This window comes from Oncorhynchus kisutch, linkage group LG3, assembly GCF_002021735.2.
Source record: "Oncorhynchus kisutch isolate 150728-3 linkage group LG3, Okis_V2, whole genome shotgun sequence".
In the NCBI taxonomy this organism is placed as follows: Eukaryota; Metazoa; Chordata; class Actinopteri; order Salmoniformes; family Salmonidae; genus Oncorhynchus; species Oncorhynchus kisutch.
The window spans coordinates 23,980,574-24,052,098 of record NC_034176.2 but is presented as its reverse complement, the minus strand read 5'-3'; the positions used below and the strand labels follow the sequence as shown (position 1 = coordinate 24,052,098).

Sequence of the window (71,525 nt, the reverse complement as noted above, 5' to 3'; positions counted from 1 at the left end):
CTGAGAACAGTTCATATAGAGGGAAAGGATGGTGATATAGTCACTGTCACCTACGACAAGCCACACTACGTACCTGTAAGCAAGAAATATATTGAAAACATTCTGGTTGTGCTTAAAACGGATCAGAACGAAAACATCGAATTTACTTATGGTAAAACGATTGTAAAACTCCACTTTAGACCCACAAAACCTCTCTACATATCTAATATATTATTAGTAATATATAAATATTTTTAAAAACATAATACCAATAAATTAAAATGGTTATGGAACACAACCACCATCTGTTGATCAAGAGGGTAATGGATTACCCGGCTATCATGGAACCCCGACCATGTACGGTTCGGGGATAGGCGCTATATTTCGTAACCTCTTTAGGATGGTTTTAACATTTATGAAGAGATGCCTCAGCATAGCCAAATCACATTTAAAATCAGCGGCTAAAAATATTGTAAGTGAGGTTGTAGCCAATGCTATGACCAGAAGGGCATCATCAGATGCCGAGCATCGTGAAGGCTCGGGGCTTATGCTGTTGTCTCGAAGACCAGAAAAGAGAACTCCAGCTATAAGTCACAGGCCAGCCCTTAAAAAGCGGAGGTTAATTGTTAAAAGAAACTCAGTAAGTCAAATACGAGGTAAAGTGTGGAGGTCTGGACCAAAAACGACAAAAAGAATACTCTGAAGTATTTTCTAAAAGAACAGGCAACATGGCTCTTTTACACCGCATGTCCTCTGAAGCTATAAAGACAGAGCTCGTTCTTTTCACGGCCCCCTTAACCCAACATTCAGTAGAGAGGTCCAGTTATGTGGAGATAGGCCCACTCTCTGCCATTACAGACAACGGTCCTATAGAGTGTTTCTCCTTCACCCAACATTCGGTAGAGAGGTCCAGTTATGTGGAGATAGCCCCACTCTCTGCCATTACAGACAACGGTCCTATAGAGTGTTTCTCCTTAACCCAACATTCAATAGAGAGGTCCAGTTATGTGGAGTTAGCCCCACTCTCTGCCATTACAGACAACGGTCCTATAGAATTTTTCATACCAAGCCACAGTGACAACTATCTGGACCTCAACAACACCTTGGTGCATTACGTCTCAAAGTGACCAAAAGAGATGGTACTAATATTGCAAACGATGCCAAAGTGAGTCTCATTAATTACCCCTTGGTGACCATCTTCTCCCAAGTGGATGTGACTTTGGGTGATCGCCTTATCAGTCAAAGCAGTGCCACCTACCCTTATAGGGCCATCCTGGAATGTTTACTAAACTACTCCGAAACACTCTCAAGACACAATTCAGCGCCGGGCTGTTTAGCAAGGATACTGCAGGAGTCTCTGTGGAATCGACAGACCCTTCCACCGGTGCAAACAAAGGACCGGAGGCACGTGCTCGCTACTGTGCCGAATCTCGAGAGATTAATCTGCAAGGGCAGATGAACGTTTACTCTTAAATTCGGTTGATTTAAGATTAAAATGAACCAGGGCCAAGGATGAGTTTTGTCTGATGTCTGCCCAAGACGGTGACTTTAGTTTAAAAGTGTTGAGAGCAACGCTTTTTATATTTAAAAAAGTGTCTGTATCTCCGGCCGTTCGTCTGGGTCACTCACAGGCTCTGATGAAAGGAAATGCCCTTTACCCTCTACAAAGAATTACCATGAAAACCTTTAGCATACCGGTGGGCAGTAGAATCTGTAGTCAAGAAACCGTTTTCTAGGCCCTTTACCCCGCTACATGGTTATAGGCTTGGTTGATCACACCTCTTACATTAAAAAAAACTTTCATTTTCAACACTTCAATGCAGAGTATGTAGCTCTCTGTCAGGACGGACGTCAGGTCCCTGCTAAGGGGTTCCAACCACAATTTAATAACAATATATCTGTGTGAGAATTTTCCAATCTATTCCTGGCTACCGGGAGGCATCTAAAAGATGTGATGAATTACCTATTGAGAAATGGCCATGTTTATTGTCAATATCCATCCTAAACACATTGGCAAGCTGTGACATTAGAAGACGAAGGAGGAAGAAAAATATCAACTTTTTTTTATTCCTATGGCTTTCCCCCCAGATTTTCACATTTCCCCAAATCTATTAAACAGTTTTTGACCAAAAATGGTTCAAAGATCTACTACAGCATCAAACAAGTACAAGATAACCTTTCCACTACATGTGGTCAACACTGCTGTGTATTCTACCTATACCAAAGAGCCTGTGGAGTTTCTTTTGAAGATGTTATGTCTCTTTATAATGATGATTTAAGAAGTAATGATAGCGTTGTAGCTTGTTTTTTTAGAAAGTATCAAAAGTGTTCAAGTATGTGTCCTTTAAGACCCTGTAATCAAGGCGTATGCTCAAGTCAAATGTTTCAAGAATGTCACATATTGCATATTGCATATTTTATCAAATAAAGTTTATTGAATTGAATCATAGTCATTCAAAAGTCATTCAAAAGTCTAACCACCGTGAGAGATCAGATTAGGACGAGGTCCGGAGACGTTCAGGGGTGTAAATGAGTTATCATCAGTCCTTTCAAAGGGGGGAGGGGTTGTTAGAACATCTTTAGAGGTGCTGTAGCTTGTTGAAGGTTTTTGTTTTAAAGTTTGAATCTGTTGATGAAGCTTATAGTTGGGTACACCCGAGAGGGGAATGTTGAGGATTGCCAGGGCCTTAAGAAACTGACGCCACCCAGGAGGTCTTCTGTCATCAGCAACCTTGTGGGCTGCTGTGGTACTTTTAAGCAAATCCATCATTATCTGAACCCTTGACAACAGTGCCCTGAAAGATAGACTCTCCTTTGTCATTCCAAGTAGCGGCCCCCTTTGAGTCTTTTATCTTGTTCATAAGGTATATAACATTTTTCCTGTTACGGGCAGGAACATGTGTCAACATGACATGCATAACGTTATCTTCAACAGGCATTTGATCTTCAGCCGGTAAGATCGCAGGTACAGGCATTACAGGGGCTTGGCTTTCTCTAGGAGAGTCATCTTTTAAATGGTCCGGAAGGGAAAGGGATAAATGGTTGGTCTCTCTCTCACCTTGTTTTACCAAGGCAAAAAACCTTTGCAAGAGGTTTGTGTATTTTTGGACCTTATCATAGGCGTTCAATCCTTTTCAGTTCAAAATGCCCTTCATGGCCGTATCCAAATAATTTCCCGCTGTTTGTCTGATATTTTCAGAACCCTGTAATTGCTTTTTAAGTCTATCCAACTCTTGTTGAGGCACCAAGTACATATTATTTGCCATCACACTCGTTGTTCAACCCTAATGTCTGGCAGCAATAAGGCTGGTGATGAAGGGCACGGCTATACTTAGTAAAGGTAGAAGAAAACCCCCAGACTGTTGTATGCTATGTCTTTTCTTTTAAAGACTGGCAAAGAGTTTGATCGCGGTCTTTTGTCTCTTAATTTTTTTAAATTTGGTCAGGGTGAGTGGAATACGGCCTTTGAGAAGATTCAAAGCAATCTCACATAGGGATAATATGAGATCTGAAGAACAGTGACCCAAGACAGCCTTCAGTTCTTGAGCAGTAGCCCCAACTAGGCTTCTCAAGAGGGGCAGGTTTCTTTTTAAACGCAGAGACATAGCAGTTACTTTTTAGGAATGTACACAGCCGGCTACTCCCACAGGAACACGCTGGTTCGGAGCCTCAGGTGTTCTGGAGTATTTGATTTTAAATCCACGATTAAATAAGAAAATGGCGCTTTCGTAGCGTCCTCATAGCTCTCCATAAAGTAGGATTTCCTTCCCGGGTACATCTGCTGAGCTAGAGTGTTAATTTGTAGTTTGTCTCTAGGGTTTTTGAACCAAACCATGTAATTGGCGTTCAAACTAATGGTACGGCTATTTTTACCTTGTAAAGCACGGAAATGTTTCTATGATGACTATATTGGGTAAAAGCTTGTGCAATTCCAGGATGTTCGCTACCTGCAAATAGCATATCGTCCAAAACCAGCAGATTGTTTTTATGAGGAGGTAAAAGTTCATCATCAGACAGGAATGCGGGTATTCCTTCAACAAACTTGATTTTTATTTTCTTCAACAGCTCATCATACAAAGGTTGATAACATGAATAACACCACACAATATTGTCAGTTTTCTGAGATAATACATATTCTACAGCAGACATTATATCTTAAGCTTTAAGACACATGGGGCTTGTAACATAAGTCAATAGCCATAGGGCAAGATGGTCTATGACAAGAGATTGCTTTTAGTAAGTGGGGCATTCCTTAGATGAGGCCCTTTTTTATCCGATCTCTAGACTGCTGAATGAGACCTGTTACAACTTACAAAACCTTTAACTTGTTAGGGATAGGGGGCAGTATTCGAATGTTTGGATGACTGAGGTACCCAAAGTAAACTACCTGCTACTCAGGCCCAGAAGCTAGGATATGCATATGCAAGTAGTCCTGTTAAGTTTTTCAATGTTTTATTGACAGAGTTTTATGGATTTGCATATGACTGTACATTATATGATGCCGTAATAGGGAAGAGAATCTGATCAAGCCTATTGTTATTCTTGATCAATTCTTGATCCATAAAAGACACACCTGTTATGGGGTTAATTCCACATCTGTTTGCATTGCTTGGTAGTGTATTAGCATGGTGTGAGACAAGATAAATCATACAATTTAAGTAAAGTATCAAATAAAACAGTATTATCCTAAACTGAGAAATGAATAAAAAATGTATTATCACATCAACATCAAAATCTTTCAGAATGTACCTGTTTTCAGTATAGAATGACATGTATACAGATTATATTACAACTTTTTGTGTTTTGTATTGGTGATTGTTTTTTAGTAAATAGGAATCTTAACAGTGTGTTAGTCTGAGAAACATTAATTAGATAGTTGTTTTATGTTTGTGAAACCTGGAAATGTACACAATGAGAAGTGATATTGTAACAACAGTTTTAACAGGGTAATTGTATAAAATATATACCTTTTTTATCATTAATCATTTATCATTTCTACCTCAGAATTGGCTGTATCAAGATGGCTGGCCGCTTCGTACAACAGCAAATCGTTGAGCTCAGAATTGTCATTTAAAGCCTTGAAATCATCCGGTTTCAGTGTTTTACTGTGGATGTCCTGGGCGCCGAATTCCTCCACATGCTCTTGATGTGTTAGGCCTTCTGTGCCGGTATACGTCGGGGAGGAATCTGAAAGAAAAATATACATTCAAAATAGGGTATTAAAAATAAAATATATTAGATAAAAATGTCAAATACATTTCAGATATAATACTATATATATGTGATTCAATGATAAATACACAGGCACCGCATTGATTATATGCAACGCAGGACAAGCTAGTTAAACTAGTAATATCGTCAACCATGTGTAGTTAACTAGTGATTATGTAAAGATTGATTGTTTTTTATAAGATAAGTTTAATGCTAGCTAGATACTTACCTTGGCTCCTTTCTGGACTCGAATAACAGGTGGTCAGCCTGCCACGCAGTCTACTCGTGGATTGCAATGTAATCGTCCATAATCAGTGTCCAAAAATACAGATTACCGATTGTTATGAAAACTTTAAATCGGCCCGAATTAATCAGCCATGCCGGTTAATTGGTCGGCCTCTAGTTCAGGTCTGGAGTTTGGGCTGGCCATGACAGGGTCTTGATCTGGTGGCTGTGTGGAATGGAGCATTGTCCTGCTGGAAAAACCAATCCTCAGAGTTGGGGAACATTGTCAGAGCAGAAGGAAGCAAGTTTTCTTCCAGGGCAACCTTGTACATGACTTGATTCATGCGTCCTTCACAAAGACAAATCTGCCCGATTCCAGCCTTGCTGAAGCACCCCCAGATCTTCACTGATCCTCCACCAAATTTCTCCAGGTGTTGCACCCACTGTGAAACTTGGTGGAGGATTTTTTTCCAGAGTTGTATTTATATTTATTTGGATAAATCCAGTATATATAAACACTGCAAACACTCTACTCGACTGCTCGGAGGCGTCCGCATGGTCCTAATGCACACCATGGTCTCGTTTTGTATCACATGCCAATGATAAAACTGGGGGGGGACACAAAAATGCCATTTCAATATGTAGGGGGGACATGACCAGACGTGACACTTGGCATTCAGGCTAAAGAGTTCAATCTTGGTTTCATCAGATGAGAGAATCTTGTTTCTCATGGTCTGAGAGTCTTTAGGTGCCTTTTGACAAACTCCAAGTGGGCTGTCATGTGCCTTTTACTGAGGAATGGCTTCCGTCTGGCCACTCTGGCGCCCGGAGAGGATGGCTGCCGTTTCATGGGCTCTTAACCAAGCATGCTATTTTGTTTCTTTTTTTTCACATTTTTGTAACTTATTTTGTACATAATGTCTCTTATGATCGAAAAGATCTTCTGGAAAACAGAACAGCGATTACTCACCTTGAACTGGATGAAGAATTTCTCTTTAATGAGTCCTGTCATTCACAGGAGAAAGAGATGGAAAAGATATCGCAGGAAGAGATCGGGGTGCCTTGTGAGGATCCGCCGACGAGTGGCTAATCTGCTCTTGCCATCCGTACAACTGGCCAAAGTACAATCGCTGGAAAATAAATTGGACGAGCTAAAAGCATATATATCCTACCGACGGGATATTAAAAACTGTCATATCTTATGTTTCACCGAGTCGTGGCTGAACGACGACATGAATAACATACAGCTGGCGGGTTATACACTGCATCGGCAGTATAGAACAGCAGCCTCTGGTAAGACATGGGTTGGCGGTCTATATATATTTGTAAACAACAGCTGGTGCACGATATCTAAGGAAGTCTCGAACTATTGCTCACCTGAGGTAGAGTATCTCATGATAAACTATAGACCACATTATCTACCTAGAGAGTTTTCATCTGTATTTTTCATAGCAGTCTACATACCACCAAGACAGCACTCAATGAGCTGTATACCGTCATAAGCAAACAGGAAAGCGCTCATCCAGAGGCGGCGCTCCTAGTGGCCGAAGACTGTAATGCAGGGAAAATTAAATCAGTTTTACCAAATTTCTATCAGCATGTTAAATGTGCAACCAGAGGCAAAAACACTCTAGACCACCTTTACTCCACACATAGAGACGCGTACAAAGATCTCCCTCGCCCTCCATTTGGCAAATCTGATCATGACTATGTCCTCCTGATTCCTGCTTACAAACAGAAACTCAAGCAGGAAGTACCCGTGACTAAGTCAACAAAAAAGTGGTCAGATTAAGCAGATACAGGACTGTTTTGCAAGCACAGACTGGAATATGTTCCAGCATTCTTCTGATGGCATTCAGGAGTACACCACATTTGTCACTGGATTTATCAATAAGTGCATCGAAGACGTCATCCCCACAGTGGCCGTACGTACATACCCCAACCAGAAGCCATGGATTACAGGCAACATCCGCACTGAACTAAACGACAGAGCTGCCGCTTTCAAGGAGCGGGACTCTAACCCGGAAGCTTGTAAGAAATCCCCCTATGCCCTCTGACAAACCATTTAACAGGCAAAGCATCAATACAGGACAAATATCGAATCATACTACACCGGCTCCGATGCCCGTCAGATGTGGCAGGGCTTGCAAACTATTACAGACGACAAAGGGAAGCACAGACGAGAGCTGCCCAGTGACACGAGCCTACCAGACAAGCTAAATTACTTATATGCTTGCTTCGAGACAAGTAACACTGAAACATGCATGAGAGCACCAGCTGTTCCGGACAACTGTGTGATCACACTCTCCGCAGCCGATGTAAGTAAGACCTTTAAACAGGTCAACATTCACAAGGCCGCATGGCCAGACGGATTACCAGGATGTGTACTGCGAGCATGCGCTGACCAACTGGCAAGTGTCTTCACTGACATTTTAAACCTTTCCCTGTCTGAGTCTGTAATACCAAATAGTTTCAAGCAGACTAACGTAGTCCCTGTGCCCAAGACCACTATGGTAACCTGCCTTAAATGACTACCGACCCGTAATACTCACGTTTGTAGCCATGAAGTGCTTCGAAAGGCTGGTCATGGCTCACATCAACACCATTATCCCAGAAACCCTAGACCCACTCCAATTTGAATACCACCCCAACAGATCCACAGATGATGCAATCTCTATTGCACTCCAAACTGCCCTTTCATACCTGGTCAAAAGAAACACCTATGTGAGAATGCTGTTCATTGACTACAGCTCAGTGTTCAACCCCATAGTGCCCTCAAAGCTCATCACTAAGATAAGGACCCTGGGAATAAACACCTCCCTCTGCAACTGGATCGTGGACTTCCTGATGGGCCGACCCCAGGTGGTAAGGGTAGTGATCCTTAACGCGGGGGTCCCTCGGTTGTGTGCTCAGTCCCCTCCTGTACTCATGACTGCACGGTCAGCCATGACTCCAACACCATCATTACATTTGCCGATGACACAACAGTGGTAGGCCTGATCACCAACAATGATGAGACAGCATATAGGGAGGAGGTCAGAGACCTGGCCGTGTGGTGCCAGGACAACAACGTTTCCCTCAACGTGATCAAGACAAAGGAGATGATTGTGGACTACAGGAAAAGGAGGACCGAGCACACACCCATTCTCATCGATGGGGCTGTAGTGGAGCAGGTTGAGAGCTTCAAATTCCTTGGTGTCCACCAACAAACTAACATGGTCCAAGCACACCAAGCCAGTCGTGAAGAGGGCACAACAAAACCTATTCCCCCTCAGGAGACTGAAAAGATTTGGCATGGGTCCTCAGCTCCTCAAAAGGTTCTACAGCTGCACCATCGAGAGCATCCTGACTGTTTGCATCTCTGCTTGGTATGTTAACTGCTCAGCCTCCGACTGCAAGGCACTACAGAGGGCAATGCGAACGGCCCAGTACATCACTGGGGCCAAGCTTCCTGCCATCAAGGACCTCTATACCAGGCTGTGTCAGAGGAAGGCCCTAAAAATTGTCAAAGACTCCAGCCACCCTAGTCATAGTCTGTTCTCTTTGCTACCGCACGGCAAGCGGTACCAGAGTGCCAAGCCTAGTTCCAAGTGGCTTCTAAACAGCTTTTACCCCCAGGCCATAATACTACTGAACATCTAATCAAATGGCTGCCCAGACTACTTGCATTTCCCCCTCTACTTTTTACGCTGCTGCTACTCTCTGTTATTATCTATGCATAAGTCAACTCTACCCACATGTATATATTACCTCAATTACCTCAACTAACCGGTGCCTTTGCACATTGCACTCTGTACCGGTACCCCTGTATATAGCCTCGCTATTGTTATTTTACTGCTGCTCTTTAATTATTTGTTATTTTATTTCTTATTTTTTTAGGTATTTTTTCTTAAAACTCTATTGTTGGTTAAGGGCTTGTAAGTAAGCATTTCACATGCATTCGACGCATGTGACAAATACAATTTAATTTAATTTACCATAAATGCCTGATTGGTGGAGTGCTGCAGAGATGGTTGTCCTTCTGGAAGGTTCTCCCATCTCCACAGTGGAACTCTGGAGCTCTGTCAGAGTGACCATCGGGTTATTGGTCAACTCCCTGACCAAGGCCCTTCACCCCCGATTGCTCAGTTTGGCCGGGCAGCCAGCTCTAGAAAAGATCATGGTGGTTCCAAAATTCTTCCATTTAAGAATGATGGCGGCCACTGTGTTCTTGGGGACGTTCAATGCTGCAGTATTGTTTTGGTACCCTTCCCCAGATCTGTGCCTCGACACAGTTCTGTCTCGGAGCTCTACAGACAATTCCTTTTATCTTGTGGCTTGGTTTTTGCTCTGACATCACAGTGCCATCCGTTTTGTCACCAAAGCCTTTCCTTCCAGTTCTGTGCAGCCAATGACTGGAACGAATTGCAAAAATCACTGAGCTGGAGACTCATATCTCCCTCACTAACTTTAAGCATCAGCTGTCAAAGCAGCTCACAGATCATTGCACCTGTACATAGTTAATCTGTAAATAGCCCATCCAACTACCTCATCCCCATATTGTTATTTATTCTTTTGCTCCTTTGCACCCCAGTATCTCTACCTGCACATTCATCTTCTGCACATCTATCACTCCAGTGTTTAATTGCTCATTTGTAATTACTTCGCCACTTCGGCCTATTTATTGCCTTACCTCGCTAATCTTACCTCATTTGCACACACCGTATATAGATTTTTTTCTATTGTATCTTGACTGTACGTTTGTTTATTCCATGTGTAACTCTGTGTTGTTGTTTGTGTCGCACTGCTTAGCTTTATCTTGGCCAGGTCGCAGTTGTGAATAAGAACTTGTTCTCAACTGGCCTACCTGGTTAAATAAAGGTGAAATAAAAAAGTATATATGTAGACAGGTGTGTGAGTTGTAGAAACATCTCAAGGATGATCAATGGAAACAGGATGCACCTGAGCTCAATTTCGAATCTTATTGCAAAGGGTCTGAATACTTATGTAAATAAGGTATATGTTTTTATTTTTTATTATTTGAAAAAAATTCTAAACCTGATTTTGCTTTGTCATTATGGGGTAATGTGTGTAGATTGATGATCATTTATATTCATTTAATCCATTTTAGAATAAGGCTATAACACAACAAAATATGGAAACTACCCAAGTGGTCTGAATACTTTCCGAATACACTGTATGCACCACACATGCTGCAAGACAAATATAGAGTTCCTTCAGAAACTATTCACACCCCTTGATTGTTTTCCGCCTTTTGTTGTGTTATAGCCTTAATGTGTTACATCCTTTAATGTTTTGTCACTATTATTGCTTTACCTTCCAAACTCGATATATCTGTTTCGCTACCCCCTTGTGGATAATTATGCTACGTGCGTTTGGGAGTTGTCAGCAAGTGCACATTTGTGAACCCAACAGTGTTGGAGAAGCTACTCTGAAAATACAGTTCATCAAGCTACCAATAACTTATTCCAGTGTGAAGTAAATCTACACTAAAGCTACCCTTTAGAAAAATATAGTTTACCTAACTAAAGTTTCTTTGAAAAAGTTAACAACATCCAAACTACTTTGATACATTATCATATCTAAATCTAAATCTATCATATCTAATGTCTAAAATGTCATAGACTGCAAATTGCAAGAATAGATCACTCTAGTCACAATACTAACCCAAGGGGAAAAAAGGAAGGTTGTACAGAATAAAACTATTCCAAGACATGTTTGCAACAATCCTGTTTGCAACAAGGCACTAAAGTAATCCTGCAAACCATTTGGCAAAGCAATTCACTTTTCATCCTGAATACAACGTGTTATGTTTGGGTCAAATTCAATACAACACATTACTAATTACCACTCTCCATATTTTCAAGCATAATGCTGACTGCATCATGTTATGAGTATGCTTGTAATCGTTAAGGACTGGGGAGTTCTTCAGGATAAAAGGAAACGGAATGGAGCTAAGCACAGGCAAAATCCTAGATGAAAACCTGGTTCAGTTTGCTTTCCACTAGACACTGAGAAATGAATTTCAGCAGGACAATAACCTAAAACACAAGATCAAATCTACACTGGAGTTGCTTAACAAGGCAGTGAATGTTCTTGAGTGGCCGAGTTACAGTTGTGACTTAAATCTACTTGAAAATCTATGGCATGACCTGAAAATGGTTATTTAGCAAAGATCAACAACCAATTTGACAGAGCTTAAAGGATTTAGAAAATAATAATGGGCAAATGTTCCACAATTCAGGTGCGGACAGCTCTTAGAGACTTACCCATAAAGACTCACAGCCAGTGGCGACCTGTCATTCATGGCATGTGAGGCAGAGCTTTTTTTTAGTTGCCTGTTTTGCATGTGATTTTGGCATTAATACGTGTCACATATCAGCTTGCAAACAATTTAAAAAACAACATTGAGTTAATAAAGCCGAATACAAACATGGTCTCTTTTTTGCTTTCTTGAGTAAGGCAGCTCCAAAATGCAGGTTTCAGCCTAGCTCAGCACTTTCTGTGGTGGTGGGGCAGCCAGGGTTATCTAGTTGCGCCGTGATTGGCTCAGAGTTCTGTTACTCATGGGGAAACTACGTCACCCGAAAATCTACTGGGAGAGCTCGACAAATCAAGCCCCTTGGGCGCTGCCATAGCGTTACATTAGAAGTTCCCATCCAAGAAGGCTCAAGGTCATTGGCCACAGATAAAATGACATCAAATCACCTTATATCTACAGTAACTTTGATTGAACTGATCATGTCAACATCATACTTTCAACTGCATACTTTCATTCTCCATCTGAGGATATGATGGAGCCAAGTGACTTGGTGTATAGAAAGAAGAGGCCCTAGAAGCAAGTCCTGTGGGACACCAGTAGTGAGAAGACGTGGTGCAGACACAGATCCTCTGCACGTCAACTGCTATGAGCAGCCTGCAGGTAGGATGCAATCCAAGAGTGTGCAGAGCCTGAGATGCCCAGCCCTGAGAGGGTGGAGAGGAGGATCAGATGGTTGATAGTGTCGAAGGCAGCAGATAGATCTAGGATGAGAACAGAGGAGAGCCAGCATTGGCAGGGCGGAGAACCTCCGTGACAACGAGAAGAGCAGTCTAGGTTGAGTGACCTGTCTTGAAGACGGGTTTGGGTCAAGAAGGTTGTTCTAAGAAAGATAGCGAGACAGTTGGTCAGTGACAGCACGCTCAAATGTTTTGTAAAAAAGTGATACCGGCTATAGAAGGCTTTATGGTGCTTTCAAGAAAACTGGGATATCAAAAAACAAAAACAAAATCGAATCATGACGTCAGTGATTTTCGGGTTGGAATGTCGGAGCTCCGAGTTTCCGACTTGGAATTCCGAGTTGGATGACCGTTCAAAAATATATCCCAGACGGAGCACGTATTTTTCCCAATCAGAGTTCCCAATCAGGTAAACACACAGAGCCACACCAGGTTGTCACCATGACTTGTCTTTTACCTAGGAGGCCTCTCCCTGTTTTAGATTGACAATTTTAAGATATTTAAAATTATTTTTGCAGGTTGTGCTTGAGCACATTCTTTATTCATGAGTTTAAATAATTTATGGGCTTTAATGGGCTTGTTATGCTCAGTTTATTATTGCTTTACCTTCCAAACCAGATAACTGTTTCACTACCTCCTTGTGGATAATTGTGCTAAGTGCATTTGGGAGAAGTCAGCAAATACAAATGTGTGATTCAAACAGTGTTGGGGAAACTACTCTGAAAATATAGTTTACCAAGCTACCAATTACTTCACAATGGTATAAGTTAATCTACACTAAAGCTATCCTTTAGAAAAATATAGTTTATTTAACTATTTTTTCAAAGTAGCTGAATTATTGTAGTTAATCACATCAGTAATGTTAGTTAGTCATATCAGAGCTGTAGCTCCGCCCACCGGTGAAGTGGAGCAGAGCATGCTGGACGATCTCCAGCTCAGAGATCAGCTCGAGAGTAGTCAAGTGAGAGAAAGTTCCAGCCATCCTTGTCTCTTCCCACCAGTTAGCTTTCAATGTGTTAGCCAAGGCCAGTGTGTGTCCTTGTTGACATACCACACACACACACACACTTTGGTTGAAGCAAGTTGCCAGATCACTAAGTGCCTTAGCCCATCCATACTACATACACTGTGCGGTGCAGTTTCGTGCCTGTGCATCTTCAGCGTTATTTAACCACCTCAACTGGAATCCTACCTGTCTGTCATCTGTGCCCTTACCTTCACACGGTAGCGAACACATAAAGTAAAACCTAACCTAAAGAATATACAGTCCACCAAGTCCTCACTTACAAGTTAACTACATCCAAACTACTTTGTGATAAATTATCATATCTAAATTTGAAATGTCATAGACGACAAATTGCAAGAACAGATCACTCTAGTCAGATGTTAACAGAATTTGTAATTTAGCCAATTAAACACAAACTGTGTTTCAAGTGAGAATTAGGAAGGTCTGATGCCGAAAAAGTAGAAAATGGTCTACTTCACCCATAGTTTATTTTTGCAAAAAGTTGTGGGTAGTTCCAGTAGTTAGCTACACCGCTACATGGGGGAAAAGTTAAATACTACTTAAAACACTACCAAGATTAGAATTTAGTTCAACTACCACCAACCTACTACAAAATGCACTACTCCCCAACACTGGATTCAGTGCAGAAAAATGATTAACACAACAGTTCAAGAAATAAAAAACATGACACCACAGTTGTATTGTGTATGATTGCAAATTCATTTTCAGGTGAATAGTGACTTCAAGCCAGATCAATGTTGACAAAGAACTCTACAGCTTAGCTGTATTGTTTCTCTGCCCAAATCATCTGTGTCTTATCACAGTCTCCTTATGGAGATGCCTGACATACACTTTAAACAACAGCCTCTTTCAGCCCCCGCCTCTTTGAGCATTGTTATGCTCCAAAAATTGTCACCATGAGGTTGATCACCAAGTGCTGGATTCACTTCTTCCTCTGGTGCATGCAAACAGAGCGGGTTCTGGATGCCTGGCGAATCCTTGTGTAGGTTCTGGCTGCACTGGTGTCTGGGGAGAGCCGGAGGGTCTGCTGGTGCACCAGAGATGTAGTGGAGGTGGCAGAGAGTGACGAGGTAGCGGTGGACAAGTGATCCCGAGGCCTCATCTCCATAGGGACGGCCCCTTCATCTGCTCCCTTCTTCCTCACTCCATGTTTCAACAATCCTGCACTGGAGGTCTGACTGGGATGGACAGAATGAGAGAACAGATGAAGAGTCTGTCAGGATGTATTTATGAAAACACTACTAGAATGAATAATCCACCCTACATGCTAAGGTAGGATTCCATTTTTGTTGTCCCTGTATTATCTGCAAACATAAATGGATATGTTCTTTATGTGGTGTTGACTTACAAAGGGCTGTGTTGTACATAGGGGGTGGGTTTTAGCTGGCTCTCGCTGGGTGTGTCAGGCAGAGACTGGGTGAATCCACAGCTGCTGGGGCAGGTAATCTATAGAGATTGCAATGTGTTTAATGTTTACAACTGCCCTTATCATTGTTCAAATCAAATCAGGTGTATTCAATGGATCACAACATGCAGTAGTTCTCCAGCAGCAGTTTTGAAGTATTAGCCCCTTAGCCCCTTTCATCAGTTTCCACGGTCAACACACTTTACACTAAAGGAGTAGAACTGTCCCCTGGACTCCTACCTTGGACTCCACCATGGAGGCCCCTAGTTGGGCTCTATCCCTCAGTTTCACCAGGCTACTGTGCAGGGTGCTATTCTCCTGCTCCAGAACCCTAATCCGAACATAGTTAGCCTGTAACTGTTGCTCCATATCCCCCAACACATCCCCTGTGCCTGAGACAGAGTCAGTCTTAGATTAGAATATGCACAGAGCTGTGACAGGCAGCTTGACATGGTGATAGCATAGTCAACATACTGTAACTGTAACCAGGTCTGTGTGGTAACTATTCAAAACCAAATGTAAGTAACCCCACACTGGCAAACAATACTGAAGTCAACATGGTGGTTCAACACGGAAAACACTGGGTTATTTAGGGAAATTAGCGTACTCTGTGGAGATCCCTGAGGCAGGGGGTTGAGCTCCGGGAACGCCACCAGCAGCCTCTCCCTCTGGGCTAACTCCTGCACCTCTCCTCTCAACTGATTCACACTGTCTTTCAGCTCACTCACGTGACTTTCCAGTCTCTGCTTCTCCTGCTGAAGCTCAGAACACAAGGCCTCAGGGAATGCAGAGGCAAGGCAGTTAGTTATACACAAATGATTGTTCTTTGGAAATGACATAAGGTAATATATATGCTATGCTGAAATATGTATCTGCCCAATGTATGCAAGCAGCACTATAAAATGAACTATATGAAACATTGCATTGCGGGCTGTCAGGTAGTAATATACCTGTTCTTGGGTGAGCTGGGTTTCAAGTTGGTCCTTCTCCTCTGAGATGTGTGTCAGTCGTTCTTGTAGGTCTGTCTGTCGGTCCTCACTCTTCCCCAACTGTTCCTGAAGCTCCTCACACTCCTGGTCCAGAGCATCCACTCGCTCCAGCAGAGACCTCTGCTTGGCCTGCAGTGACTGTGGAAGACACAGAGTGAGACTGTGCAGTAACAACTCACTTAATTAAAAGACACAAATCAGTGTTTTTAGATGAAGTCTTTAAAACATTTACTAGTACTGCCCCAGGTCTGGTTTTCAAGACTGCCCCCATGAGTACCCAACTCCATACATGGTTGTTATACTGACCTCCTGTTGGCGACAAGCATTCTGGTACTTGGATTTCTCCTTGTCAAGTAAGAGCTGAGTAGTGGACAGTTGAGCCTCCAGCACTTGTGTCTTCTCCTCTAATTTACTCCGTGCCTCTTCCTCTACCTGCATGGTCTTCACTTCCTGATGTAGCTCATCTCTCTCACACTCTGACAAAGAAAGGACAATGTTTCGCAGTTTTTCTGTTCACAACAATTAGATAACTTGGGCTCTCTCCTTCTGCTCCTAAAACATCAGACATGGGGTGGGGATGTATGTCCTTACCAAGTTTGTGTAACCTTTCTTTTTGCAAACTAATCCCTGCCTTCAGTTTGGAGTTGCTATCCTCCAGGGACACGGTGCCTAAAAGGGACACATTTATATTGTGAATATGATGAAAGCACCTTTACTCTTGAAATGTTCTATTGTTTTGTCTCCCTTCAAATATATTGCTGTCAGCAAGGTTTCCTCTCTGTCCTCACTTATTGAGTACTACTGTACCTCTCCTTAGCTCCTCATGTTCTTCCTGCAGTCTCCTCTCTGTCTCCTCCCTGGATACCTGGGCCTCCTGCAGTTTTTGCTCCAGCTGTTTTTTGCCGGCTTGGTGTGTTGCCCTTTCACGCTTCAGTTCCTCTTGTGCTCTACCCAGCTGAGCCCTGAACTCCTCCCGTTCCCTTTCCGCTGCCTGAAGGCTGTTTCTGAGAGGCTGCACTGTGGACCGCACCTCCAGCAGATGCTTACCCACCCGGCCCATGTCCCTGCGCTGCTCTATGGACCACTGGGACACATCTCCTGCAGTCAGACGGCCCTGCTCCAGGGTGTCATCCACAGCCACCAGAAGGCGCTGCAGAGAGGAGGGAAGGCCCTCACTCCGACACAGCTCCACAAGAGCATCACCAGTCTCCCTCAAACTGGACTGGACCTGAGCACAGGCATCACAGGGGACAAGGGATGACACTACTGTCTGGCAACTTACATTACGAGTGTCCGTGGATATAAGGGGAAGGCAGGAGGGAATGCTGCTTGCTGTTCTGTGAGTGCGACAGGAGAGGGAGCCATTTAATATTTTCTGTGGAGGACACAATGGAGTGCTTGTTGCTGTTCTTGAGGTACAGTGCTGAGACACTATTGATGGAGACTGTGGACAAATATCACTTTTTGTGTTCAGAAGTGAGGATTCTGAAGAAAAAGTTGTATTTTCCTCACATTTTGGAGTTTTGATCACTTCTTGAATATCTTGCTTCATGCACTGAATAAGAGAGGGAAACAACATGGTCATAAGATATGCATTTAGCTATTGTATGTGAAAAATAAACACCAGGTGTGCTTTAAAACTCACCGCCCTCAGGTTGCCAACCTGGATCAAGTTATTCCAATAGTGTCTGACTACAAGGCCAATTGATACACATGGACCTTTTTGCTGAATGTGTTCTCTCTTCTGTCCTAACTTCAACTGCTCTGCATGGGCATTGAAACTTTGCAGCAGGAGCAGCAATCTAGGGGAAATAAATGGATTACAGTCATGTATAATCATTTCCAACTATTCCCTATAGCCACATCAGATCTTTACAATATGCCATAATGTACAATAACTTACCTGTCAATCACCAACTCCAGCAAAACAATATGTGAATGCTGATTGAATTCCTCTTCCCCATCAACAAAGTCGTATTGTTCCAATAGCGACACCAGGTCCAGATTGCAAGAAAGCTTATCTGGGAACTTCCAGGAGGGGAATCGAACTGGGCCTGTCCGAGAGAAGACATCGAGAACAGCACCTTGAAGATCTATTAAATCTCTCCGGAGACTTTCAACGCAGTCCTGACGTCCTAAGAGATGTGTCATATTGACAAGCCTTAGTATCTTGCACTCTTTCTCTCATGGATTGTCTCGAGGCACTTGTTGTTGTTGTGCCTTCAGGAAGATGATGTGACAGAGAGCAGTGCTGAGTTGGATGTTGTCACTTTATTTCCATAGCGACCTGGTAGTAGAACTGCAAATCCCACAATGCTTAGATGTGTTTCCGGAAGTAAAATACCTCCATTCTGGGCAGGTCAATTGACGAACAACGGTCCTATTTGGAAATAGTTTTGTGCAATTAAATCAGTTTCTAGACAAACGCTATAGTACCACAACAAGTAGTGTAATTGTGAAGAGTACGAACCTCACTTTTTACGTTTTAACAGATAAGCCAAGCAAGGAATTAACGCAGCCATGCCGCCTGGGCCTGTACAAATTGTTCAACTGGAGCCCAACAACAGGGTAAGATCTGGTACATTCAATCTATCTTTATCAAATCAAAGTGTATTGGTCGCATACACAATTTAGCAGATGTTATAGCGGGAACCGCATAATGCTTATGTTACTGCTCCTAACAATGCATTACTAATTGCATCATCAATGTCAATCGAGTACACAAAAATAATACTAAATAAATAAAGATCAAGAAACTTCTGCACTAATCTAGCTACGTTAGCTAATCAACAACCCAAATAGCACTAACAGTAATCCGAATGGAATCAATAAGCATGTACACCGGATGAGTTTACACCATTGTACTAAGAATGGTACTGGTATGAACAGCAGTAGATGAGTTTGACAGGAGACATTCTCCAATCCCAGCAAGCAGTCATTCAACTTGCCATTCACCAGCTTTTCAAGCTTAATAATGTAACGTTCGGTACTTACCAAAGAGTTTTGCTGAGCAACTCCTGCCGTCCCGGCTGGTACTTCCAAAAAGTAAAACATATATATATATATATATATATATATATATATATATATATATATGCTATTTGGGTTGTTATATATATATATCTGTAATAAGTCTAAATAAAAAGTTACATGCAACCGAAAAAATGCCTTGTCTGGAAATAATCTATTGTTTATCTAAAGGATAGTTTTTTAGCAAGTGCGCATGCACCTCTAATGTATCTCCTGCGATATTATAAATGTAATTAAAATACACGAAGGCTTTTATAGAAATATTACAATCACTGTAAAAACACTGTATTGTCTAGTTAATCTACTTACATTAAATATTATTGCATTCTGTGTAGAGCTAGTGAAACAACCGATTGATATGATGTTCATATGCTCAGTAGTGGAAAAAGTACGCAATTGTCATACTTGAGTAAAAGTAAAGGTACCTTAACAGAAAATGACTCAAGTGAAAGTTACCCAGTAAAATACTGCTTGGAGTAAAAGTCTAAAAGTATCTGGTTTTAAATGTACTTAAGTACAGTGGTAGACACAGTTCTCAATTGTCAAACTTCAGTAAAAGTAAATGCTATACATGAAATTCCTTATATTAAGCAAACCAGACGGCACCATTTGCATGTTATTTTTTTATTACAGACAGCGGCAAATCAAATTCTATTTGTCACATACACATGGTTCCACTACAACTACCTTATACACACAAGTGTAAAGGGATAAAGAATATGTACATAAAGATATATGAATGAGTGATGGTACAGAACGGCATAGGCAAGATACAGTAGATGGTATCGAGTACAGTATATACATATGAGATGAGTAATGCAGGGTATGTAAACATTATTAAGTGGCATTGTTTAAAGTGGCTAGTGATACATTTTTTACATACATTTTCCATTATTAAAGTGGCTGGAGTTGAGTCAGTATGTTGTCAGCAGCCACTCAATGTTAGTGGTGTCTGTTTAACAGTCTGATGGCCTTGAGATAGAAGCTGTTTTTCAGTCTCTCGGTCCCTGCTTTGATGCACCTGTACTGACCTCGCCTCTGGATGATAGTGGGGTGAACAGGCAGTGGCTCGGGTGGTTGTTGTCCTTGATGATTTTTATGGCCTTCCTGTGACATCGGGTGGTGTAGGTGTCCTGGAGGGCAGGTAGTTTGCCCCCGGTGATGCGTTGTGCAGACCTCACTACCCTCTGGAGAGCCTTCCGGTTGTGGGCGGAACAGTTGCCATACCGGGCGGTGATACAGCCCGACAGGATGCTCTCGATTGTGCATCTGTAAAAAGTTTGAGTGCTTTTGGTGACAAGCCAAATTTCTTCAGCCTCTTGAGGTTGAAGAGGCGCTGCTGCGCCTTCTTCACCACGCTGTCTGTGTGGGTGGACCAATTCAGTTTGTCCGTGATGTGTACGCCGAGAAACTTAAAACTTTCTACCCTCTCCACTACTGTCCCGTCGATGTGGATAGCGGGGTGCTCCCTCTGCTGTTTCCTGAAGTCCACGATCATCTCCTTTGTTTTGTTGACGTTGAGTGTGAGGTTATTTTCCTGACATCACACTCTGAGGGCCCTCACCTCCTCCCTGTTGGCCGTCTCGTCGTTGTTGGTAATCAAGCCTACCACTGTAGTGTCGTCCGCAAACTTGATGATTGAGTTGGAGGCATGCATGGCCACGCAGTCGTGGGTGAACAGGGAGTACAGAAGAGGGCTCAGAACGCACCCTTGTGGGGCCCCAGTGTTGAGGATCAGTGGGGTGGAGATGTTGTTACCTACCCTCACCACCTGGGGGCGGCCCGTCAGGAAGTCCAGTACCCAGTTGCACAGGGCGGGGTCGAGACCCAGGGCCTCGAGCTTGATGATGAGTTTGGAGGGTACTATGGTGTTAAATGCTGAGCTGTAGTCGATGAACAGCATTCTCACATAGGTCTTCCTCTTGTCCAGATGGGTTAGGGCCGTGTGCAGTGTGGTTGCGAATGCATCGTCTGTGTACCTATTGGGGCGGTAAGCAAATTGGAGTGGGTCTAGTGTGTCAGGTAGGGTGGAGGTGATATGGTCCTTGACTAGTCTCTCAAAGCATTTCATGATGACGGAAGTGAGTGCTACGGGGCGGTAGTCGTTTAGCTCAGTTACCTTTAGCTTTCTTGGGAACAGGAACAATGGTGGCCCTCTTGAAGCATGTGGGAACAGCAGACTGGGATAAGGATTGATTGAATATGTCTGTAAACACACCAGCCAGCTGGTCTGCGCATGCTCTGAGGACGCAGCTGGGGATGCCGTCTGGGCCTGCTGCCTTGCGAGGGTTAACACGTTTAAATGTTTTACTCACGTCGGCTGCAGTGAAGGAGAGCCCGCAGGTTTTGGTAGCGGGCCGTGTCAGTGGCACTGTATTGTCCTCAAAGCGAGCCAAAAAGTTGTTTAGTCTGTCTGGGAGCAAGACATCGTGGTCCGCGACGGGGCTGGTTTTCTTTTTGTAATCCGTGATTGACTGTAGACCCTGCCACACTGCCACATACCTCTTGTGTCTGAGCCGTTGAATTTGCGACTCTACTTTGTCTCTATACTGACGCTTAGCTTGTTTGATTGCCTTGCGGAGGGAATAGCTGCACTGTTTGTATTATGTCATGTTTTACCGGTCACCTTGCCCTGGTTAAAAGCAGTGGTTCGCGCTTTCAGTTTTGCGCGAATGCTGCCATCAATCCACGGTTTCTGGTTTGGGAATGCTTTAATAGTTGCTGTGGGTACGACATCACCAATGCACTTGCTAATGAACTCGCTCACCGAATCAGCTTATTCGTCAATGTTGTTGTTGGACGCAATGCAGAACTTATCCCAATCCATGTGATCGAAGCAATCTTGAAGCGTGGAATCAGATTGTTCGGACCAGCGTTGAACAGACCTGAGAGCGGGAGCTTCCGTTTTAGTCTCTGTCTATAGGCTGGGAGCAACAAAATGGAGTCGTGGTCTGCTTTTCTGAAAGGAGTGCGGGGGAGGGCCTTATATGTGTCGCAGAAGTTAGAATAACAATGATCCAGGGTTTTACCAGCCCTGGTAGCACAATCGATATGCTGATAGAATTTAGGAAGTCTTGTTTTCAGATTAGCCTTGTTAAAATCCCTAGCTACAATGAATGCAGCCTCAGGATATGTGATTTCCAGTTTACATAGAGTCAAATAAAGTTCGTTCAGGGCCATCGATGTGTCTGCTTGGGGGGGAATATATGTGGCTGTGATTATAATCGAAGAGAATTCTCTTGGTAGATAATGCGGTCGACATTTGATTGTGAGGAATTCTAAGTCAGGTGAACAGAAGGACTTGAGTTCCTGTATGTCGTTAGGATCACACCATGTCTCTTTAATCATAAGGCATACCCTCCCGTCCCTCTTCTTACCAGAAAGATGCTTGTTTCTGTCGGCGCAATGTGTGAAGAAACCAGCTGGCTGTACCGACTCCGATAGCGTGTCTTGAGTGAGCCATGTTTCCTTGAAGCAAAGAACGTTACAGTCTCTGATGTTTCTCTGGAATGCTACCCTTGCTCGGATTTCATCAACCTTGTTGTCAAGAGACTGGACATTGGCGAGTAGTATGCTAGGGAATGGTGCACGATGTGCCCGTCTCCGGAGCCTGACCAGAAGACCGCTTCGTTTGCCCCTTTTACGGCAACATTGTTTTGGTTCACCGGCTGGGATCCGATCCATTGTCCTGGGTGGTGGGCAAAACACAGGATCCGCTTCGGGAAAGTCGTATTCGTGGTTGTAATGATGGTGAGTTGACGTTGCTCTTATATTCAGTAGTTCCTCCTGACTATGTAATGAAACCTAAGATTACCTGGGGTACCAATGTAAGAAATAACATTTAAAAAAACAAAATACTACATAGTTTCCTATGAACGTGAAGTGAGGCGGCCATCTCTGTCGGCACACTTCAACAATCAGACATAATTTGCTAACACAGTATTTGTGTTTCGTGAGTCCGCAAGATCAGAAGCAGTAGGGATGACAACGCGTTATATTGACAGGAGCCATAATTCTGTCCTGCTTTAGCATTCAAAATGTAACGAGTACTTTTAGGTGTCAGGGAAAATGTATGGAGTAAAAAGTACATAATTTTCTTTAGGAATGTAGTGGAGTAAAAGTAGAAGTTGTCAAATATAAATGGTAAAGTACAGATACCCAAAAAAACTACTTAAGTAGTACTTAAACTATTTTTACTTAAGTACTTTACACCACTGCATATGCTGTGATAAAATCAATTACCTTTCCTGCTGCTGGATCAGCCGACCTGTGCAAGGCAGCAGAAAGGAAGGGGTGAACCTCTCGCCAAAATCTGTCTAAAATAAGCCTAATGTGTTTTCTATGGTTTGTTGCCCGCCTTTGGGACGATGACTCATGTTTAGATTGGAGACATGATCATCTCATTATATATACATCTCTCTAATAATTCAGGTAGCCTCGGATGCCTCAACATGACAATATTTGTAAAGCCTCACAAGACAGGTAATTTCTGCATTATATATTGTTTCAACAGGCAGATGAGTCAACAGAGGAAACCCCAGCAACGAAACCCATAGTTGGGATCATCTATCCACCTCCTGAGGTCCGAAACATCGTCGACAAGACTGCCAGTTTTGTAGCCAGGTTGGTTTTTCAGTCTCATTCTCAGTCGTGTTTTTATAAAATTGTATGACCTCATATTGCAATGGTCATGCATCCTTTTCCTTCCATTAATTCTCAGGAATGGACCAGAGTTCGAGGCAAGGATCCGTCAGAATGAGATCAACAACCCAAAGTTCAACTTCCTGAACCCCAACGACCCATACCATGCTTACTACCGCCACAAAGTCAATGAATTCAAGGAGGGCAAGGGCCAGGAGCCGTCTGCGGCCGTACCAAAGGTCATGCAGCAGCAGGCCCTGCAGAACTCACAGCAGCTTCCTCAAAAGGTGTGCCTTCCTAGGCATTCGCTGGTTTTTTATCTATCGATTTAGAAATCACTGATTGTCATTACACTGATTACATTGATGCCTAAAAAGAGCTATTCTAAGTTATGGTTTCCTTTACCGGTAGGTGCAGGCCCAGGTGATTCATGAGACAGTGGTGCCAAAGGAGCCTCCACCTGAGTTTGAGTTCATTGCTGACCCTCCTTCAATCTCAGCATTCGACCTGGATGTTGTCAAGCTGACCGCCCAGTTTGTTGCTCGCAACGGGCGCCAGTTCCTCACACAGCTTATGCAGAAAGAACAGCGAAACTACCAGTTTGACTTCCTGCGACCTCAACACAGCCTCTTCAACTACTTCACCAAGCTGGTGGAGCAGTACACTAAGGTACAGCGTCATACCAATTATTCTTGATTGTGGCATATACCTTGTTGAAATATATCATTACATTTTATTTTTATTTTTTTACCTTTATTTAACTAGGCAAGTCAGTTAAGAACAAATTACTAATTTCAATGACGGCCTAGGAACAGTGGGTTAACTGCCTTGTTCAGGGGCAGAACGACAGATTTTTACCTTGTCAGCTCGGGGATTCGATCTTGCACTCTTTCGGATACAAGTCCAACGCTCTAACCACTGGGCTACCTGCCGCCCATCGTATAATAATTTGGCTTGTTTGTAGGATAACATGTCTTCAGCTGGTTGTGTTGTGATGCCCACCTGTGTTTTTCTTGGGTCTTTTCCCACCTAGATTCTGATCCCTCCCAAGGGACTTCTGATAAAGCTGAAAAGAGAGTCTGAGAACCCCAGGGAGGTGCTGGACCAGGTATGTCCTTTAAGCTTTGATGTCGGGTTTGCCCACCATAAGCTCTTGAAATGGCCATAGTCTATAATTCCATGCATTAACAGTTTATCGCCTGGCTTTACCAACAGGTGAGGTACCGTGTTGAATGGGCAAAGTTCCAGGAGCGTGAAAGGAAGAAGGAGGAGGAGGAGCGGGAGAAAGAACGTGTGTCCTACGCCCAGATTGACTGGCATGACTTTGTAGTGGTGGAGACTGTGGACTTTCAGCCTAATGAACAAGGTAGAGAATTTTATTTTATTTATTTTTGATTTCACCTTTATTTAACCAGGTAGGCTAGTTGAGAACAAGTTCTCATTTGCAACTGCGACCTGGCCAAGATAAAGCATAGAAGTGTGAACAGACAACACAGAGTTACACATGGAGTAAACAATTAACAAGTCAATAACACAGTAGAAAAAAAAGAGAGTCTATATACATTGTGTGCAAAAGGCATGAGGAGGTAGGCGAATAATTACAATTTTGCAGATTAACACTGGAGTGATAAATGATCAGATGGTCATGTACAGGTAGAGATATTGGTGTGCAAAAGAGCAGAAAAGTAAATAAATAAAAACAGTATGGGGATGAGGTAGGTAAAAATGGGTGGGCTATTTACCGATAGACTATGTACAGCTGCAGCGATCGGTTAGCTGCTCAGATTTCAAATGTTTGAAGTTGGTGAGGGAGATAAAAGTCTCCAACTTCAGCGATTTTTGCAATTCGTACCAGTCACAGGCAGCAGAGAACTGGAATGAAAGGCGGCCAAATGAGGTGTTGGCTTTAGGGATGATCAGTGAGATACACCTGCTGGAGCGCGTGCTGCGGGTGGGTGTTGCCATCGTGACCAGTGAACTGAGATCAAATCAAATTTATTTATATAGCCCTTCGTACATCAGCTGATATCTCAAAGTGCTGTACAGAAACCCAGCCTAAAACCCCAAACAGCAAGCAATGCAGGTGTAGAAGCACGGTGGCTAGGAAAAACTCCCTAGAAAGGCCAAAACCTAGGAAGAAACCTAGAGAGGAACCAGGCTATGTGGGGTGGCCAGTCCTCTTCTGGCTGTGCCGGGTGGAGATTAAAACAGAACATGGCCAAGATGTTCAAATGTTCATAAATGATCAGCATGTTCGAATAATAAGAAGGCAGAACAGTTGAAACTGGAGCAGCAGCACGGCCAGGTGGACTGGGGACAGCAAGGAGTCATCATGTCAGGTAATCCTGGGGCATGGTCCTAGGGTTCAGGTCCTCCGAGAGAGAGAAGGAGAGAATTAGAGAACGCACACTTAGATTCACATAGGACACCGAATAGGACAGGAGAAGTACTCCAGATATAACAAACTGACCCTAGCCCCCTGACACATAAACTATTGGCAGCATAAATACTGGAGGCTGAGACAGGAGGGGTCAGGAGACACTGTGGACCCATCCGAGGACACCCCCGGACAGGGCCAAACAGGAAGGATATAACCCCACCCACTTTGCCAAAGCACAGCCCCCACACCACTAGAGATAAGGCGGAGCTTTACCTAGCATGGACTTGTAGATGACCTGGAGCCAGTGGGTCTGGCGATGAATATGTAGCGAGGGCCAGCCGACTAGAGCATACAGGTCGCAGTGGTGGGTGGTATAAGGTGCTTTAGTGACAAAACGGATGGCACTGTGATAAACTGCATCCAGTTTGCTGAGTAGAGTGTTGGAAGCTATTTTGTAGATGACATCGCCGAAGTAGAGGATCGGTAGGATAGTCAGTTTTACTAGGGTAAGTTTGGCAGCGTGAGTGAAGGAGGCTTTGTTGCGGAATAGAAAGCCGACTCTAGATTTGATTTTCGATTGGAGATGTTTGATATGAGTCTGGAAGGAGAGTTTACAGTCTAGCCAGACACCTAGGTACTTATAGATGTCCACATATTCAAGGTCGGAACCATCCAGGGTGGTGATGCTAGTCAGGCGTGCGGGTGCAGGCAGCGAACGGTTGAAAAGCATGCATTTGGTTTTACTAGCATTTAAGAGCAGTTGGAGGCCACGGAAGGAGTGTTGTATGGCATTGAAGCTCGTTTGGAGGTTAGATAGCACAGTGTCCAAGGACGGGCCGGAAGTATATAGAATGGTGTCGTCTGCGTAGAGGTGGATCAGGGAATCGTCCGCAGCAAGAACAACATCATTGATATATACAGAGAAAAGAGTCGGCCCGAGAATTGAACCCTGTGGCACCCCCATAGAGACTGCCAGAGGACCGGACAGCATGCCCTCCGATTTGACACACTGAACTCTGTCTGCAAAGTAGTTGGTGAACCAGGCACGGCAGTCATCAGAAATGAACTGTCAGCCAGACAAATTAATATGAATAGATAGTTCATTTTCGGTTCCTGAGAGATTGTTTTCCACCGCCTGTGTCACTGGTTTTGTAATGATGGTGTTATGACTTGTGTTCCAACAGGTCACTTCCCCCCACCCACCACACCTGAGGAGCTGGGAGCTCGCATCCTGACCCAGGAGCGTTATGACAAGTTTGGAGAGAGTGAGGAGGTGGAGATGGAGGTTGAAAGTGAGGATGAGGAGGACGATGAGCGGGAGGAGCGGGATGATGGGCGTCCCACACAGCCTGATCAGGACACACAGCTACAAGACATGGATGAGGTTAGTAGACAGACCTGTTTCAGTATACACACACAACAGTAGGATGTCACTAACTTATTAGCTTATTACTCCAGAGTTACTGATTGAACATGAATGTAATATTACTATTATTCGGAAATAGTGTAATCAATGTAGAGTCACATGAGTCTTTGATGCCTTCTGCCCAGGGTTCTGATGACGAGGAAGATGGCAAGGCACCATTGCCCCCAGACAACCCCATGCCACCCCCACTGCCCCCTACTCCAGACCAGGTCATTATCCGCAAGGACTATGACCCCAAAGGTGAGAGAGATTCCATCATCAGGACCTAAACACCCCTTATGCTAGATGTTTTAATATCATGTATGACAATAAAGGTCAGGAAAATACATGCATGTTCTTCATTTGCCCTTACATTTGTCTTGCCCTGTAGCCTCCAAGCCACAGCCTCCAGCCAAGACTCTGGATGAGTTCCTCATCTCTCCCATCACGGGTGAGAGGATCCAAGCCAGTAAGATGCAGGAGCACATGCGCATTGGGCTACTGGATCCCCGCTGGCTGGAGCAGAGGGACCGGGGCATCAGAGAGAGGCAAATCGAGGACGAGGTTTACGCCCCTGGCATGGACATTGAGAGCAGCCTGAAACAGTTGGCTGAGAGGCGTACTGATATCTTTGGCGTGGAGGAGACAGCCATCGGTAAGAAGATTGGAGAAGAGGAGATCCAGAAGCCTGAGGAGAAGGTGAGTGCAAGTGGAGAGGGAATAGCCATTTGTTTTCTTTTTGTGTAAAATAAATGTCTAAGAGGAATCGATTACTGGTCATGAGGTTATAATCTCTAACTTAATTTCGTTGTCATTATGTGGTCAGAGTTTTTACTTAACGCACCTTCCTTCCTTAGGTGACCTGGGATGGGCACTCTGGCAGCATGGCGCGTACTCAGCAAGCAGCACAGGCCAACATCACCCTACAGGAGCAAATTGAGGCCATTCACAAGGCCAAGGGACTGGTGCAGGAGGATGAAAGCAAAGAGAAGATTGGACCGAGCAAGCCTGAGCTTTACCATCATCATCAATCACCCCTCATCTCCTCTGCCCCCCTTCTGCCCAAACCCAGCCCTCCAATGAACACGATGGCTCGCGCCCCTCCTTCTGCAAGTTGCTTTCTTGTTCAATAGAATTGTTAAAGCATTTATTTGATGTAACATTAATTTGTCAATATATAAGGTTGACTGTCTATTCTTCCTTGTGAATCATGCAGATGCTGCCCCCTGTACGCACCACTCTCCTGTCAGCTGTGCCTGTGATTCCACGGCCCCCCATGGCCCCTGTGCAGATGCGCCTGGCCCCAGGGCAGGTTCTAACACCCATGCCTCCCATGATGCATGCTCCCCGCATCAACGTGGTACCCATGCCCCAACCACCTCACATGATGGCCCCCAGACCACCCCCCATGGTGGTACCAACTTGTAAGAGATCCATTGCTATACTATTCCCACAGTGTTAAATACTTTGAAATCCAATGAATGACTTCAGAAATATGCAGTGCAACAAATTACTTTATTTACTATTTTTAAGCATGTTATTGATAGATTGACTGATTTAAAATCTTCTTTCCTGTCCAGCATTTGTCCCTGCCCCTCCTGTCCCGCAGCCCCCCCGCCCTGACCCTCAGCCACCTTCCCACCCACCCCCACGCCATGATGATGAGCCTGTCACCAAGAAGATGAAGACAGAGGACAACCTTATACCAGAGGAGGATTTCCTCCGCATATACAAGGTTTGTTGGCCTATTAAATATCATGGACTAATGGCAAAATGCGGTAGTGTGAATGATCCACGGCTGTATTTTCATATGCCATGTTGGTCATCCTATGCTTGCTGTTGGTAGTTCTGTATATTGACATGTAAAGGTTATTCTACTGTATATTATTTTATAGGGTTCAGTGTCGGTCAAAGTACAAGTTCCCAACATGCAGGACAAGACGGAATGGAAGCTAAGTGGACAAGCGCTCAACTTCACTGTCCCACTCACAGATCAGGTATGTTAGTAGTTCACCTACCATTCCACTCTCCCTTTTACCAATACAGTATATATTCTCATGAGTGCACGTCCATGAAGTCAAATTTTCTGGAATATTTCACATTTCTGAACTTCCCATTCTATCTCACCACAGGTATCTGTTATTAAAGTCAAAATCCATGAAGCCACTGGCATGCCAGCTGGAAAACAAAAGCTACAGTATGAGGTAAGCATTGTTGTTTCCATTTCAATAATTGTATGTGTAAATATAAACTGACATGACTGGTTATCATTGGAGTCATTTACATCTATCACTTCTATTACAGGGAATTTTCATCAAAGATTCCAACTCGCTGGCCTACTACAACATGAACAACGGTTCAGTCATACACCTGGCACTGAAGGAGAGAGGTGGAAGAAAGAAGTGAACATCCCCTCAACAGGTTTCTCTGCCATACACAGCCAGTTTGCGACATTTTGTCATTTACCGAAAAATTGGGGTAAATGAGCAACTTTATCAGAGCAGCTCTTTCAAATTATTTATGTCCTTTGTTGGTCATACCAATTGTAAAGAATGCTTGAGGCGTAGTCTATAAATGACCTATAATTAGTTTTGGTTTCGTATTTTAAGCGTTGATTATTTTCTAAATGTTAATTGTATTGTTTAAGGGGATTGTATGCATGCAGGTGGTTTCTGTCCAGATTTTCCAGCCCATGTCAGTCCATCAAATAAAGTAATAAAATGTTACCATTATGTCATTTGAGTGGGTTCAGTATTTTGAATGTGGGCATACTGTCATGGTGTGCAACTGGGATATGCAGCTCAAAATATTGAGTAAGCAGATGTTCAAGAGAGTGAGGCAGCTGATGTGACTACCAATGGGGAACGCAAGTTGCAACCACTGCGCTAGATGAGAGCGCAGGCAGGACATCCGAACTTCTCAACTTGCCTTGACAAGGAAACAGAATACATGGACCAGGAGGAAGGAAGGAACGACACAAACTGTCTTTTAGCTTGCTTCACCAACATGACATAACCAACAAATGCACATTTGTGGTGAATTGTGCTACCTAGTTAGCTAGCTGGCTAACTTTCTAGCTAAATAATTCATTGCCACATTACAAGCTAGCTAGGCTAGCCAGATTCGTTTACGATCATTAACGCGCACACGGCAGCTAGCTGATGTTACTGTCTGAAAAGGCTGGGACGTCAACATCACACGGGAAAACGTGCGGTGTTTACTAACATTTTGCTCGCTCAGAATTTTAATAACTAGATGAATTAGCTAGCTAGCTAGCTACATACCAGACGATAGCTAGTCCTGACAGCTATCGTTAGCTAGCTACGTATTCCATGGCATCAGTTTTGTTTGTAAACGTTCGCCTGGTTACATACTGTTGGTTGTGACCGTGCCAAAGAAATAGATGTATTATTGAAAGAATCATGGCTAAAATAGAGAATGGTCGCCAGTCGGCCGACTCGAGAAGTATCAGGACCATTAGTAGCAGTCATATGGACGACGAGAGCTCCCTTGGCTCAGACTCCGAGATGAACGGCTTTACCAACGACAGGCACACTGATAAATATGGATTTATTGGAGGGGCGCAACAGTATTCAGAAGAATCGTAAGTAACGTTGGTGTTCTGCTCACATTGCCCCATATAATTTGTAAGCTTGCACACTCCTATAGTTACTTGGGTGTGTGAAATGTGACTACATCAAATGTGTGTTTTTAAAGGGTTGTCTCTTCTCTAGTCCCATCTATGGAAAAAGGCATGCCTCCAGTATCAACCTCCCAATTAATGTGAATGGGGCCATTTGGGGTGTACTTGGCATAAACGCACTGTTCTTACCGAATGTGACTTATTTCTCTAAGTTGTTTAAATACCCTGTACTATTTTAAGATATGTGAGCCAATTTACTCAAACTGCGGACTAGCATAAAGTCTCTGTAAGCAGAGACCCTCCCTTGAAGCCACCAGTCTGTGCTGAAGTTCTAGGAAGGCCCCTGTTTGTTTACATACAGTGTTTGGTCTTGCCTAGGATGATAAGAACCGAACACCCTGAAAGGGGGAACTGAGAATAAACCTTTAGGTGTGAAGGGCGACGCTGACCAGCTTTGTCATCTTAGTCTCCTTTCCTGTTCATCTCCCTCTTTTGTGGTGTCTTTGAATCACAATGCCTTATGGACACTGACATCATATTAACTTTTGGACTATGCAGCTGACAGCATGGGGACTCAAAAGCTCCCTGTCATGATTGGAGGGACACCAGGCTTTGTTTTCCTGAGCACATTCTTCCTTGTACACTTGGTTCAGCACATGTTTTTCATGACTTTGACGTCTCTTTTCTTTTAATAGTTAGCTTACATTAAGTTTAAGTCTTAGGATGTACAATTACACATTGATTTTCTCAATGCACCCTTCTCCTTCCAAATAATTTAATATGTCAACAATATGTATTTTATTCCAATTTCCTCTTTTATGGTTTTGCCAGAGGCAACAAGAGGTACATCTCTCTAATTGTGAGAAGTCTTTGTTCTTGTGCTTATGTCCATGCCCTGCAGTGTAGCACACTGCAAATGGAAGGAATGAGGGAAATTTGTGCAAGCACTATCTGTCTGGGAGCTTCCTGTGTTCTGTAGTGTTGGCTGGCCTTGTGCCACATCTCTGGTGCCCCATTGTTGGAGTGCCTCTTCTGGCTCATGCTTTTATAGGAAGTGGGAGACAAAGATTTTTTTCTATGTGATGAACAAAATTCTACTTAAGTACAGCAGAGTCTATTTATTTTCATTTGTGTAAGGTGGTAGGCAAACTGGCAAAGGAAGATACAAATATTTATCTTAGCTTTGGGGATTGGAGTGAATAGAATTACTGCTAGAATCCTTAATTGAAACAATAGGAAAGCGTTTCCCACCCTCATTTTTCTGAAAAGGGAAGAGATGGGGCTGGAGAAATGTAACCGCTCTCAAATTCATAGACAATACATGTGATATCATGTCCAGTCCTTGTATCCATAGCTCTGTTTTTACCAGGCTTTGAAGCTAAACAGTTCTTGTTTAAATTTGACTTTGTTTACTAACATTTGGGTAAACTATTTTGTGTTCTGATGAGGTACTACAGTTGAACTGAGCACATGAGGCATTTCTATGTTATATTCTTCAAGAATCAATGGGTATAGATCAATCATTCAGAAGACAAAAAATGGATGCAGCAACTAAGGCTTCTGGCTTTAAGAGGAAAGAGGGTTGTCCAAATTTAATGGCCTCTCTTTGAAGACTTCTTATATCCCATGATTACAAGGTTGTGCTGATGATTACATCCTGCTTGAGCGCCATCATGCCAAGCTATAAGAAAACGTTAGGCCTATATATTTTCTCATGCTCAGTTCCATTTCTTGGATGGAGGCATGGAGCCAAACTTACCACATTATAGCATTACCTAATCTCTTTTCTGGTTCTGCACAAGGCCCACCCTGCCTGCGTACGTAGAGGGAAAATCAAATGCCTCTCAGATACCTGTTTTACCCTTTCCTCCCGCTGAATTTCTTATCTTTAATTCTTCAAAACCTGTTTATTTGCATTCTAGTTCTACACCTTTTTTTTTATAAAACAATTTGAAACTCTAGAAAGCTATAACAGATTTTTATCAAATGAATTCTATCATTTTGCTTAGATTTAGGAAGTTCTAACACTTCCTCCTTGTTCTTCTGTCTCTCCCTCAGGGCTCAGGATGTCCCTCCAGAGGTGCTGAGGCAGCGAGAGGTCAAGTGGCTAGACATGCTGAGCAACTGGGACAAATGGATGGTCAAGAGACACAAAAAGGTCAGAGTTGCTGAGAGTTGGAACATTCATAGGGCTGACACAACTTAATTTGTTGCCGTGTCTAGACTGTTGTGACAGTGTCTCTTACCATCTGGTGGTCTTAATTACTCCTCAAACGATCCTAAATCAGTTCTTTCACACTATGTGGCAACTCCTTATTATGTTATTAGCCAACCAGGGTCTAGTTAGTTCTTGCATCTTGATAGCACTCTGCCCTGGTTTTGTAAATATAAGTATTGCTTCCATGCCATCCTCTGTCCAGGCATGTTGGGGGTTTGGGCTGTATTGTAATGGCTGCTACAGCACAGTTACTGTTAGAACAACAACACTGTTTGTGTTCCCTAATAATTCAGACAAGCCAGTGATTAACCTGCATGTCAGACACTGACTTGTTTGTTCCCCAGTAAACTTTAATGGTTGGAAGAAGTGTAACGCTTTGGATAGTTTCCTTCATGGAGGTTGTTCAGGGCTTTGGCTTCTCAGGCCGGTTGGTTTCCACCTCAAGTTGCCTAGCCAGTTCTACCCGTGTGTCTAACGTTAACTATTAAACTTCAGCCTAATCGCCATTCCATGAGTCAGCAGCAGGGCATAACACAACCCATCCCTTTATTTCCCTCACCGACTCCATGTTGGAACACGTGACCGAGCAAGACTCTGGGTGGGGGTAACATCACATGACCCATCCATGTAACAAAGTTATGGTGGAGCTTGCAGGTTTCACAGCGACTAGCTTGTTCTCACTGCAAACTCAAGTATGCCTTGGTTAAGGGTATTACCACATGAATCGCACTGAAGTGCACGCACTTAAATAAACACAAAAATGATCTGTAAGCAATGTTTCCTCTGGCTGCTATGCTGGTTGATCCCAGAGTTCACTCAGGAGTCATAGTGTCTCTGTTTCCCCTTCTCTACTTTGTTGTTCCATGACTTCCTCCAATGGCTGTTCATACTCTTCTGGAAAGAGTGGCAGTAGCTTATGATCTCTGTAAAAAGAAATGGACTGAGTAGAAGTGTGAATGAGTTATTCAACTGAACTCATAGAGGATTGTATAGGTCCAACGGCTTGTATTGTTTCCATGATTACAGGGTCCCTCCAGTTCAGTCAACGATACTGACTCTATAATGCTCTAGTATAACAACTCTCTTGTAATGCAGCTGGATTTTTACTGGAACAATCTTTGGTTGGTAATAAATACATTTCTCTGTCTCTTTAACAGGTGAGACTGCGGTGCCAGAAAGGAATCCCACCCTCACTGCGAGGCCGTGCTTGGCTCTACCTGTCAGGAGGAAAAGTGAAGAGGGAACAGAACCGGGGGAAGTTCGAGGTTGGTTATGTTCTTTCTCTTGCTCACGCTCTCTGTTTGTTTTTCCTGTGTGGGACTGAGGTTGATTCTCCCTAGTGTTGTTTCAGGAGCTGGACAGTCAGGCTGGAGACCCAAAAGAGCTGGATGTGATTGAGAAAGACCTGCACAGACAGTTCCCCTTCCATGAGATGTTTGTATCACGAGGGGGCCACGGGTTAGTTGTCTCACACAATAGGATCGTTTATCCTCACTCAGGGACTAATGTTTGACATTTAGTCTTGTCTGACCTTTGTCCTTGTGTGTGTTCATTGCTGTGTTCATGGGTTTGTGTGTGTGTTTGTTTACCCACACAGACAGAAGGACCTGTTCCGTGTTCTGAAGGCCTACACGCTGTACAGGCCAGAGGAGGGCTACTGTCAAGCCCAGGCCCCCATTGCTGCTGTGCTGCTCATGCACATGCCTGCTGAGGTGAGCCCTGTGCCTCTTGTACTCTGAACTGTGGTTCTCTCACAATGACTCCCTGACCTGTGGTTTAGCTAAGTGAATACTGCTCTCGACCAGCTTCCTTCCTTTTGTGACCCTAGTTACAATGGAATTGTTTATGTACGCTACACCTATAGCTAGCCTGCCGTAACTTTGTGCTTTAGTTTTGTTTCCCTCTAAAGGTATGGTTCCAGTCACAATTTCCTAACACCATCATCTGTATGTTTTTCCACAGGATGCATTCTGGGGGCTGGTCCAAATTTGTGAGAAGTACCTCCCTGGATACTACAGTGCAGGGCTGGTAAGACATGTACCCTTCACTAATGCACTACCAGATAAGGCCCATAGAGTAAGGTAGACCACACAATGTGTTTTGTTCTCCTGTCAGTATGAAACTACGTACTTCTCTCTCCTCTGTCCCTGCAGGAGGCCATCCAGTTAGATGGAGAGATCCTGTATGCTTTGACGCGGCGTGTCTCCCCCATAACCTACCGCCACCTGGAGAAACATAAAATAGAGCCCATTCTCTACATGACAGAGTGGTTCATGTGTGCCTTCTCCCGCACCCTGCCCTGGGCCTCAGTTCTCCGTGTCTGGGACATGTTCCTCTGTGACGGTTCGTTAGTTGCAGAAACTCCCACACAAACATCTGTCTTGGATTCATTCAGTTACAACCTCAAATTTATACACTGGAGATCGGCACTATTGTTGATCACCCATTGAGATAATCAGTAAAGTTCCGGTGATGCTTGCAATTGTGGATGTTAAACTCTGGCTTCATCCCTCATGTCCAGTTAGTGACTGTGTGACCTATTACCCCTCCCCAGGTGTGAAGATAATTTTCCGGGTGGGCCTGGTGCTGCTGAAGTGCATGCTGGGTACCCGTGAGAAGCTGAATGCGTGTCAGGGCCAGTATGAGACCATGGAGCTGCTGAGGGCCATAGAGCCACGCTACATGCAGGAGGGCTTCCTCGTCCGGGAGGTAAGGGCTTCCTCGTCCGGGGAGGTAAGGGCTTCCTCGTCCGGGGAGGTAAGGGCTTCCTCGTCCGGGGAGGTAAGGGCTTCCTCGTCCGGGGAGGTAAGGGCTTCCTCGTCCGGGGAGGTAAGGGCTTCCTCGTCCGGGGAGGTAAGGGCTTCCTCGTCCGGGGAGGTAAGGGCTTCCTCGTCCGGGGAGGTAAGGGCTTCACTAGCAGGGAGTCAACGATAATAGAGATACACAGGACTTACACAATAATAAACACCGGAGAAGTATCGTCTTCAAGCACACTGAAATGCATCTAGCTGCTGAGTCCGGTTTTATAGAGATTAGAATGACACCCCTATTTTACCCAGAGTGGAAATATCATCTGTGCCTGGCTAAAGAGAACAATGGCTGTTCAGAAATGTAGAGTTCAGAGTGGAAGTTAAAGTGATTCACAGTTCTGACTGGTCAGTGTCTAGTCCCTCCCTGGCTTTGTGTGGGTGTCTCTTCACTTTGACAATAGCCTCTCTGATAGTGTTGACCATCCTCACTGTGAGTGACTATGAAGCTCCTTTAGCCTCAGACAGTTTGACATTTACTAACAAGATTAAGATAAGGACTGGAATGTCTCACCACCTAACAAACCTTTTCTCCTCTTGGCCATTAGCACTATACTTTTTGAATCACATTTCCTACAAGATAGCCTAAACCAATTGAGTATTTTCGTACATAAGTTTCCCAGCGTACTGCATGCCTATAATCTATCAGTGACCAGCAGTAACCTCTCTCTCTTTCTTCTCCTCCCTCAGGTTCTGGATGTGCCCATCTCAGAGCGGGACGTTGAGAGCGAGCACCATGTTCAGCTGAAGCGCTGGAGGAAGAACCGCGGTGAGCTGCACTGGAAGTCTCCTCCCAGAATGCACGGTGCCAGGGCTATCATGGCTTCGGAGCCTCCCAGTCGCCAGGACCTTCGTCAGAACCCCACCATCATCGTCGAGTCGCCCCTGCCTGCCCCTCAGCTGCAGAAGAGAGAGAAGAAGGGCAAAGAGGAGAAGAAGAGCATTAAGAAAGGAAGTATGAAGAAAACCCCTCCTGTCACGGAGATCCCCAACCCTTATAATTTACCTGGTGACCCTAAGCTTCCACTCAGAGATCCTCTGCTTCCACTCAGAGATCCTCTGCTTCCACTCAGAGATCCTCTGCTTCCACTCAGAGATCCTCTGCCTCAGCTTCCACTCAGAGATCCTCAGCCTACTCTGAGAGACTCACCAGCACAGAAGCCCCTCGTCAATGACACACCCCTCCCAAACACACTTAAAGACTCTCACCTTCCCCAACAACCAGCCCTTAATGACCAACCAGTCTTTAACGACCAGTCTCTTCTCAAAGAGTCGCCCCTCCAGATGTCCAGACAGAGCCTGAGTAGCACAGAGGCAGATCATCAGGACACATACCTGTAGCTCTCGCTGTGGGCAGAAGGTGGAACTGCATGTGTGAAACTGGGCCTGATGGTGAGTGAGAAGAACTGGAACATCCCCTGTTTTATCCTGGACAGTTCTCATTCACTCACTCACTCACTCTCAGGCCCTCTGCATGCCAACCAAGCCCTCTGTCTCTTTATCAGGCACTAGCACAGCTCAGCCATATACCAGCAACTGGGTGTACCATGGCTAATGTCACTGCAGCCCAACTATGGGCGACAATTGTATATTTTTCATATGATTTTATTCTGCCTGCTTTTAAGACACTGTATTGCCTAGAGCAAGCACACAGTCAGCAGCATACACTAATGCATCACTGCCAAGTGTTATAATACTTTCATCCTTATGTTACCTCTTCATGCTTCTTCACTCTGACTGTTACTGATGTGCAAGGGAGATAGTGTTCTGTGTGCAAGGGAGATGGTGTTCTGTGTGCAAGGGAGATGGTGTTCTTTGTGCAGAGGAGATGGTGTTCTTTGTGCAGAGGAGATGGTGTTCTTTGTGCAAGGGAGATGGTGTTCTTTGTGCAAGGGAGATGGTGTTCTTTGTGCAAGGGAGATGGTGTTCTTTGTGCAAGGGAGATGGTGTTCTTTGTGCAAGGGAGATGGTGTTCTTTGTGCAAGGGAGATGGTGTTCTTTGTGCAAGGGAGATGGTGTTCTTTGTGCAACGGAGACATGCTATTGATTTATTGGTTGTGTAGTTGTATACAAAACAATCATCACCTAATAGACTATCTGATTCTAGGGTTTAACAAGAGACTTGATTAAATCAAACTGCCTTCATTCACACAAAATGGGAGTGTTTAAAAAAATATATATATATATATTCATTCAAATCTCCCAACCACCTGTGGTTTGTAGGTAATAGAAATTGGAAATATAAACTTTTTTTAAACTAAGCTATACTACTATTGATACTTTTAAAATTTAATGTAAACACTTGCCATTTCATTTTGATTAATGCCTAAGAAAGAGCTGGGTATATATTGTTTCAAGTCAGGTTGGTTGAGTCAAATTCCCAGTTGGCCTTATCGATAAGTAAAGAGCTTCCATCCTTCACCACCAGAGAGCAGTCTTGGTGTGTTTTCCTGTATATTCTGTTATCCCAGCTGCTAACTTCCCCTTCCTAAAAAGGAACTCCGAGCACTCTTGTCTCGAATTTACACTCATTACATGTCAATTCCATACTTAAAGGAACTTGCGAGCTTGTTTTACTATACAGTAAAAGGTGACGTATGACATGTGCCTTGTACAACTTGTGTATAAATCTTCGACCCCTGTGGCTATCTATTGTCCCTGCCAGGTGGTAATGGACCTGATGTCTGGAGACCAGACACAAACCTCACTGTGCCAGGCAATTCCAGTTACTATGTAGCATTTAACTCATTTAAGGTATGCAAGAAAGAGAGAGGACTGGACATTCCTCACAATGATTTGACACATTCCTGCCCTTGGGTTTCTTAAAAGCCTATATGTCTTGTATGTCTTGTATGTCTTGCATGCTACATGTACAGTATTCATGCATGTTCATATTTCATAGCAGTTAGCTGGATTGTTCCACCAATTCGGTGCCTTTTGAAAGTAACTTGGTCAACCTAATTTGATTTCACCTCATTTTAACATTGTCATTAAAAGCACTTTTCTTTTTCTTTTTTCACTTTACCCTCTCGAGGTTAAATAATAATAATAAAAAGACTAAGTGCCAAATAAAGTAACAAGGTTGACTATAACAAGGTTGACTATAACAAGGTTGACTATAACAAGGTTGACTATAACAAGGTTGACTATAACAAGGTTGGTGATTTAATCTTAAATACCCTTGTGAATCTTCAAAATTACTTTGTCAAAGCAACAAAATAACTTTACAATGATGGTGAAAATGTTAGGGTTAAGTGGGTTAAAAATCTTCCTAGAAGTCAGACGGTGCACGGAGGAGCATGTCAACATGCTGAATTTATTTCATTATCTATGTGGTCTTTATTAAAGGGCACTTCATTCAATATAACTCACTGTTAAAATTCAATATTGGTGCACAATTTCTACTTAAAATATCAATGGGACGCAAAAGGCACTCTTTGTGGAACGGCCCGGCTGTATAGTGCTAACCTCTGCTCCTCTGCACAGGTGCTGGATGATGTGGACCTTGCAGGCTAGATACTTTTGTATATATAGTGTTTGTGGACGTGTGTGGATTCGGACATTACAACCACATCCATTGCTGACAGGTGTATAAAATTGGGCACACCGCCATGCACTCTCCAAAGACATACATTGGCCTTACTGAAGAGCTCAGTAACTTTCAATATGGCGCCATCATGGGATGCCACCTTTCCAACAAGTTAGTTGGTCAAATTTCTGCCCTGCTAGAGCTGCCCTGGTCAACTGTAAGTGCTGTTATTGTGAAGTGGAAATGTCGAGGAGCAACAACTGCTCAGCCATGAAGACGTAGGCCACACAAGCTCACAGGACGGGACCGCTAAAGCACGTAGCGCGTAAAAATTGTCTGTCCTTGGTTGCAACACTCACTACTGAGTTCCAAACTACCTCTGGAAGCAACGTCAGCACAAGAATGATTCGTCAGGAGCTTCATGAAATGGGTTTCCACAGCCGCACACAAGTCTAAGGTCACCCTTCTCAATGCCAAGCTTCTCCTGGAGTGGTGTAAAGCTCTCCGCCATTAGACTCTGGAGCAGTGGAAACGCATTCTCTGGAGGGATGAATCACGCTTCACCATCTGGCTGTCCAACAGACGAATCTGGGTTTGGCGGATGCCAGGAGAACGCTACCTACCCCAATGCATAGTGCCAACTGTAAAGTTTGGTGGAGGATGAATAATGGTCTGGTGCTGTTTTTCATGATTGGGACTAGGCCCCTTAGTTCCAGTGAAGGGAAATCTTAACGGAACATTCTAGACAATTCTTTGCTTCCAACTTTGTGGCAACAGTTTGGGGAAGGCTTCCTGTTTCAGAATGGCAGTGCCCCATGCACAAAGTGAGGTCCATGCAAAAATGGTTTGTCGAGATCGGTGTAGAAGAACTTGACTGACCTGTACAGAGCTCTGACCTCAACCCCATCGAACACCTTTGAGACTAATTGGAATGCCGACTGCGAGCCAGGTCTAATCGCCCAACATCAGTGCCCGACCTCACTTATGCTCTTGTGGCAGAATGGAAGCAAGTCCGTGCAGCAATGTTCCAACATCTAGTGGAAAGCCTTCCCAGAAGAGTGGAGGATGTTATAGCAGCAAAGGGGGGACCAACTCCATATTCATGCCTGTGATTTTGTAATGAAATGTTTGAGGATCAGGTGTCCAAATACTTTTGGTCATGTAGTGTGGCTCTGTAAAGACATGGATCAGCTTATTGCTACACTGAGTGACAGGTCCAGATATATGGTGATCAAAACCAAATAACAATGTGATAAGGATCATCGGATTGATCCATTGCCTGTTGGATGCTTAGCCTTACTTGTTGCATACCGGCGAAGGGAATACTTTTGGGATATCTTGGAGTTTTCATCTTTTGGGATAACGTTGAAGCCTTTCCATTTAAAAATGTTATATTCATTTGGGAAAATCATGAGGCCTGTTGGGATAAAGATCAGGCCTTTGCTTTGGGAAAATAATGGACAGTCTGTTGACCGAAGCCTTTTTGGTGATTCAAGTTTAGAGGCAACAAGGTTTGCAGTCAGATGTCTCAAAGGTTTTTTAACTATTATGTTGTAGGCACTATAGGAAATGATTCAGTAGAGATTAAGACGTAATCGATGCACAACACTTATTATTGCTACAATATATCATTCCACTGAATGCTGCATGTTTGTTGTACAGGTCACCTCTAAGACCTCACTAAAAAGCAATAAAAGGTGAATGGAGGTCAAGTAAACAAAAACATATTTGATTTTTTATTTAACCTGGCAAGACCGTTAAGAACAAATTCTTATTTACAATAACGGCTTAACCTGGACGACGCTGGGCCAATTGTGCGCTGCCATATGGGACTCCCAATCTTGGCCGGTTGTGATACAGCCTGGAATCGAGCCAGGGTCTGTAGTGAGGCCTCTAGCACTGAGATGCAGTGCTTAGAACACTGGGCCACTCGGGAGCCACATAGCCTTTCTCCACCCAAGTGTATAGTGACCTGTATCACATATTTCCCATTTTGCAGCTATTATAGTTTAATTTAATGCTTAAAATGTGTATATAAGACTAATTTGTCAAATGTCATTTTGTAAAGAAACATTATTTTTGTTGTGTGTACACATCCATATTTGATGATCATAATCCACCATTTGCCATAAATCATGGTAGAAACTGAATCTATATTTTAGCTAGATAATTTTGACACTAACTTTACAGTTTAAAAAGCAAACATATGCAATGCTTTCTTCCCTAGAAATATTCATGTTTTCTCAGCACAATGGTTTTAATTTAGTTTATTCAGAGAGGCCTTTGGTATTTTTATGTTTTTATTTATTTTTTATTTCACCTTTATTTAACCAGGTAGGCTAGTTAAGAACAAGTTCTCATTTACAACTGCGACCTGGCCAAGATAAAGCATAGCAGTGTGAACAGACAACAACACAGTTACACATGGAGTAAACAATAAACAAGTCAATAACACAGTAGAAAAAGAGTCTATATACATTGTGTGCAAAAGGCATGAGGTAGGCGAATAATTACAATTTAGCAGATTAACACTGGAGTGATAAATGATCAGATGGTCATGTGCAGGTAGAGATACTGGTGTGCAAAAGAGCAGAAAAGTAAATAAATTTTTAAAAGTATGGGGATGAGGTAGGTAAATTGGGTGGGCTATTTACCGATGGACTATGTACAGCTGCAGCGATCGGTTAGCTGCTCAGATAGCAGATGTTTAAAGTTGTCAACTATCAACAAATATGTATTTATCTCAAAGTTGTTTCATATTGTCATTTTTGTTTTTACAAATAAAATCACTTTGATCAACAACAGCTGACATTGCGTTTGCGTATTGGAAATGTGTTATTATTTTGTATAGTAGTGAATAGCTAAAAGCCTACTAATAAAGTAGCTTTGTGGTGTGAGTTTACTTTATAGCAGCAGAGGGAGCAGTAGAGCCGTAAAAGACCCCTACTTGTCTTCCACATTTGTGATTCTAAATGTTTTGAAGAAAAAAGTCTGCTAAAACGCCATGTAAAACAACACGTGTGACAATAGTTAAAAAAATATTTTTTAAACACAATTAAGGAAATATTTGACCTCTGTCAATTTTTTTTACCGTTCCTCTTTTCAGCGACGGTGTAACCTACTCAAGGTGAGGTCATCCAAGGTGACTACTTGCAGGCGGTTTTGTTATTCACAATTTTCTGTTTAGTGAGATAATTGGAGTGAATAGCAACACTTTTCAACGCAAGTTGCTACCTTTGTGCCCCGAAAAAACCCAATCGAAGGTCAGACAATTAGGTAAACTACCGGTGTCTCTGAGCAGCAGGCAATTTTGAAGTCCCCGAGGTCAATTAGCAATAATCATTTTAACCATTTGTATTGGTCTTTTTCTGTGAAAAATGAACAAATAAATGCAAGTCAAGATTTAGAAGTTACCAAAGAATTTGAATTACTTGTATGCCATTGTTTTATTTGGCACTGATTGCCCAACATTTTGAAAAATACTGAGTACACTATTGTTCATGATTTCACAACAGTTTGATAATGTCTGTTTGGTTGGTTGCATGCGGCCTTGCGAAACCTTGCGTACCAAGATTTGTTAATGGTCTCGTTTGTATTGCCTCTTGCTCTTGATTTGTGGTCTAACCTGCTAGAGGTATGTTTGTTAATAGTTTAGGAATCCGTGCACCCACCTCTCCACCAACTCACACACTCCCTCTCAGCAGTGGACACCTGCTCCTCTTTCAGTGTCATTTACATCTCAAAGGGGACATCAAGAAGACCCTTTCTGTGCTCTTCTCCACTCTCCAGCAAGGATCAGATTTATCTCCTCATCAACGGAAATATACGCTTTTAGAAATCCATCCGTCCTTTCTTGTCATCCGCTAATAGAAATGGGGAGAAGGAGCAGTAAAAGAGAGACTTGTGATCCTCTGTGTGATCTTTCGACCTAACAGACCCCTGTCACAGTGGCTGATTCATGTGATGTGGGTGACTTTCTCCCATCTCCCATGGCTCTATGTGTTCAGGAACAGGGGCTTGGCATAGTGCAAAGCAAAAGGCACCTGTGTTTCTGAGGTATCCGATTCCCATGTTTGATGGAGCATAACAGGTTGACTCAGGTTAAATGAAATGGCAGAGGTCAAACATATGTATGGAGACCTTGTAATAGGCCCAGCAGGTGAGCTTTTCAATGCAGGGTGAAGTAAAAATGTAATTCATCTCACCCAGGGAAAACATGAGTGGTTGTGTGAGGAGCCTCACTCAGCAAGGGGTTCAGTCAGGTCTGATCATTGAATCATCCCAGTGTTTTTCCATTTGGAGTTCTCATCTTCAACTGTCAAAAGGGAAGCTCTACACGTTGATGTCATTCCTTCCATATCAGGACGTAGTTACCTGTATCAGCCTCTGTACAACATTGGTATTACATTGGTTATACACCATATGTCTATGTTTACATACTGTATGTACAGTGGAAAGTTGTGCTTACACTGCACTTACTTCCAGACCCTTACTCTATCCAGACATTGCGTGTCTCAGGTGCCCTTGTAAATATTCCCCACACTCATGCATTCCCAACCATTCCAAACAGAGGCTGCCATTAAACAATGTTATTATTATGTCTGTTAATGTTTTCAGTCTTGGGTTTTGCCTGTACGGCACCATAAAGCCTCCTGAGTAGAGGCTCTTGAAAACATGTGGGACTGTAATTTTGGCACCTATTCTATATTTCCATGTTATTATAATCCTCTTATATGAGGTCTGAGTATATACTTAATTCTAAGGTGGTAAATGTAACTTATGATAACAAGCAAGAATGCCCAAGGGTATGTTGAAAGTGAACTGAAATACTTAGAACGTCCTCATGGTCTTTACTCCAGTTACCCCCAGTTGACATACGGCCCGTGGCTATAGACAAGTAAACTAAAGCGATTAAATAGTCTGAGAACTAAACTCAGCCTGCCAATCAGTAGACTCTTATCTGATGAACAATAGAGGCTATGTGTGCCTTGTGAGATTCAGTAAAGTGCGGGTGAATGGTGCAAAAATAAGTGAAGCGTACTAAATGTCTGCGCTAATCACCCGCTTGGTGCTAAGCCCACAGGACACTGAGCAGAAAGAGATGATGGGTGTGTGGGGGTAATGTAGGGGTAAGTGCTGTACACCTGTGTGCCCTTCATAGGCTGTCACAATCCAGAGCGTTGAGGCATTTCATTTAATCTTACACAGCCCCTCTACCCCGACCCCTCTAACCCACCTCATCCTCCAGCTCAGCAGTGCCAGAGGCATGCTCAATTAGGGCTGTGGAGTCTTGTCAAGCAAATGAACCATGAGCGACACCCATATTCTCACCCTGAAACTCATGAACTTTGGCTAAGTTAGGTTAGTGTCTTGCTTGATTGTCTCAGTAGCTTACTGAATTTTTAACTAATCAAATTCTAATTACCTGATTCTAGTCATGATTTTCCTCATGTGGTTCCTCCTGTAAAATGTATAATAATACAACAACAAAAAGATAATACTAATAGTATACTTAAAGGAAAATTCCACCCAAAAACTATCTTTTGGTATTTGTTTCATTAGTCCATTGTTGACATAGTCCCAAAATGTATTGCTTGTTAGCAATCAAGTTTTCAAGATATGTAACTTTCAAAATACAGAAATCATCCATGTATGATTTATTTGGGATCATATGATGCTGCGTTTCATAAAATCATCATGTATGATACATTTAGCATCAAATGACGCTAAATGCCTCATACGGGGATGAGTTCTGTAAAGTTACATATCTTGAAAACTTGATTGCTAACAAGCAATACATTTTGGGACTATGTCAACAATGGACTAATGAAACAAATACCAAAAGATAGTTTTTGGGTGGAATTTTCCTTTAAAGTAATGATGGGAAGATTCAGTAGAATTCACATTTCTCACACTACTCTCATCACCCCACCATCTTAAGAGCTTACCCAATGCAAAGGGTTTCTGAACTCTGCTTATTTGGTGGCACTGATTATAAGTAATTAAGAGGCCTGTGCAGGTAGAGAGTTAGCTGTTAAATGGATTTCTGCTGGCAGTGTTTGTTTACTTGTGTGTGTGCCTGGTGGTTCCTGGTCGGTGGGTGATGAGTAACAGAAACAGATGGTGGGCATCAGCAGCCTGTCCAGCCGGGAGCAGATTAGCCTCCCCTGACTAACCCAGCCCCATGCAGCCCATTCCCACTGGGCCCCAGAGGACTGCCTGCCTTGACTGCCTGTGTAACTCTACCCTCTGTGGCAGGACTCCAGTGTTGATGGAGGGGGACCACTGGCTTATCTAGTCCCCCCCCCCCATCTGTGGGACAAACGGACTCAGGGGCTCCCAGAGAGATAGCGTGGAGTAGGTGGGAGGAGGGAGACCTGCTTTGCATGTCTGTTTGAGCAACCTTTTCCAAGCAAACTAGATTGTTTTATGAAGGCATTATGTTTATTTTTCTTGATCGTTGTTGTGATGCTACTGTGTTTCTGTTTTTTCAATTCTGTGATATAACCTACAGTAAGTAAGTCGGTTGGTCGAATATCACTGGAGGCTTAAGAGAGGAGAACCGCTCATAGTAATGGCTGTAACGGAGGAAATGAAATGGCATCAAACATCAAATACGTATTTGATACCATTCCACTGATTTCGTTCCAATCATTACCACGGGCCCGTTCTCCCCAATTAAGGTGCCACCAACCACCTGCGGTGGAATTCCAGTTGAAGAGCCATTGTGGTTTCCTATTGGCTTGAAACCATGATATGACCTGACTCGACTGTGACTCCTGTTTGTGATGTGATTCATAACCAAGGTGATTTTGTTTTGCATGATGAGTCTGCTGTCCTGCTTGGTTTCCCCCTCCTGTGTGTACCACCACAATAGGAACTAGTCTGTAATCTCCTGTTCAGCGGCGTGAAAATGGCTGCCGCTCCACAAATTTCCATACAGTCATATCCAATGTGCACTGGACAGGAAGTGTGGTTCAAACAGGATTAGGTTAAAGGTCAGCCAGATGCATTATTGGGGCCGCCAGACAGGGGAAACAGAGTGGGCAGTGGGTTAGCGTTCAGGGGCATGTTTATTTTACAAACAGTGGGAGCAGATTGGTACGGACCCGAGCTCCGCCAACTATATGGGAAGGATGTCCTCTGTGTTGGAAGGCACTCAACAAACCATTGTGCTCTCTGAGCAGGTATGGGACCACATAGCCTCACACTAACACACTGACACTATTTTAGTCACTTCTAATTATCTGAGACATTAGGCTATGATATTGTTTCCACTCCCACTTCAAAGAAAGGATGCAGTACTGTATGAGAAACAGCCCCCCCCCCCAACACATAATTTTGGACGCATGCAGATCCTGTCCAGAGCGTAGTTTGTAGCAAAAACAGGAAGAGTATTGCAATCCCCACCACTGACCCCCCCAACCCCAGCACTAGCCCCAGCACCAGGCTAATGAATTATGCTTGAAGATGTTTTTTGTGTGGTTCATCTCCTGAAGATCACTTCTTGACATTTTTTGGTTTTCTGTGTGAGATGTGGTAGATCTTCCAGTAGCTTCTCTTTGATACCTCTTGACTTTCAACACACCGCTCCACCCTAGACTGGTGGATCCATCTCCTCTGGAATCAGACTTCATCCTTCACCTCTGATCTCTCTGGGCCCCAAACCCTAAGAAAACAATTTAAGCTTGAAGTTCATGTAGAAGTGTATTATATGTAATGCCTGTTCCATTTTGCATCAGAGGATTTCAACACATGTTACTAGGATGATTCATCAGCAGTGCATCAGTATTAACCCTCCTGCCAGGCAGTGTGATGCAACCCGTCTTGGCTGGGTGATGTAGTAGGATGTCTCAGACAGGGTAGGGTGATTCCAGCCAGCCAACCAGATGAGTCTGTTTAATTGTGCCAGGTCATAATAAATCTGCTGTGCAATAATGTTCTGAGATGAGTCCATGCTTAGATAATCATAATAATCATAATAATGATAATATCATCAGTTACACTGGGGCTCAGGTGTGGGTTCACAATGCTTGTGGAAGTCCTATTCATAATATAACTATGGTTTTAGATCTCTTGGAGGCTATGATGATGCCTTCTGCTTTGGCTATTGTGAAGGTTGCTGCTCACGCTGGGGGGAAAGATTTTGTGAATATGGGTAATGACATGGCAGATGAGGCTGCTAAATTGGCTGCCTCAAAATGTGTCATAGCCACTCCATGTTCTTCTGTGCTACTGTTGGGAAAGACACTGATGATTTGGCATCTAAACAGGCTTTGGATGTTGGTTCTTATTTGGTATGGCAACAGCGTGGTTGTAAACTTGACCCCGTTTCAAAAATTTGGAGAGCGACTGTCTTGCAGACCGTGTCTGCCAGCTTGTCTTATCGCCTCTGTTTGCCAAGTGGCCCATGGTATGGCCCATTTGTCAAGAGGGGATATGATAGAGGCAATTTCTTTGGATTGGTTTTGTCCAAATTTGACTCAGCATGTTTCTGTTTCGTTGTGCTACATGCAATTTAACACTGCCAAAGGAGCACCTCTGAAACCAGGTAATTTCCCTACGCCAAGAGGACCATTTGTCCATCTTGCCATGGATTTTATAGATTTTGCAGAAAGACAAGAAAGGAAAAGGTACTGCGGTGTTCATTTTGTCAAAACCCAAATCCAAACACTCTCAGCCCTAGCGACGAATATGTTATGACCAGGATGGGTAAATGGTTCACTGGGAAATTTGGAAATGTTATGGGCCAGATTTGAATGGGAATCTTATCATTTGTAGTTCCTGTGTTGATAGGCTTGTGCTGTGTTTAGATTGGTTGTTGTCTTGGTAAATGGTCTGTGAAGAAGACCATGCCTGGTTTAATGGTATTGGTAACCCAACACCAGTGCCATGGTTACTGTATACAGTTGAAGTCAGAAGTTTACATACACTTAGGTTGGAGTCATTAAAACTCCTTTTTCTACCACTCCACAAATTTATTGTTAACAAACTAGTTTTGGCAAGTCGGTTAGGACATCTACTTTGTGCATGACACAAGTAATTTTTCCAACAATTGTTTACAGACAGATTATTTCACTTATAATTCACTACATCACAATTCCAGTGGGTCAGATGTTTACATACACTAAGTTGACTGTGCCTTTAAACAGCTTGGAAAATTCCAGAAAATGATGTCATGGCTTTAGAAGCTTCTGATAGGCTAATTGACATCATTTGAGTCAATTTGAGGTGTACCTGTGGATATATTTCAAGGCCTACCTTCAAACTTAGTGCCTTTTTGCTTCCCATCATGGGAAAATCATATGAAATCAGCCAAGACCTCAGAAAAAATTGTAGACCTCCACAAGTCTGGTTCATTGTTGGGAGCAGTTTCCAAACACCTGAAGGTAACACGTTCATCTGTACAAACATTACTACGCAAGTAAAACACCATGGGACCGAGCAGCCGTCATACCGCTCCTAGAGATGAACTTACTTTGGTGCGAAAAGTGCAAATCAATCCCAGAACAACAGCAAAAGTCCTTGTGAAGATGCTGCAGGAAATATGCACAAAGAATCTATATCCACAGTAAAACGAGTCCTGTATCGACATAACCTGAAAGGCCGCTCAGCAAGGAAGAAGCCACTGCTCCAAAACCGCCATAAAAAAGCCAGACTACGGTTTGCAACTGTACATGGGGACGAAGATTGTACTTTTTGGAGAAATGTCCTCTGGAATGATGAAACAAAAATAGAACTGTTTGGCCATAATGACCATCGTTATGTATGGAGGAAAAAGGGGGAAGCTTGCAAGCTGAAGAACACTATCCCATCTGTGAAGCATGGGGGTGGCAGCATCATGTTGTGGGGGTGCTTTGCTGCAGGAGGGACTGGTGCACTTCACAATATAGATGGCATCATGAGGGTGGAAAATATGTGGATATATTGAAGCAACATCTCAAGACATCAGTCAGGAAGTTAAAGCTTGGTCACAAATGGGTCTTCCAAATGGACAATGACCCCAAGCATACTTCCAAAGTTGTGGCAAAATTGCTTAAGGACAACAAAGTCAAGGTATTGGAGGGGCAATCACAAAGCCCTGACCTCAATCCTATAGAAAATTTGTGGGCGGAACTGAAAAAGTGTGAGTAAGGAGGCCTACAAACCTGACTCAGTTACACCAGCTCTGTCAGGAGGAATGGGCCAAAATGCATCCAACTTATTGTGGGAAGCTTGTGAAAGGCTGAAATAAATCATTCTCTACTATTATTCTGACATTTCACATTCTTACAATAAAGTAGTGATCCTAACTGACCTAAACCAGGGAATTTTTTACTAGGATTAAGTTTCAGGAATTTTGAAAACCTGAGTATAAATGTATTTGGCTAAGGTGTATGTAAATTTCCGACTTCAACTGTATATGTGATAACCTTTGTATGCTTGCAATACGCAATGATGGAAAAGTACTGGGTAAATGGAGATGTACTGCTTTAGTTCTCAGGCTGAGAATTGTCTGCACCTGCTGATAGTCACACACGCTCAAGGCCGAGATAGCAGAGTGACAAACCACAGTCTAGACATGTTTTTCTCGTCTTTGAAACTTTGTATCTAATCCAATGCAACAATGTTAAAGTATGATTGACGGTAGGTTGTCTACACCAGCTAGTATAAGAAGCTTTATCTCCTGTTTCGCCACACAGATATTTATTATAGACTACTGAGGTATTCTGTATGTGAATCTCTGTCTGCAATTGCATTTTATTACTAAAGCGTTTTATACCAAGGTTCCTGTGTCTGTGTCATCTATCTGGAAGACTGATTGTTAAAGGAAACATAAATCACCCCATGCAAAGGACTACCCAACACACCATTACCAAATACTCTCTCCGACATCTTCAGTCACAGACAGTCAGAATTTGGATGCCTGGTGCCTGGACGTGGGGTAGTATTGTCTTAGGAGTGCTGGGAAAAGCACACCCTGGGAGAGGCTGCAGTGTAGCCTTCACGGTGAGGAGATGTGGAGTAATGGGGCTGGGTCTCCGGGGTAGTCTCTGGCTTCTCTTAAATCAGACAGCCGAGAGGCATGTACTAGAAAGGGGTTACAGTATACACACACACACACACACACACACACACACACACACACACACACACACACACACACACATATATATAGAAGATAGTGAGTACAACCACCCCCCACCTTCACTCATCCATAGACTACTCTGGACTCAGCACTCCGCCAGCATGCCGTTATGGGGACCAGATGGGAAACCTGAGCATTAGAGAGTACTCTCACTCTGCAGAACCGGACCCATAAAAATAACAGCGGTTTTGATGTTCAACAGTGTTGATGGGGCCCCCCTCTTAAAAAAATGTGGAGTACAGTAGTGGAGAGAAATGTTGCACACTGGAGCGGGCTGGAGTGAATACAAAGCCGGTTTGTTTCCCATGGAAAAAGATTGAGTTTAGTTTGAGAGTTATTTCCAGTAAGCCAAGAGGCTGTGAGAGCGGGTCATATATCATGTATCAGCTTTACAGTGGTGTTGTGTCTTTAGAGTAGCGTAGACAAAGGCCTTACGTCTCCACACTGGACTATGATTGAGGAGGACCAGGGCTGAGCACCGGGACTTGTTAACACTAGTGTTACGGAACACTGGAGGCTGAGTGAAAATGGCCCAGAGGTTTTAGACCAGCTCCAGGCCTCAGTAGGACTCTGTAATGTTGGTTTGTTTTGGATTAGCGTTGTTACAGAATGTGTTTTTTGATCAAAAATGTTCATGCCCTCACACAGATTTTGTTTTACTAAAGGGGGTGTTATACTAAGACTTCTCTGAATGGGTTCAGCTGCAGGGCATGTCCATACAGTAGATATAGAGATTCTGGGAACAATCTTCCATTCTCATCCATTACATTCTCAGAGACAGGTGTTTGTCTCAGGATGGAGGATCACCCCAAGGGATTTAGTGGTGGTTAGGTTACTGCATTACTACTTGTCTATCGATGGTTAGAGGAAGTACTGGGGTTAGGGTTGGGGAGCAAGTGTACATAACCATACTCCTAACTAAGTTAAGCATCATCATCTTCTTTTTTTCAGGGTTGACAGATAATTGCAGTAGATGTTTCATGGCAATTGTATGGTCCACAAGATCAAACGTGTAACTGTATTTGCTGTTGTATTGTGGGAAGAATAATAGCCAGCATATTCATGTAATTGAGTACATGAATGAATGTCCTCCCTTGAGGAGGGGATAATGACTAAACTCTGATTGGAGTCAATGAAGCCCTAGTGTTTCCTGAACACATCTGGACAGAGTTTAGGCTCGGGTAAGTGTTTGGTTCGGCTGCTGCATATTTGTGTATTACTTAGATAATCATTATTAATCTCATTGAGGCCCCTTTATCATTGTGATTGCCTGGAGGTGTGTTGTCATCTAGACTCGACCGCAGGCAGTGATGTCTTATCAGGCACAGCCATTAATAGTTGTATATTCATGAACACTGCAGATGAGAAAGTCTAATCACAGAAACAGGATCATAGACAAATGAGTCATCAGGAGCCTACACTGCATCATTCAATCGACCTGTTTTATTTGGCTTCTCCTTTTCCTGTGTTTTTTTTTAAGATGAAAAAGGTGTCAACATAATTGTTAAGCAATTTGAAGTTAAAATCAGATGTGGTTTTAGTGCATAACCGGTATGGCCCATTTCTAGCATGGTTTGCAGTATAGAGTACTGTATGGGGATGTTATATGAGGAGACTGGGCTATAGGGTGGGTCGGGGTGTGAGGGGCCAGGCGGCCCTGAGAAAGCACAGCAGTGCTATGGTGGCATGCAGGCCGCGCCGATGGAGGAGAGTAGTAAGGAAGGGAGAATGGCAGCGCTGCCAGCAATAACAGCAGGAAAGATAATAAAGGAGAAGGTGTTTCCTGTGAGCATTCCTTCAGGGGGACACTGACTCCCCCATGCATTATCATGGCCATATTGCAGCCGCGGCTAGCCTCAGAGACGGCCGCCATCTTGAACTGGCTTACTATAGACTGAGAAGAAAATCAAACAACCTTGGTTATCACAGAAAGGGATGGGTTTAAGTTGTGAGCTGCAGTCTGGACATCTATCAAATCTACACTTATTAAACATACAACACATAAACACAGACTCACCCAAGCTCTCCAGAGTTCTGTTGTGCGTACTATCCATGAACTCAGTCAGTTGAAACAATGGACTTGGCACACAATGCCTGGACTCACTGACTAAGACAGAGATGTTCTCCTGGCAGAGGTATTGTGTCAGCCATTGTGCTGATATTCCTCCCTTCTTAACACTGAGGATGGAGCAGACATATGGGATTCAGCTTCAGACTCTCCAGATGTCACAGGTGCACTCAATTTCATCACAAATTAGATTGTGAATCAGGTTGCATTTCTTTCTTTAAAATCCCAATCGAATGAAGACGTTGTGGCCAATGCTTTTCTCATTTAAACAACCCTCACCAATAACGCAGTGAACAATGACTTGTTTAGTAGTGCTGTATTCGCAAGCTGTTGGTTCCAGTTGAAAGAACCTCATACCAAAGGCTGAGCCCAGCTACCAGCTGACTGTTATTCACAGTCACCCAAGCACAGGCTCCATCAGAGAGAGCAAGGCCTGCAATTACGATAACAATGAGTCTCTCTACCTGGTGAACATATTGACTGACTGCTGGTGACTACAGGATTATTGATCAAAGCTGTTTGAGTGGATTGACAGGAAGAGGAAGGGGGAACAGGAGGCAGGGCATGGAGGGTTGGCTATGTGACCAGGTGACAGCTACCCCACAGCCCAGGCTTCTGGCCCACATGATAATAGTATTGTGTGGTCAGAATTTGACACCCAGGAGCACGGTGCCATTGCTGAGGGAGATTGTGAAGACACAGGACATGACGTCTTCTGGCATCAGGCACAGTTGCTCATTATATCCATATCAGAACAGGCCATGGGTGAACAGAGCCACTACAAAGCCTTGCTAGAACTGGAGACTGGCTGCCTGGCTGGCACAGCAAAGTTACTCTTTATCAAGAAAGGTTCATCCTCCTGAACACACCCAATGTTCAGAACTGGCTTAGTCGCAATCACAAATAACCTGGCTAAATTCCCTTCCCTCATTTCCCTCAGCCACTTGGCCGACACAGAGAAAGGCTCACACAGACTTAAATTCATTGGAAGAAACTGTATTTATGACTATATTTAGCTGTGGTGATATCGGATACTCAAAGGGGATTTACTAAATGATCTCTTAATGGCAATAAATCTCACTTTCATTTGAATCAACAGGAACTTTGACCAGTTTTGGTGAAAACTCATCACTTAGCATTAGCACCGTGCAGCAGTTATAGACCAGAGCAAAGCCGTGTAAAAACAGTAGCTTATTAAATAATGAATAATCCAGTGTTCGTTGTGGGGATTCAGAGGCGGCTGCTGCACATGTGTGTTTGTGCTGTGTGACCAGGCCTGGACACAGATGGTGTGGTGGAGTTAATCCAGCTGGGACTCAATCCACGGCCTCTCCTCTCTCCTATCCTCCCTTCTTCCTGCTATCGCTCTGATGTAATGGGAGAGGCTGTGATGGCTGCTCTGAAGGGATCTTCCTCAACTCCAAACAAAGTTGGAAAATGTTGTCGGTTTCGCAATCAAAGGAGTACCATAAAAACAGTTCAATGACTTGGATGGAGAGATTGCCGTATACTGTAGAGAGCTGAAAGGCTCAGAGTAAAGGAAGGGGAATGAGGCAGAGACACCAGGTCAGTGAGAAACTGGGAGGAGGAAGGAGACCGGATACAGGGAAACGTTATTATAGGGCCTCTTGTGTCTGTGAGAAACAGAATCTTAGCTGAGTGCTATGTCTAAAGTGTGGGGAACGGGGCCTCCTTCTCATTTTCCAGACCTTAGCACCAGATGGAACAGCAGAATGTACAAGTCAATCTGTATTGCCTGTATAATAATCAATAATCATTGATATTTAGTTTTGGTAATAAAAACCCAAGAGTCCTTTAAGCTAAGATAATATTCCCACATGTATGCTTGTGGTCGTCATTGTGTGAAAAAAATGTACAGTACCAGTCAAAAGTTAGAACACAGATACAGCTAAGGGTTTTTCTTTATTTTACTATTTTCTACATTGTAGAATAATAGCGAAGACTTCAAAACTATAACACATATGGAATCAAGTAGTAACTGATAAAGTGTTAAACAATATATTTGAGATTCTTCAAAGTAGCCACCCTTTGCCTTGATGACAGCTTTGCAAGAAAACGCTCACCCAGAGGCGGCGCTCCTAGTAGCCGGGGACTTTAATGCAGGGAAACTTAAATCCGTTTGACCAAATTTCTATCAGCATGATAAATGTGCAACCAGAGGAAAAAAATCTCTGGACCACCTTTACTCCATACACAAAAACACATACAAAACTCTCCAACACCCTCCATTTGGCAAATCTGATCAGAATTCTATCCTCCTGATTCCTGCAAAAATGACCAGTGACAAGATCAATAAAAAAGTGATTAGATGAAGCAGATGCTAAACTACAGGACTGTTTTGCTAGCACAGACTGGAATATGTTCCGGGATTTCACCGATGGCATTGAGGAGTACACCACATCAGTCATTGGCTTCATCAATGTCGTCCCCACAGTGACCATATGTACATACCCCAACCAGAAGCCATGGATTACAGGAAAACATCCGCACTGAGCTACAGGCTAGAGTTGCAGCTTTCAAGGTGCGGGACTTTAACCCGGAAGGTTATAAAAAATCCTTCTATGCCCTCCGACGAATAATCAAACAAGCTAAGCGTCAATACAGGCCTAAGATTGAATCATACTACACCCTCTCTGGCGCTCGTCAGATGTGGTAGGGCGTGCAAACCATAACAGAGAGCTGCCCAGTGACACGAGCCTACCAGACGAGCTAAACTACTTCTATGCTTGCTTCGAGGCAAATAACACTGAAAAATGCATGAGAGCATCAGCTGTTCTGGAAGACTGTGTGATCATGCTCTCCGCAGCCGATGTGAGTGAGACCTTTGAACAGGTCAACATTCACAGGGCCGCAGGGCCGGGACGTGTACTGAAAGCATGCGCTGACCAACTGGCAAGGGTCTTCACTGACATTTTCGACCTCTCCCTGTCTATAATACCAACATGTTTTAAGCAGACCACCATAGTGCCTGTGCCCAAGAACACTAAGGTAACCTGCCTAAATGACTACAGACCCGTAGCACTCACGTCTGTAGCCATGAAGTGCTTTGAAAGGCTGGTCATGGCACACATTAGCACCATTATCCCAGAAACCCTAGACCCACTCCAATTTGCATCCCGCCCCAACAGATCCACAGATGATGCAATCTCTATTGCACTCCACACTACCCTTTCCCACCTGGACAAAAGGAAAACCTATGTGAGAATGCTGTTCATTGACTAAAGCTCAGCGTTCAACACCATAGTGCCCTCAAAGCTCAAAGCCCTGGAACTAAACACCTCCCTCTGCAACTGGATCCTGGACTTCCTAATGGGCCACCCCCAGGTGGAAAAGGTAGGTAACAGCACATCCGCCACTCTGATCCTCAACACAGGGGCCCCTCAGGGGTGCGTGCTCAGTCCCCTCCTGTAGTCCCTGTTCACTCATGACTGCACGGCCAGGCACAACTCCAACACCATCATTAAGTTTGCCAATGACACAACAGTGAGCACCGACAACGACGAGACAGCCTTTAGGGAGGATGTCAGAGAACTGGCCGTGTGGTGACAAAGGAGATGATTGTGGACTACAGGAAAAAGAGGACTGAGCACGCCCCCATTCTCATCGACGGGGCTGCAGTGGAGCAGGTTGAGAGCTTCAAGTTCCTTGGTGTCCACATCACCAACAAACTAACATGGTCCAAAAACACCAAGACAGTCATGAAGAGGGCACAACAAAACCTATTCCCCTTCAGGCTGAAAATATTTGGCATGGGTCCTCAGATCCTCAACGGGTTCTACAGCTGCACCATTGAGAGCATCCTGGTTGATCACTGCCTGGTATGGCAACTGCTCAGCCTCCGACCGCAAGGCACTACAGAGGATGGTGCGTACGGCCCAGTACATCACTGGGGCCAAGCTTCCTGCCATCCTGGACCTCTATTCCAGGCAGTGTCAGGGCAAGGCACCTAAAAATTGTCAAAGACTCCAGCCACCTTAGACTGTTCTCTCTGCTTTCTGCTTCTCTGGGCAAGCGGTACTGGAGCCCCTAGTCTAGGTCCAAGAGGCTTCTAAACAGCTTCTACCCCCAAGCCATAAGACTCCTGAACACCTAATCAAATGGCTACTCAGACTATTAACATTGCCACCCCCCCTTTACACCGCTGCTACTCTCTGTTGTTAGTCACTTTAATAACTCTACCTACATGTACATATTACCTCAACTAACCAGTGCTCCCGCACATTGACTCTGTACCGGTACCCCCTTCATATAGTCCCGCCTTATCTCAGCTCACTGGTCACCATAGCAACAGCCATCATAATTTGCACATAAATTCCTTAAAAATCCTACAATGTGATTTTCTGGATTTTTTTCTCATTTTGTCTGTCATAGTTGAAGTTTACCTATGATGAAAATTACAGGCCTCTCTCATCTTTTTAAGTGGGAGAACTTGCACAATTGGTGGCTGACTAAATACTTTTTTGCCCCACTGTATACTTCACTGGTCATCCCCAAAGCCAACGCTTTCTTTGGCCGCCTTTCCTTCCAGTTCTCTGCTGCCAATGACTGGAACGAATTGCAAAAATCACTGAAGCTGGAGGCTTATATCTCCCTCTCTAACTTTAAGCATCAGCTGCCAGAGCAGTTTACCGATCACTGTACCTGTACACAGCTAATCTGTAAATAGCACACCCAACTACCTCATCCCCATATTGTTATTTATCTTCTTGCTCTTTTGCACACCAGTATCTCTACTTGCACATCATCATCTGCACATCTATCACTCCAGTGTTAATGATAAATTGTAATTATTTCGCCTCTATGGCCTATTTATTGCCTTACCTCCCTAATGTTCTACATTTGCACACACTGTACATATCATTTTTCTATTGTATTACTGACTGTACGTTTGCTTATGTGTAACTCTGTGTTGTTGTTTTTGTCGCACTGCTTTGCTTCATCTTGGTCAAGATGCAGTTGTAAATGAGAACTTGTTCTCAACCGGCCAACTTGGTTAAATAAAGGTGAAATAAATAAATACAAAACGTAATACTTTATTTCTTATTCTTATCTGTATTTTTTTAAACTGCATTGTTGGTTAGGGGCTCGTAAGTAAGCATTTCACTGTAAGGTCTACACCTGTTGTGTTTGGCGCATGTAGCTAATACAATTTGATTTGATTTGGTAAAAGACCAAGTCCCGTTTATGGCAAGAACAGCTCAAATAAGCAAAGAGAAATGACATTCCATCATTAACTTAATTTATAACATGAAGGTCAGTCAATCCGGAAAATATCAAGAGCTTTTAAGTTCATTCAAGTGCTGTCGCAAAAACCATCAAGCGCTATGATGAAACTGGCTCTCATGAAGACCGCCACAGGAAAGTAAGACCCAGAGTTACCTCTGCAGTCCAAATAAATGCTTCACAGAGTTCAAGAAACAGACACATATCAACATCAACTGTTCAGAGAAGCCTGCATGAATCAGGCCTTCATGGTCGATTTGCTGCAACAAAAAAACACTACTAAAGAACACTAATAAGAAGAAGAGACTTGCTTGGGCCAAGAAACACGAGCAATGGACATTAGACTGGTGGAAATCTGTCCTTTGGTCTGATGAGTCCAAAATTGATATTTTTGGTTCTAAACGCCATGTCTTTGTGAGACGCCGAGTAGGTGAACGGATGATCTCCGCATGTGTGGTTCCCACCGTGAAGCATGGAGGAGGAGTTGTGATGGTGTGGGCGTGCTGTCTGTGATTTATTTTGAATTCAAGGTACACTTAACCAGCATGGCTACCACAGCATTCTGTAGCGATACTGAGCATAGTGCGACTATCATTTGTTTTTCAACAGGACAATGACCCAAAACACACCTCCAGGCTGTGTAAGGGCTGTTTGACCAAGGAGATTGATGTAGTGCTGCAGCAGATGACCTGACCTCCACAATCCCCCAACTTCAACCCAATTGAGATGGTTTGGGATGAGTTGGACCGCAGAGTGAAGGAAAAGCTGCCAACAAGTGCTCAGCATATGTGGGAACTCCTTCAAGACTGTTGGAAAAGCATTCCTCGTGAAGCTGGTTGAGAGACTGACAAGAGTGTGCAAAGCTGTCATCAAGGCAAAGGTTGGAGAACCTAAAATATAAAATATATTTGGATTTGTTTAATACTTTTTTGGTTGCTACATGATTCCATATGTGTTATATCATAGTGTTGATGTCTTCAGTATTATTCTACAATGTAGAAAATAGTCCAAATAAAGAAAATCTCTTTGAATGAGTAGGTGTGTCTAAACTTTTGAATGTTCTGTACAAATCCTTTCAGACATTTCTTGTGTGTGTGTGAGGCTGTGTGCTGAGGATCTGTGAAGTAGTAGGGTAAAACCACAGGAGAGGTACAGGGGCCTCTCAGGAAGTCATTGGAACCAGGAGTCCACATGTTGTGATGACAGCCACAGCCAGCACGGCCGCTTACACACTGGATTGTGTACAGTATTGGCCTAATTAGTTCTCTGTTGGCTGCTTGAATGTACAGTTTTGTATTACAGCAGTCTTCAGCAATCCGCCACCCCTCCTCCAGCACCTCATGCTGTACATACTCACTCAGTCAGACACAAAATACACACACAGATAAGAATACGATACAGTAGTGGCTCAACTCTATGTTCAGTGACTAACCACCACTTCGTTGATAGTGTGGTTGATTCAAAGTGTGTCTGTGTGATCTTTTGGCAACATGTGAGTGTCTTCCCTGAGAAAATGGCAACACAGACAGTGAGGCAGCATCCCACAGGAAAGGGCCTTTGAAGTCTGCCTACTCTCTGTCTTCCCACACTGCCGACAGACACATCCCAAACACTACAGTTGGACTTGCATCCCCTCTGTCCACTCTGCTACTCACAAACATGTGCTGAGACTCGTGGAACAGTTACAGTGTGCTATTGAAGTTGCCATCAATGTCCTTGTGCCTTGCATGGTAAAGGAAAAGACCGGGAAAGTTTACAGGAGAAAATACTGATGCTGTGGTACACTCCCATCGACGTGCCTGCCTAAGCTGTGAACTGGATGTATGTATGCTCTCTATAGGCTTGTTTTTTACCTTACACCTTTTATGTTCTTTGCTGAAAATTTGTGATGCGTAACTTTTATTCAATTTCTGTGTTATTGCCTTTAACCTCACCACTCACCCTTCACCTGAATCAACGAATCCTCCCCACCCAGGACCGAGGCTCTGCCCCGGGCCTCACAGCTCTCTCTGGCCCCATCTCCCTCTTCTCTCCTCTCTTCCACTATTGTTCCTGTGTTCTCCCCTTATGAAAACAGGAAGGGTGTGTTTGCAAAACTCGAGCTCGGGTAGTTGGGCCCTGGCCTGCACTAGCTGACCTGACGATTGTATGTGTGTGTGTGTGTGTGTGTGTGTGTGTGTGTGTGTGTGTGTGTGTGTGTGTGTGTGTGTGTGTGTGTGTGTGTGTGTGTGTGTGTGTGTGTGTGTGTGTGTGTGTGTGTGTGTGTGTGTGTGTGTGTGTGTGTGTGTGTGTGTGTGTGTGTGTGTGTGTGTGTGCGAACATGGATGTGTGTTTTTCTTAATCTCCTTTGAGGTCCTGCAGACCTTGAACATGTTCCCCAAACGCCACATCCTCAGCCCTGCAGGTACACACGCCTGTAGCCTCACACTGAAGTCCACGTAGACTATGCTAAACAAGCCAGCTCATGTCTGAATGGGACGCACGGATGTACATATACTATTTTCTGTGTATTTTCCACATGCTTATACACATACATACTACATGTATTCAAATTTGTTTACGGTATGTATGCAAATGTTTGTGTCTCTTGCCCTACATGTCTCTCTCTCTCTCTCTCTCTCTCTCTCTCTCTCTCTCTCTCTCTCTCTCTCTCTCTCTCTCTCTCTCGCCCTCTCACTGTCTTGCTCCTTAGCCTCAGCAGGTGTTCATCCTGGGGCCTAGCAGAGGCTGCCGCTGTGAAGTGCAGGAATGTGTCGGACGAGGGGGACACCAGGCTGGTGGAGCTGGAGAGGGATTAGTGCCCAGCACCCACCAACCCCTCACAGCAGGAGCTGTCATGTCAACCCAGCCTCACTCTGATTGGGTATAGGCCAGGGGACAGTTTCAGGTCACAGCACCGGCAGCCTTGAACGCTGGTCACACCATTCTCTCTCACAATGTACAGGAGGCAACATACACATGCTCTAACAACCCACGGTGGAGCAACGAAAGAGGAAGGGGAGGTTGAGTCTCTATCGATTACCTTCTTCGGTAATCTCCACACAGCCATTTCAAAACTGAGTTCTTCCCAGTAGAATCTGGAAGTAACTTATATAATTTAACATATTCACTATGTATGTTTTGAAAGTGCATTCTCAGGATGATTCTGTTGTGATTCTGGGACAGTTCCCTTACTTCACAGTGGAAGCACCATTCATAGTTGTAGAGGGAGAGAGTTACGTAACATTTCCCTCTGGTCATATTACATGTAGTATCTGCACACATTAACTAGCTACAGTATGTACGAACAGTTTTCTGTAATGTAATGATCCATGTCTGTTATGGGGTTAAAATCCAAATGTATTGGTCACGTACACAGAGAAATGCTTCTGTTGCCGGCTCCTCAAGAGTACAATGTTATTTCTCTATTTCTCTTCTTAAGCAATATTATGTATCCTTCCCTTTCAGACCCACTCTATTGGACTCATTAGCTGTGGAATTTGACCGGATTCATAGACATTCCAGGTCCAACATGATTTCAGACGGAATGTCAGGCATTACAAAACTGACCCTGGAGAGATTTGTGGGGAGATGGAGGAGAAAGGTTAACTATGCATGATGGAGAAAGGGTAATGGTGCTGAAGGTTTTTACAAGTTAGATTCGTAGTGCACATCTAGTGCAACTAGGTGCTTCGGATTGTAAGAAAGGGCCTAATGTTATAGTAGCAGCAGAATGCTGTCTACAGGCAGCTACAGGGGCATGGGTGAGTGTTCATGTAGACTGGGGCAGCTGGCTCTAACTTCAGAGGGGCTCCCTAATGATGGGACCAGGCAGCCAGGCAGCAGCTGGGCTGCAGTGGGAGAGAGAGCCCTACCCTGGCTGCCATTGAGAACCCCACTATCTGACCCACAGAGGAGCCAACCTCTGATCCAAGCTCTAGCTACCAAACAATCATACCAGCATCAGGCTATAAACAATACTGTCTCCCGGTGCTAAGCTCCTCCAAAACAGCCCCACTTATATTGTCATGGAGTAATCCCCCTGTTGAAATGTACAGTATTAGCAGTGTTATAAATCTGTCTGAATATCTCTCCCTTCCCTCCCCTCCTGCTGTCTTTCCTCTGTCAGACCAGTAGAAACACACTCTGATGCCATGCTCTGCCCCTGTCACCCCACATCTCTTAAATAACTCTCCCTTCAAGTTGTTCACTTCCTCCGGTGCTTGGGGGTCATTCCCTGTCCCTGTCCAGGTGCTTCTGCCTAGCCTGTTTCCCGGATGGCATCCTGCCAGAGGGGAAACAGTATCCTGCCACACTGGTCATGGAAATGGGGGTTAGTGAGGTAGCACTGACACTGTATTCATCAAAAGACATCGAATGCAATGGGACACGATGTAATCTACATCACTGATGTGTGTCTAAAGAGCAAAAGGAGTATTTTGTGAAAACACTCTTGACGTGTTTCCCTGTTTATAGGTAGCTGAGGGCTGTAATGAGACATGACTGTGTTCTGACTTGTCTTAGTCGGGTTCCATTATTTGACCTCACTCCGAGAATACTATAAAAGTCAAAGGTCAGCTCTTGCTAATGGAATGCATTGCCTGTAGTGATAACAATGTAGATGACCTGTCGACCAGGGCATTATCTCAGCCTTAGGTTGAATAACATGTCAGGTGGAGAGGTGAGTGTGGTCAGCAGTACTCAGTCACAACTCTCTGAGGAATGTTCCATCCTTACATCCTCCTGCCCTGGAGGGGCCTTGAAGAAGTGATTGAGACAGGGGTCAGAGCTTGGCTTTGGGCCATAAACTGCATCCTCCTGCTATTCATCTGCTCATTAGTTGTGTTTTATCGTTAAATATAGTTATAGACCTTCTATTTAACCTTTGTGACAATGTGTTTTATATCCAAATATTGTCTACAAGCTACAAGACATTATTAAACCAAAGTGAGATATTTTATGCTATCTACAACAGCTGTAGCCCAGAACTGAGTGAGATGTACTTTCATTGAGTGAAGAAAATGATTTCTTTTTTATTTTATTTAACCTTTATTTAACTAGGCAAGTCAGTCAAGAGCAAATTCTTATTTACAGTGACGGCCTACCCCGGCCAAACCCGGACGACACTGGGCCAATTGTGAGCTGCCTTATGGGACTCCCAATCACGGCCGGATGTGATGCAGCCTGGATTCGAACCAGGTACTGCAGTGAAGCCTCTTGCAAATCAGGGGTCTGTACTGCACACTCAGTGACATATGTACTGTACTCTAGATAGATCTGTGTCTTTACTGAAAGCCGGTGATAATTGCTGATTTAATAAATTGAGCTTTTAGTTTGGACACCAAAGGCAGGAAAGGAGAGCAATGGGAATAGACATTTTATTTAGCCTTTCTGTAAAGCACAAGCATGACTTAGTTTTAGAGTAATTAGCAGTAATTTATCACCATTGGGATTATTGGCGCCCTCCCAAATAGCCAAGGCAAGAGGATGCTCACGTTCACATCCAAGGTCACACAACTCTCATACAAATATCCACAAACACAGGCGCTACACAATAGGCAGTAGGCTCAACACAGTCTTTCAGACTCAACACGCTACAGTGTGACCAACAGTTGACCAGTTGACCATTGGTGTGTGGAGTCCCCAGGTCTTGGTGTGGTTTCCTCTCACTGTGCTGGGAGGAGACATCACAACATCCTGTTTACACGCCTGGTTCAAGGTAACGAAAGTGGTGATGAGAAATGCCACAGTGCAGTAACGAGGGCTGTCAGGGTCTCTTTTGACCAGAGCCATCCTGTCATTGTGGGTCTTATACCGAGGGGTGGCATAATGACCGTATAGTGAGAGACCCACCTAATGTTATTGAAAGTAATCAGTCACAAAGGGGCTGAGTTGATGAGGGGCTGGGTGGTTTCTGCCCTGGGAGCTGGGATATTGGGTAATTTCCCTGGGACCTGGGGTCCAGATTTATGGCAGGGTCCTGTTTCACCAGGGACACCAGTACACTGTGTCTGACCCCTGGGTCAAGCTCTATTGTAATATAGAACCTACTTGGTTCCTGCACTGGGTGACCTGGTGTATAGTGTGTGTATGAGCGTGCGTATTCATGCCTGATTTATGCCCATGTTCCTTTGATAATATCAGTGCCCATAATTCTATTTGTAAAAGAGAGAGATAAGAATGGCTCCATAACCACTCAATGGGGATCTGTCAGGTTAACTCTGACCTCCAATCTGAACTCCAGTTGTGTGTGAAAGGTTGGTTTGAATTGGGAGGGGGCGCTGGGGCCACTATCCTGACCCCCCTCTGTTTCCCTCCTATTTCTCTCTCGCTTTCTCTCTTGCTCCCTCTCCTCTACTCTGAGGATGTCTGGCTGATAGGCTGTAATCAGCAGCAGACAGTCTAGGGGTGTGCGCTCATTCCCCTCCTGTACTCCCTGTTCAACCACGACTGCATGGCCGCGCACGACTCCAACACCATCATTAAGTTTGCCGACAACACGATGGTGTCAGGACAACAACCTCTCCCTCAACGTCAAGACAAAGGAGCTGATCGTGGACTACAGGAAATATAGGTCCGAGCCCCCATTCACATTGATGGGGCTGTGTTGGAGCAGGTTGAGAGCATCAAGTTCCTCAGTGTCCATATCACTAAGGACCTATCATAGTCCAAACACATCAACACAGTCATGACGAGGGCACGAAAGCACCTTTTCCCCCTCAGGAGGTTGAAAAGTTCTACAGCTGCACCATTGAGAGCATCTTGACTGGCTGCATCACCGCTTGGTATGGCAACTGCTTGGCATCCGACCGCAAGGCGCTACAGAGGGTAGTGCGGACTGGGGCCGAGCTCCCTGCCATTCAGGACCTCTATACCAGGAGGTGTCAAAGGAAGGCCCTAAAAATGATCTAAGACTCCAGCCAACCAAGTCATAGACGGTTCACTCTGCTACCGCACGGGAAGCGTTACCGACGCACCAACAGGACCCTGAACAGATTCTACCCTCAAGCCATTAGACTGCTAAATAGTTAGTTAAATAGTAATCCTGATAGTTACCTGGACTATCTGCATTGACCCTTTTTTGACTCATCACATATGCTGCTGCTACTGTTTACTATCTGTCACTATATTCCTAGTTATATATACATATAGTATCTATCTCAATTACCTCGTAGCCCTGCACATCAACTCAGTACCAGTACCCTGTGTATATAGCCAAGTTATCGTTGCTCTTTGTATATTTATTATTACTTGTATTATTACGTGTTTTACTTTTCTATTATTTATCTATTTTCTTTCTCTCTGCATTGTTGGGAAGGGCCCGTAAGTAAGCACTTCACTGTTAGTTTACACCTGTTGTTTACAAAGCATGTGATGAATACAATTTGATTTGATTTGATCTGCCACAGGAAACATCTCCCCATCACATCTACAGAAGCCAGCACTTCACCAGAGACCCCCAGACAGACACAGGGAAGAGAGGAAGAGGGAGCGATGGGGGCGGGAGGTACATTTTTGGGGGATTCTCCTCGATTCGAACAAAGAACCCAAAAGGCGTATCGTTCACAAACGAAACAAGAAATACACATTTTTACCAGATTACCTTTTTCAAACAATAAGATGGAAATTCAATTGGAATTTTGTATGCAGTAATACTAGTAATACTAATGGTCTGTTTTTCATTATCATTTTGATCAGAAATCTTCTTAGCTGCCCTTTTGGCAACTTGAATGAAAGCATATGTGTGTGTGTGTGTGTGTGGTGGGGATTGTGTAAGTAAAAAATAGTTTAGAACAATGTCAAATACTTTAGGGCGTTAACTTCTTTGGGACTGGGGGGCAGTATTGAGTAGCTTGGATGAATAAGGTGCCCAGAGTAAACCGCCTGCTACTCAGGCCCAGTTGCTAATATATGCATATTATTGGTAGATTTGGATAGAAAACACTCTTAAAGCTTCTAAAACTATTTGAATGATGTCTGTGAGTATAACAGAACTCATATGGCAGGTAAAACCTGAGAAAAAAATCAACCAGGAAGTGGGAAATCTGAGGTTTGTAGTTTTTCAACTCATGCCCCATCGAATACACAGTGTTTGTGGGGTCATATTGCACTTCACACGGGAGGGGATTGAGTCAGAGGTCTGGCAGAGTGCCATTAGCTGACCACGTGCGTTCACGTGATCGTAAGCTTGCGTTCCATTGCATTTCTACAGACAAAGGAATTCTCCGGTTGGAACATTATTGAAGATTTATGATAAAAACATCCTAAAGATTGATTCTATACTTTGTTTGACATGTTTCTACGAACTGTAATCTAACTTTTTGTCTGAACTTTCGCATGGACTTGCCTGCGTGTCGTGATTTTGGATTGTGTACTAAACGCGCGAACAAAAAGGAGGTATTTGGACATAAATGAGGGACTTTCTTGAACAAATCAAAATTTATTGTGGAACTGGGATTCCTGGGAGTGCATTCTGATGAAGATCATCAAAGGTAAGTTAATATTTATAATGCTATTTCTGACTTCTGTTGATTGCACAACATGGCGGATATCTGTTTGGCTGTTTTGTTGTCTGAGCGCTGTACTCAGATTATTGCATGCTGTGCTTATTTGGTAAAGCTTTTTTGAAATCTGACACAGCGGTTGCATTAAGGAGAAGTTTATCTAAAGTTATATGTACAACACTTGTATTTTCATCAACATTTATGATGAGTATATCTGTAAATTGATGTGGCTCTCTGCAAAATCACCGGATGTTTTGTAACTACTGAACGTAACGCGCCAATGTAAACTCAGGTTTTGTGATGTAAATATGAACTTTATCAAACAAAACATACATGTATTGTGCAACACGAAGTCCTATGAGTGTCATCTGATGAAGATCATCAACGGTTAGTGATTTATTTTATCTCTATTTCTGCTTTTTGTGACTCCTCTCTTTGGCTGGAACAATGGCTGTGTTTTTCTGTGACTAGGTGCTTACCTAACATAATCGTTTGGTGAGCTTTCGCCATAAAGCCTTTTTGAAATCAGGCTAGCTCTCCTGAGTGACAAATCCTCCTGAAACCCACCAGTGTGTTAGGAAGAGAGAGGTGTTGAGGTGTCTTTCACTCTGCTTATTAATAGAACAATATTTCTGACACACCAACCTGACTTTCTGGAATGCTGAGGACTGCTTGACTTTGGGCTGGTAAAAGCCAGCCCCTCAGTACCCCGGTAACAAGGATGATCCTAGAGTAAAACTTAGACGTCTACATGTCTCTGTCTCTTCTTCTCAAATCCTCTGACCTTGGGTAGCACTCACCCATCTCTCTGCCTCCGCACTGACCTGTGAGCTCTTTGTGGCACAGGTGAGTGCGGGAGCATTCTGTATTTGTATAATGGGGGGTAAGTAAATGTTTTTGGTCACAACAACAGAGGACATGGTAGAGCAATGTTTTGGAGAATCATTTTGTGTTTGATCCCTCGACTAGATGTCCTCCAGGAGTCTTACATTTATTTACCTCATCATCTGAGGCACAGCTAATGGGCTTTAATGCATTGTCAGAGAGAGCTCAGAGAGATTGTCAGGAAGAATCCTGTGTCCCCAGGCAGGAGGAATCCACCTCTGCCCCAAGGGAAGCTTCTTCATCATGACACCCACCAGTATTATTAGAAACTTCAGTCAAGCTGTTAGGGCCTTGCAAACAGAAGTGCCTGCTGATGTCCCATTCCCCATATGATGTATGGTTAGACCTCACTAGACGAACATGTAGGGCAAGGGCCATGCACCAGGGCACCCCTTGTTGATGAAGTGGCACCACCCTAAACAAATTCCCACAAAGGCAGGAAGGGCAGGGGCATTGAACCCCTACTCCCTAGAAAAAGGCATTCCCGTCCACTCAGCCCTGTGTACAGGGCATTGACTGTAAGGATACACAGGGAGGAGCACAATGATGGGCAATACAGGCTGTTTTTCCTGTTGAAGCATTCTTTGTGTGAGAGAAGAGGACCCTTCTCTGGAAACACAGGAAGGCTCACCAGGGGTCGGCAGAGGAATGTAAACACACACATAGACTCCCTCCACACCACAGAGTGTGCTGTGTGCAAATTTGACATATCCCATAGGTCTTCCCCCGGAATGGAAAACATAAACATCACGCTGATTTCACTTGTGTGGATAATGGACGGATGTTAACTTGCTGACCCGTAAAACTTCAATTAAACGCTGAGTCTCAAATAGACTTCAGCCAACCAAGTCATAGACGGTTCTCTCTGCTGCCGCACGGCAAGTGGTACCGTTGCACCAAGTCTGGACCCAACAGGTGTCACAGCCTACTAGGAGTGGTGGGTTGGAATCAGGCGCAGAGAGCAGGGTTCGGTAAATCGTAATTTATTCTCCGGCAAAAAAACGGTCACGCCAACATACAGGGCGCATAAAACAGACCAGCCCAAACACAGGACCAAACAGTCCGGAGAATATCAACATGAAACCACAACCAACAGAGTAACAAAAACCAATCCCGCACAAAACAAGGGCGGGTCAAACTACTTCATATAGGGAAGCTAATTAAACCAAAATACACACAGGTGAAACTAATAAGACAAAACCAACAGACAAACGAAAAAGGGATCGGTAGCGGCTAGTAGGACGGTGACGACGACCGCCGAGCACCGCCCGAACAGGCAGGGGAGCCAACTTCGGCGGAAGTCGTGACAACAGGACCCAGCTTCTATCTGGACCCAGCCATAAGGCTGCTAAATAGTTAGTTAAATAGTTAAGCTAATAGCTACCCAGACTAAAAAGGCCAAAAAGATCATCAAGGACAACAACCACCCGAGGCACTGCTTTTTCACCCCACTATCATCCAGAAGGCGAGGCCGTCAGGCTGTTAAATAACCATCACTAGCACATTGGAGTCTGCTGCCCTATATACATAGACTTGAAATCACTGGCCACTTTAATAATGGAACACTAGTCACTTTAATAATCTTTACATATTTTGCATTACTCATCTCAAATGTATATATTGTATTGTTTTCTATTCTAATGTATCTTATTCTATGCCGCTCTGACATTGCTCATCCAAATATTTATATATTCTTAATTCCATTCCTTTACTTTAGATTTGTGTGTATTGTTGTGAAATGTTCGATATTACTTGTTAGATATTACTGCACTGTTGGAGCTAGAAACACAAGCATTTCGCTACACCCGCAATAACATCTGCTAAACACGTGTATGTGACCAATAACATTTGATTTGATTTGATTTTGACTATCGGCATTAACCTTTTTGCACTAATTTTGTTTTACTCATCACATACGCTGCTGAAACTGTTTACTATCTGTCACTTTATTCCTAGTTATATGTCACCTAAAACACTCACACCGCCCTCAACCGCAAGGCTCTCCAGAGGGTAGTGCGGTCTGCACAACTCACCACTGGGGGCAAACTACCTGTCCTCTATGACACCTACAGCACCCGATGTCACAGGAAGGCCAAAAACATCATCAAGGACAACAACCACTGCCTGTTCACCCCGCTATCATCCAGAAGGCGAGGTCAGTACAGGTGCATCAAAGCTGGGACCGAAAGACCGAAAAACAGCTTCTATCTCAAAGCCATCGGACTGTTAAACAGCCATCACTAACATTAAGTGGCTGCTGCCAACATACAGACTCAAATCTCTGGCCACTTAAATAAATGGACTTAATAAAAGTATCAGTAGTCACTTTAAATAACGGCACATTAATAATGTTACATATCCTACATTACTTATCTCATATGTATTTACTGTATTCTATACCATCTACTGCATCTTGCCTATGCCACACGGCCATCGCTCATCCATATATTTATATGTACATATTCTTATTCATTCCTTTACACTTGTGTGTAAAAGGTCGTCGTTGTGAAATTGTTAGATTACTTGTTAGATATTACTGCACTGTCGGAACTAGAAGCACAAGCATTTCGCTACTCTGGCATTAACATCTGCTAACCATGTGTATGTGACCAATCAAATTTGACTTGATTTGATTTGACATATCTTCCTTAATTACCTCGCACCCCTGCGCATGGACTCGGTACTGGTACCCCGTGTATACAGCCAGGTTATCGTTACTCATTGTGTATCTATTAGAAGTGTTTTACTTTTCTGTTATTTCTCTATTTTCTTTCTCTCTGCAATGTTGGGAAGGACCCTAAGCATTTCACTGTTAGTCTACACCTGTTGTTTACGAAGCATGTGGGGAATAAAATTGTATTTCATTTGACCATGCATGACTGACCGTAGCTGCAAAACCAGCAAAATGCAAAGGGTTTGTTTCAAACTGTCTCTCTTCATGTACTGTAGTATCTAAAAGACAGGTCTTCTGTTGCCAAATCTGTACCCCTAGCCACTAGCTAAATCCACACAGATTTACCCATGACTTGACTTTGGAACATTGTTATTTTTGCTTTGCATCAGGGTTTTTTCCCATCCTGCCAAATGATGTTGGTTGTTCCGTTAGAAGTGAGCTCGGGATCAAAAGGAGGGATGGTGTGATGGGTGTATGGGCATGGGGGGGTGTTGCAGCTGTCTGGATCAAATGGATCAGAGTCAGCTGGGGTGGGGTGGTTTAGGCAGGGGGCTCATAGGGGACACCTATTCTTCTGTGCAATAGCCAGCCTGCACGGCACATATGCCAGTCCCAAGGCCACTCTGAAAGCCTGGCCCCCATGCAGCCTTCTCTGTGTAATAACATGGCCTGTTCTTCCATTAATGGTTTCCATGATGCGGCCGTCCTCTTCACTCCACTGAAATGTGTGTGAGTGATATACATATGTCCCCAGCAGACCCTCATTGTGAATGTGTGTACATGAGCACTTTGATTGAGTTTTGTTTTCAGACACCAAGACAATAGAAATGCCAAAACAGATGTAGAAACAGTTAGAGGGGTGTTGGGGATGTTTGCACTCCCTCTCTCCCCCTCGCCTTGTGATTGCACATCAACCTTGTAGAGTAAGTGTTAAAGTGCCTGTGATTGATTTGGTTGTTTAGCTCCTTGAAGCAGTAGTCTGTAAATGAAGGAGCCCTGAACTCGGACTGCAGAGAGTGGTGAGATCACAGACAGCCCCTGGACAACACTGTTCTTGGAACAATGGTTAACCCTAATTAGAAGTGTTATTTGTAACATAGGCAGCTTTTTGTGCAGACACTGGCCAGTGTCATTTAACCCAAAAGGCGATAATGCTTGATAGTGGGTTAGGTGTTTGAAGGTTTTAATGGTACCTGGTAAAAGTGGTGAACAGTTGAGAACAGCTGACATGGGTTAAGGAAGTGAGAGAAGCACTGTCATGGCGAATACACACACTCCCTACTGTTTGTTTACTCCCAGCTTGGGGAGGTGGGCTGAGCTGGTTTCAACACTGCCTGATTTATAGTTTGGAGCTGTCTATCAAGCAGCTGACAGATGGACACTGCACTGCAACCTCAGCAGCACAGCAGACACATCCCTTTCCAACTCCCTCCATTTCACTACCAACTGGAATGCTAAGGATAAGTAAATGGGGCATTCTTGTCTACACTTTTGACTACTTTAATACACATATAAGTGAATTTGTCCCAATACTTTTGGTCCCCTAAAAAGTGCT

General features: G+C 43.7%; 4 protein-coding genes across 6 annotated transcripts; 2 read left to right on the top strand and 2 right to left on the bottom strand.

The window, feature by feature from the left end:
• Window positions 1–12,202: 12,202 nt before the first annotated feature.
• Window positions 12,203–30,023, top strand: LOC109878687 (splicing factor 3A subunit 1-like). Of its 3 annotated transcripts, none has more exons than XM_031819472.1 (15): window positions 12,203–12,337; window positions 23,379–23,488; window positions 23,586–23,793; window positions 23,918–24,175; window positions 24,540–24,614; window positions 24,722–24,872; window positions 27,071–27,270; window positions 27,438–27,552; window positions 27,683–27,990; window positions 28,149–28,400; window positions 28,508–28,715; window positions 28,872–29,026; window positions 29,187–29,288; window positions 29,424–29,495; window positions 29,596–30,023. In XM_031819472.1, the coding sequence occupies exons 1-15, from the start codon at window positions 12,323–12,325 to the stop codon at window positions 29,695–29,697; spliced, it is 2,331 nt and encodes a 776-aa protein (XP_031675332.1). In that variant the 5' UTR covers window positions 12,203–12,322; the 3' UTR covers window positions 29,698–30,023. The 3 variants fall into 3 exon arrangements, with proteins under 3 accessions (XP_031675332.1, XP_020326495.1, XP_020326490.1); XM_020470906.2 differs by lacking the exon at window positions 12,203–12,337 and adding an exon at window positions 18,125–18,403 and having other exon boundaries at window positions 23,924–24,175; XM_020470901.2 differs by lacking the exon at window positions 12,203–12,337 and adding an exon at window positions 18,130–18,403.
• On the bottom strand, window positions 14,120–17,849 carry LOC109878705 (coiled-coil domain-containing protein 157). Its single transcript, XM_031819477.1, has 9 exons — window positions 17,739–17,849; window positions 16,643–17,390; window positions 16,427–16,504; window positions 16,142–16,311; window positions 15,797–15,973; window positions 15,454–15,622; window positions 15,087–15,238; window positions 14,790–14,887; window positions 14,120–14,619 (listed from the first exon to the last, which is right to left on the bottom strand). Exons 2-9 carry the CDS (start codon window positions 17,385–17,387, stop codon window positions 14,364–14,366), a joined length of 1,845 nt encoding a protein of 614 aa, XP_031675337.1. The 5' UTR covers window positions 17,388–17,390; window positions 17,739–17,849; the 3' UTR covers window positions 14,120–14,363.
• Window positions 17,735–18,110, bottom strand: LOC116369436 (coiled-coil domain-containing protein 157). Its single transcript, XM_031819478.1, has one exon. The coding sequence runs from the start codon at window positions 17,984–17,986 to the stop codon at window positions 17,735–17,737; it is 252 nt and encodes an 83-aa protein (XP_031675338.1). The 5' UTR covers window positions 17,987–18,110.
• A 92-nt stretch (window positions 30,024–30,115) lies between the features above and the next one.
• Window positions 30,116–42,292, top strand: LOC109878680 (TBC1 domain family member 10A-like). The gene is made up of 9 exons (XM_020470893.2): window positions 30,116–30,895; window positions 32,993–33,092; window positions 34,310–34,417; window positions 34,504–34,610; window positions 34,750–34,864; window positions 35,115–35,180; window positions 35,306–35,495; window positions 35,707–35,861; window positions 36,650–42,292. Exons 1-9 carry the CDS (start codon window positions 30,714–30,716, stop codon window positions 37,298–37,300), a joined length of 1,674 nt encoding a protein of 557 aa, XP_020326482.1. The 5' UTR covers window positions 30,116–30,713; the 3' UTR covers window positions 37,301–42,292.
• Window positions 42,293–71,525: the final 29,233 nt, after the last annotated feature.

Coding starts and splice junctions, on each gene's coding strand:
- LOC109878705 (XM_031819477.1), bottom strand. CDS start 17,387: ATGAAGCAAGATATTCAAGAAGTGATCAAAACTCCAAAATGTGAGGAA. Junction 14,888..15,086: donor CCTCCATGGTGGAGTCCAAG/GTAGGAGTCCAG, acceptor CAATCTCTATAG/ATTACCTGCCCCAGCAGCTG. Junction 14,620..14,789: donor TATGTACAACACAGCCCTTT/GTAAGTCAACAC, acceptor TGTCCATCCCAG/TCAGACCTCCAGTGCAGGAT.
- LOC116369436 (XM_031819478.1), bottom strand. CDS start 17,986: ATGACACATCTCTTAGGACGTCAGGACTGCGTTGAAAGTCTCCGGAGA.
- LOC109878687 (XM_020470901.2), top strand. CDS start 18,356: ATGCCGCCTGGGCCTGTACAAATTGTTCAACTGGAGCCCAACAACAGG. Junction 24,615..24,721: donor CCAGGGAGGTGCTGGACCAG/GTATGTCCTTTA, acceptor CTTTACCAACAG/GTGAGGTACCGTGTTGAATG. Junction 29,289..29,423: donor CTGTCCCACTCACAGATCAG/GTATGTTAGTAG, acceptor ATCTCACCACAG/GTATCTGTTATTAAAGTCAA.
- LOC109878680 (XM_020470893.2), top strand. CDS start 30,714: ATGGCTAAAATAGAGAATGGTCGCCAGTCGGCCGACTCGAGAAGTATC. Junction 34,611..34,749: donor GTATCACGAGGGGGCCACGG/GTTAGTTGTCTC, acceptor TTACCCACACAG/ACAGAAGGACCTGTTCCGTG. Junction 35,496..35,706: donor GGACATGTTCCTCTGTGACG/GTTCGTTAGTTG, acceptor ACCCCTCCCCAG/GTGTGAAGATAATTTTCCGG.